The sequence below is a fragment of the Trachurus trachurus genome (genome assembly GCF_905171665.1).
Source record: "Trachurus trachurus genome assembly, chromosome: 6".
In the NCBI taxonomy this organism is placed as follows: Eukaryota; Metazoa; Chordata; class Actinopteri; order Carangiformes; family Carangidae; genus Trachurus; species Trachurus trachurus.
Window position 1 is genome coordinate 11,186,889 of NC_139897.1, and position 70,568 is coordinate 11,257,456.

The 70,568-nt window shown below is 40.1% G+C and overlaps 7 protein-coding genes across 9 annotated transcripts in view; 2 read left to right on the forward strand and 5 right to left on the reverse strand.

Moving 5' to 3' along the window:
• The window catches only part of LOC310987377 (neuroplastin-like), a gene marked incomplete at both ends in the record, with an annotated part of 13,740 nt that extends 5,907 nt beyond the window's left edge, over window positions 1-7,833 (reverse strand). The window contains 3 exons of the mRNA XM_083973589.1: window positions 1-90; window positions 1,767-2,114; window positions 7,743-7,833. The exon at window positions 1-90 is cut by the window's left edge and continues 79 nt beyond it. Of these exons, the coding sequence (XP_083829715.1) occupies window positions 1-90; window positions 1,767-2,114; window positions 7,743-7,833 (529 nt within the window). The remainder of the gene's footprint in view (window positions 91-1,766; window positions 2,115-7,742) is intronic.
• An 11,581-nt stretch (window positions 7,834-19,414) lies between these two features.
• LOC310987367 (UDP-glucuronosyltransferase 2A1-like) lies at window positions 19,415-22,365 on the reverse strand. The gene is made up of 2 exons (XM_083973575.1): window positions 22,206-22,365; window positions 19,415-21,226 (listed from the first exon to the last, which is right to left on the reverse strand). Exon 2 carries the CDS (start codon window positions 21,207-21,209, stop codon window positions 19,608-19,610), a length of 1,602 nt encoding a protein of 533 aa, XP_083829701.1. The 5' UTR covers window positions 21,210-21,226; window positions 22,206-22,365; the 3' UTR covers window positions 19,415-19,607.
• A 2,156-nt stretch (window positions 22,366-24,521) lies between these two features.
• LOC310987376 (ubiquitin-conjugating enzyme E2 Q2-like) lies at window positions 24,522-33,618 on the forward strand. 2 transcript variants are annotated; one of them, XM_083973587.1, is made up of 13 exons: window positions 24,522-24,756; window positions 26,721-26,825; window positions 27,683-27,805; window positions 27,899-27,955; window positions 28,066-28,218; window positions 29,290-29,374; window positions 29,479-29,539; window positions 29,631-29,721; window positions 29,811-29,869; window positions 30,584-30,632; window positions 30,733-30,828; window positions 31,029-31,095; window positions 31,185-33,618. In XM_083973587.1, exons 1-13 carry the CDS (start codon window positions 24,598-24,600, stop codon window positions 31,214-31,216), a joined length of 1,137 nt encoding a protein of 378 aa, XP_083829713.1. In that variant the 5' UTR covers window positions 24,522-24,597; the 3' UTR covers window positions 31,217-33,618. The 2 variants fall into 2 exon arrangements, with proteins under 2 accessions (XP_083829713.1, XP_083829714.1); XM_083973588.1 differs by having other exon boundaries at window positions 28,069-28,218.
• Window positions 33,619-37,712: 4,094 nt separating this feature from the next.
• Window positions 37,713-41,194, reverse strand: scamp5a (secretory carrier membrane protein 5a; the record flags this gene model as incomplete). The annotated part of the gene is made up of 6 exons (XM_083973592.1): window positions 41,128-41,194; window positions 40,825-40,944; window positions 39,731-39,887; window positions 39,524-39,625; window positions 38,526-38,643; window positions 37,713-37,907 (listed from the first exon to the last, which is right to left on the reverse strand). The coding sequence occupies exons 1-6, from the start codon at window positions 41,132-41,134 to the stop codon at window positions 37,713-37,715; spliced, it is 699 nt and encodes a 232-aa protein (XP_083829718.1). The 5' UTR covers window positions 41,135-41,194.
• A 2,654-nt stretch (window positions 41,195-43,848) lies between these two features.
• On the forward strand, window positions 43,849-50,491 carry parp16 (poly (ADP-ribose) polymerase family, member 16). The gene is made up of 7 exons (XM_083973591.1): window positions 43,849-43,913; window positions 44,784-44,980; window positions 46,389-46,526; window positions 46,619-46,825; window positions 46,911-47,082; window positions 47,188-47,332; window positions 49,152-50,491. The coding sequence occupies exons 2-7, from the start codon at window positions 44,792-44,794 to the stop codon at window positions 49,285-49,287; spliced, it is 987 nt and encodes a 328-aa protein (XP_083829717.1). The 5' UTR covers window positions 43,849-43,913; window positions 44,784-44,791; the 3' UTR covers window positions 49,288-50,491.
• A 5,026-nt stretch (window positions 50,492-55,517) lies between these two features.
• On the reverse strand, window positions 55,518-65,504 carry ctdspl2a (CTD (carboxy-terminal domain, RNA polymerase II, polypeptide A) small phosphatase like 2a). The gene is made up of 13 exons (XM_083973578.1): window positions 65,189-65,504; window positions 63,486-63,697; window positions 62,674-62,809; window positions 62,102-62,248; window positions 61,753-61,980; window positions 60,917-61,010; window positions 60,265-60,376; window positions 60,069-60,155; window positions 59,916-59,978; window positions 59,728-59,807; window positions 58,411-58,537; window positions 58,216-58,311; window positions 55,518-56,749 (listed from the first exon to the last, which is right to left on the reverse strand). The coding sequence occupies exons 2-13, from the start codon at window positions 63,672-63,674 to the stop codon at window positions 56,684-56,686; spliced, it is 1,425 nt and encodes a 474-aa protein (XP_083829704.1). The 5' UTR covers window positions 63,675-63,697; window positions 65,189-65,504; the 3' UTR covers window positions 55,518-56,683.
• A 474-nt stretch (window positions 65,505-65,978) lies between these two features.
• sqor (sulfide quinone oxidoreductase) overlaps window positions 65,979-70,568 on the reverse strand; it is a 5,225-nt gene continuing 635 nt past the window's right edge. The window contains exons 1-9 of one of the 2 annotated variants that reach the window (XM_083973586.1): window positions 70,156-70,363; window positions 69,904-70,074; window positions 69,706-69,759; window positions 69,414-69,608; window positions 69,117-69,326; window positions 68,843-69,026; window positions 67,663-67,730; window positions 67,367-67,545; window positions 65,979-67,280 (exon numbers count right to left, since the gene is read on the reverse strand). In XM_083973586.1, the coding sequence (XP_083829712.1) occupies window positions 67,223-67,280; window positions 67,367-67,545; window positions 67,663-67,730; window positions 68,843-69,026; window positions 69,117-69,326; window positions 69,414-69,608; window positions 69,706-69,759; window positions 69,904-70,074; window positions 70,156-70,356 (1,320 nt within the window). In that variant the 5' untranslated portion in view covers window positions 70,357-70,363 and the 3' untranslated portion in view covers window positions 65,979-67,222. Of the gene's footprint in view, window positions 67,281-67,366; window positions 67,546-67,662; window positions 67,731-68,842; window positions 69,027-69,116; window positions 69,327-69,413; window positions 69,609-69,705; window positions 69,760-69,903; window positions 70,075-70,155; window positions 70,364-70,568 lie in introns of those variants that run through there. The other variant, XM_083973585.1, reaches the window with a different exon arrangement.

Below are 70,568 nucleotides of genomic sequence, written 5' to 3' on the forward strand. Positions count from 1 at the left end.
GGCTGTGGGCGCTGGTCAGGTTGCACTGCAGGGTGAGAGCGTCGCCTTCCACGGGAAGAGTGGTGTGTTCAGAGGCAGTGATCCACGGCTCTGCAAAAGAGACTCACATCAGCTACAACAGAGGCGACTGCTTGCTGCGACCCGCGGCTGAGGGCCAGTTGGAAGATGTAAAACTACAGCGCACAAAAAGGGTTTAGACAAGACGACACAGCCAACCAACGCCTCGTACAATATCGGAACAGGAATAGAGATTCAAAGTGGGAAGAATCCAGGGTGCCTGAAATAGAAATCCATTCATTTTCTGCATCGGCTAAAACGGAAACTCTCTCAGCTGAATAATCCGTACAACAGATGACCAACTGTTTGCAAATATTTTGTTCTTTGATCAAATCCAACGCAATACAAGTACAAATCTGTGTATAAGTTGTGAAGTCAACTACAGCTCAGCTTTTCAATGAGAATGCCTTTTCCGTGCAGAGAAAACACTGACACTTTTCACTAAAGTGCTTCAACTAATATCACAAACCAGCTCTGGGTGAGTTTTGAAACAGTGTGGTCCCAGCTAGAAGGATTAAGAAAGAGAAAGTTATTAAAGCTGATGGCCATGATGTAAACCTACAGTGCTTTAACCTTATCAGGTAGACCAGTGGTTTTTTTTCTCCATTTTTTCCTATTCCTGCTGAGGCCAATATCACAGAGAATTAAATTGTGGCGCTAAGCCTGATTCAGCTTTTACAAAAAGGGGAAATCGTGTTAAAAAGACAGTAAAGCTGTCTCTATGTCAAGGTCCATCCACTGGTTTTCTATTATTTTATGGAGCTAACTGTGAGCAGCCCTGAAGCAATCGCTTTAAAAAAAAATACTTCAATAATTACATGTATTTCTATCTGATTGAAATGCCACCTGAGAAAAACCATTGCTTGGATTAGCTTTTAAGCAATGATGACCTTCATTGGACCGTTTGCTTTCGGCTTAATCCTGATTATCTATGTTCCACATTCCCATCAATTTCCCAACCTGACGTTTCACAACATGAAACACCAGTTTTGTCCATCATATCACATATAAAAGTACAGCCCAATCACATTTTCATCAGGTCATCAAGTCTCTTTTCAGATATCAAACCTTGGGGCCGGTAAATGTTGTCTAGACCTAAGGTACAACACTGACATAAAAATATCTGAATAGGCTAAGTTCTGAGAACTGAACTGATCAAAGAAAACCTAAATAAAGACTTCCAAGCTCAGGTTTGTGATACATCCACATTTTGCTCTGTAAATATAAAGATTCTGGTGCAGGATAATTTGTAGGGAAAGATGCACCTAGATCACAAGAATTGTAGCTTTGTGTGTGTAAATGTAGTGACATCTGCACAGAGCAACATTTTAAAACATAAAACACACATACAGATGCAACAAAACTGAAATTGAAAGCGAAAATGAACTTGATGAAACGATGAGAGCTGAAGGGAGGGAAATATGGAGTAGAGAGGAAATTGGAGGAAAACTGGTCTCTACAGGCTGAAGGGTGCACTGAACTAAATTATGAGCACAATGTGAAACACTACTCAACTCTGCTTCTAAAAGAGAACATGAGGACCAGTTGATGTTTTTCTTCATTTTCCAGGTCTGTAGGGGAGGATGATGGCAGCTAGGGAGGAAGCTACAGTCCCTCTGGGGAGGATGAGGGAGGCAGAACCACACAGGAGCTGTTACATCTGGCTGCTATTATAGGGAGGGGGTGTTTCCTCTACGCTGACCACTCACTCTGCAGCACCGTTATAGTGGCCTGAGCTCGGATCCAGGTGGTGGCTGGATTTTGGTGGAGGTCGTTTCGTCGCGGGTCGTTGCTGGCTCTGCACTCGTAGGTCCCGGCATCATCCAGCGTGAGACGAGACACGCCCAACACGCTCACGGCATTGGTGCCGTAGGCCGTGCCGATGGCCACGCGCCGCTTACGGGCGCCGTCCCACAGCTGCCTGAAGGAATCGGCTCGGTTGATCTCAGAGTACCACCACTGGATCTCTGGGGTGGGGTTCCCCACCACATCACAGTACAGCTCAAAGGTGTCGCCTGTGAGCTTAGTCTCAGAGAGGGGCGACTTCACAAAGCCCGCTGGTGGGGGTGGTGGAGGAGTTTACCAGAAAAACAGGAGAGCAGGTGTAGGATGGAAAGACAAGAAAACAACAACAGGGTAAATCAAAAGGGAACCAGAAAAGGAAAGAAAAAAAAGATCATGTGAAATAATAAGAAAGAGACACACAAATGACATTAAATCCAAAAACAGAAAAAAAAATGAAAAATTGAGATTATCTAATTTGCAATAGATAATCATTTGGTCTTTAAAATGCCTGAAAATGCAAAAATGCCCATCACAATTTTTCAGAGTCCAATTTGAAATTGAAATTTCGACTGCAACTCACAATAATTTTCCATCAGTCTGTGACTCATTTTCTCAATCGATTGTTTACACAGCCGTGACTGTCGTCTGTTTGTAGTATTGTCCTTAACATTTTTTAATTATGTGTCACATTTGGCAAAAAGCAGTAAATCATAAGAAGCTGGAACCAGATAATGTTGTCCTATTACAGAAAATAAAAGGATTCATTTTCTGTCCATACTACTACTACTACTAATCAATTCATTGACAATTATTGCTCTGATTTGAAACTGCTCAGGAAACTTATGATAGAGAGGGAATTTTAAAAAAAGGCAAACATTCAAAAAGAAGAAGGCGAAAAACACTCAATTGATTAGCGGGAACGCACGATGTCTCATAATCAAACGTCAGCATGGGTCACATCAATATTTTGGGTGGTGAAGAGATGGAGGCAGAGACGGCCTCAGATCTGCCAGAGCCATTATCACTGCTATTCCGAGGAAGCTATAATTGAATTCTGCTGGGACGTCCCTGCGAGGCTGCTCTCACTTGGTTTTGTCCAATTAATGACATCATATCGTTTTGTGCCTGGTTCACATTCAAAAGCCCTCCAAGTGACCTTGTCATTCATTTCCAGTGTACATCTTGTCTGTGTAATGATCATCAGTGCTAAGAAGCCTCTTGATGACGGTTAATCAGCAACAAGCACCCGGACACCAGGCAAAGTGCACTGTTAATTTCACGGGATTGATACGTCTCCCCCTCAGAGGCGAAGACAACAACAGTGAAAACAACTGATCACGGCTGGTCAAAGAGAGGAGGGGGAGGTGTAGGTGGAGGACGGGGGCTGTAGTCATAATCATCTTCTATAGGCACCGTGGAAAAAAAACACACGAGATTGAGAGGAGATTTATAGAAGCTGCAGCTGTGGGTCTCCGGGGAGCGCGTGGGCGCATTGTGATAGACCTCCTCCGTTTCCATAGAAGCACTCTACGGCAACAAAGTAGGAAGAGGAAGAGAGACAGCCAACCAGACCAAGCAGATCATTACAGGACAGACGATCATGTTTTTTTTCTAGCCGACATCATAACCTCTCTGTGCAGCCCATCAAGCCCTGTATAGATTGCTGCCTACATGAGTACCAGAGAATAACAAACACACACAGCACCTCAGCTCTGGACATGTAAAGTGCTGAGACACACATCCTGCCACCTCACACAGTCCAGATGTGTCACGAGTGCTGAGCCAGTAACAGTGTGACAGTGCACACACACCACAGCTGTACTGTAGCTACATGTCTGTGTGACACCAGCCACATAAAGCTGATGTTTCTCTAGTTCTGGCTGGTTGTAACATGTGTCTTATCTGTGTGTGACTTCAGAACCAGCTCCAACTAATGCTTATTAACAATAGCCTACGTATTAATCTGTTGATTCTTATCTTAATTCAATTGGTGAAGTGTTATTCCAAAAGCCTACTTAGAACAATGTGGCTGCGTTTCACTTTTTCATCTTTCTCTCATAACTAAATTGACAATGTTTTACTTATTCTATATATTTGAAAGTGGCCCAAGCTGCAACTAACAATCATTTTCACCTGTTATTTTCATTATCCATCAATCCCATGATCATGACGGGCGCTACTTTCTACTGCCTTTGACTGCACTTCATCATTTTTAGGGATTTTGTCTGTTCTTGTCATGTTAACTGTCATGTTACATGTTCTCATTGCCATTTAGTATCTCGTCTTGTTTCTCAAAGTCTAAAAAACTGTGACGCTATTCCTTTGATTGATTCTCTGTGTGTTTATTTGTTTGTGCAACAGTGCGTTACATGTTGTTTTGTAACAGAATAAAACCAAACCAACCAAATACCCATCACTTTTTCTCAGTTCCCCAAGAACACATTCTGTGAAAAATGATGATGAGAATAGGCAAGAACAGCAAATCCTCACAGTGTAGAAGCTGAAATCAGAAAGAAGGCTGGAGTATTTGACACTTTGGTGATTAACAATTATCTAAATAGATGCTGAATGGTTTAAGTAGTTAATCAAGTCTGGGTTTCATCTCTAAATGTGACTCCATGGTGCAGTATTATTGTTAAATTGTGAGCCTTTGAGAGTCACATAGTAAAACAAGAAGCTCAAGTAGTGCAGTGTTTCTCTCCAATCAGGCTCTTGGATGTTTCAGAGAGAGCCAATCAAAATCTTCCTTTTTCCTGCAACCTGCCTAGTGACTTTCAGTGTCTGAAAAAGAGGTTAATGTGGTGCTTCAATCAGAAAATAAAAGTCTACATTATTAACCTTATCACTCCACTTTTTAATAAAATAACTTGGGATTTAAAAGGATGTTCCATTTCTGGTTCATTAGTCAAACTGCACAACCTGACAAAAGATGGCCTCCAACAGTCAGGACCAGACTTTCCACTGTCTGCATCTTGTGAAGAATCCATTTAAACCATAAGATTAAGTAATTCTCCTCACAGTCCCAGTTAATGTACCGGGACTGTTGCAACATAATGAGTCGCCAATGTTAAATGAATATTTAGAAAAAAGTGAGTTTGCATGGATAACTGGAGACCAGAGGAGAACAGGGACAGAAAACATACACCTACGCAGTAGTATACAGTATATAAAACACACAGATTTACTGCACTGTAGCCTACTGTTTTTAATTAGGCATAAAGAAAGTCACTATTGGGAACAATGAGAATGTAACTGATGTTTAATGTGGCCGAACTGTAAATAAGAGCTAAAACAATAAGTCAATTAATCAACTGATCTGTACTGTAGTCTTTTTGAACAATCAATTCAATATTTCATCTGTGAAGCCACAGTCGCTCTAGCCTCAAGCTTGTAAGGATTTCATGCTTTTCTTTGTCTTGTGTGTTGTTAGACTTAACAGTTTTGGGGTTTGCAGCTTTTTCACCAGATTAACAATTTGTAATGGACAAACACTTTATTGACAAAACAATAAACCAATCCTCAGATGAATCAGTAATGAATAGAATTGATTTTTGACTTTTAATTTCAGTTAGAAAAAGCCGATTAGTGATTTTTAAATTTTGCAGCAAAGTGTGTTTTTCATTTACTCCACTAGTAGCAGTCTACATCTTTAAATTTGAATTTCTACTTTCCCATCCATCCATCCATCCATCCATCCATCCATCCACGTACTTTTCTAATTTACTGATTTCATGGTATAGTCACATTCTCCAGGATTGAACTCAATCTCTAAATTAACAATTGAACTATCCTCAGCTCCTGTCTACAGATGTGACACCGAATCATTCATCATCTGGTTATTTTTCAGGATAACTGCACTATGGCTCTTGTACATTATCATGAACCGCCAATTCCCAAACATTCACTTAACTTTCTTCAATGCAACAAAATCCATTTGAGTTGATAATCATTTGCTGTTTCTGTGGCTTGTGTATGAGAAACTATAGCTTAAAGGGTTCAAACAACGTTAAACAGCTCCCCTACAGCCACTCTACTTTAAATGGAATAGAACGGCTGAACAATCAAATGAAAATATTATCAACGCTGCAATACGGCTAAATGCAACATCCAAATCGCAGCTGCAGTTTTTTGATGAAGGTACGATGTGTCATAACCGAGATTCCTCGCCTTACAGATCACATTCTCCAGACTTTAGGGATCATGGCTTTTTTGGTACAGACCCAAGCAAAGAAAGAACAAACTGTGAATTCAATTATGTGATCGTTCTACTGTTTTTTTTGTGTGTGTGTGTGTGTGTGTCTGTGTCTGTGTTTTTTTTTTTTTTTTTTTTTTTGGGGGGGGGGGTTCAGTGAAAATCAAATGTAAAATGTATGACCATGAGTCATCACAATATCTGATCTATCATTCAGTGCTATATGAAAGTCACATGAAGCACTGTTAGCACACATGGCTGCAATGATGTGAGTATATATCAGACATTATGACACTCAGCTATTCATTCAGCTACACTGAAGAAATATGTATACAAAATGGTCCAACATATTCGTATAACAAATAAGACAGTCTCTGAACCATCAATCTTCTCTAGACTCTCTTGAAATCAATTACAAAGACCAGAGAAGATCACACCTTCTGGGTTTCTGGCTGATACAAGGCCAGTACATTTAACTGGCTTTCTGAGCTTTTTCTGCTGTAGCACTGATTGATGAGGAGATGTTAGGAGTGGGTGTTCAGTATAGGAGATGTGTGATGCATTCCTACACATGGTCAACTCCGAGGGAGGCCAGAGCTGAATAAATTCACACTCATTCTCAACACAGCGCTTGCAAAACGGACACAAGCTACACTGCACACACACAAACACACATACACACACATACAATTACTCAGCTGGGATGGGGTTGCACTGCCCTGATCAGTTTGGTGGGGATGAGATTTATGAGCACTGGGTCATTTAGACAAGTAGAAGTGCGCTGAGAAATCAATGCCACTCTGCAGTGCAGTACATCTCTGCGAAGAGTTAACAGATTCACTGTTGCAAGAGGACATTAAAGCCATGGTTCCCAGTGCAGCATCTCAGCTCTAAAAATAGAAGCATGCAGCAAAATGGACTGATGCTATTTACAGAGCTGCACTTCCACAGTCCTACATCTAATTACATACATGTTTCTCTATATTAGCAGGACCTGGGCCGATGCAGGGAAATCATCTCACCCTGCAGGAGAGGAGTTACTGAGCCGTATCCCTGCATATCTGAGCAGACCCAAGCGAGACAGCATGTTGATTGTATGTCTTAAGTGTGTGCATTGGCATCCCACAACAGATTTTGAACTTCAGTGTGACACAATTTCTCCCCAAATCCAACCTTTTTCTTATTCCAACCCCCACCCCCTCACAATCCAGTGAGCAGAACTTGTCCTTGCTGACTGAACGGCTCCTCTTTCGACTCTGTATGCAGCTCCACACTTAAAAGGACATTTTAGGGACATCGATTCGCACAGGCCTCCTCCGTGTGGCCCACTTCAGGCTTACCAACACAGATTGTATCCCATTAATTATTGACTCCTCATCTGAAAGGCTCGGTTTGCAAAAGAGAAAATAGAGCCCTTCATTGGCCTGGTAGCTACAGTATCTGTTTCTTTGGACTGTGGCGTTCAGGGATTATCTAATGAGACCGGGCTGCAGGAGAGATCTTGGCGTTGGACAGACTCCTTAATGACAAAGACGTCTTGTAATGATTAATTAAAAAAAAAAAAGAAAGAAAGAAAAGAAAAAGAAAAAGGGCGCTCCACTGTCAGAAATGCACGCGGCATCCTAAAAACCCGCATATCGTCATGGTGTAGGATTTTTCCCCCCCGTCAAGTCGGCTATGTCTAATGTATGGATAGCTGGTTTCCTACCGTTCTGGGAAGAGACGGACTGCAGCATCAGTGCTCCAAATATCACCACCGAGAAGGACATGACTGCAGCTCTTCGTTTGCCAGGTATCATCTTCGGGGACGGACCGTGGGGGAAATGATGGTGGGGCAGGCTGAGCGCTATAAGGTGACCGGGAGCGGGATATGGTCGCTGGTGGTGATGACGGTGCGGGGTGGATTCGTCCGAGACACACGCACCTCCACACACTCAAGCCGTGTCACGCAGAGAGAGAGAGCGAGAGAGAGAGAGAGAGAGAGAGAGAGAGAGAGAGAGAGAGAGAGAGAGAGAGAGAGAGAGAGAGAAAGAGAGAAAGAGAGGAGGGAGGTGGGATTGTCGCTAGGTAGACTAGCGGGAGCGTACAGTTACTGCTGCTGCTACCTGAGCAGCGCCGCTGTCAGCCCGGTGCGGCGAGGGGAACCACCTTCGTTTGATCCCAAATCCCGCGAGAGGCAGGCAAGCAGGCGTCTCACGCGACGTCCAAACACAAATAAAAAGAAAAGAGGAGAAATCTGTACATTATTGCTGGACTGCATTTATTTTTTTTTTTGCTATTTTTGTTGCTGTTTGTAAGAGAGAGAAAAAAAAAAAAAAAAAGACTGGGCAGATAGATACTGATAAATGCATACAAGATGTGTATCTTATCCATGTAACTGCAATAAGGTAACAAGTATTTGTTTGTATTTGTCTGTCATAAACATCAATAAAAAAGAAAAAAAGAAAAGAAAAGAGGAGAAATCAAATACGTATCTTCACAATGGGAAAAGTGGACGCGAATAACTTTGTGAAAACTGCTTGAATCCTAAACCACAATAGTTTATCTTAAGTTACTGAGACAAAGTAGCTTCATTTAGGCGACCGGTGGGCGAGTTACACCTGTCAACCAATCAGAGGCATGCAGCTATATTCCTCAGGCGTTGCTCAAAGTATGGAGTGTATTAAGTGCCTAACAACCCCCCACCAGGCCTTAAGTTGTGTCCTGTGGGTCAGAGCAGTTGGTCAGGTTGACTAAGCCCTGACCTCAGCAGCTCCTGCATGGGCTTTAAACGGACTTTTAATCCTATTTCTCTTTGAACAAATTTACAGCAGGCTGAGGCTGCTCACACCCCACAACACACAGTGGCCCACTCTACTCGCTTATCTGCCACATATCCCATCTCTGTTTAACATGGCATTCTTTGACCATTTCAATTATCACAGCAGTTATTTCAAAGCAGGCCAATTGTAAACTTCTGGGTGCTCTCGTATAATGAAGTGAAAATGCATTCATAGATTGCCTATTCTATTTGTGCACCTCAATTCAATAATGTCAAAGACTGTTGAGGATGTGGAGAAGTCACTCATGCATGGATTATCAGAAAAAAAAATAGATAGATGATAGTGTATACTGGATTCACTGTCAAATATGAGGGACTGGATGTTGAACATGAACAATCAGGGACCATAGATATTGTAAAACAAATGTGAACATTTTGGATATGTGATAGACTTATGTGAAATAACAACATTTTTTCAGTTTTTCTTCTGTATATTTGTTCTTTAGCATGTATCTTTCCATGAATATATCAGGTATAGCCTAGGCCTAGTTGTTGATAATTTCTGATAAGATCTCAAACTGTTTGCTATTGCTAGATAGCCAATTTTAGCATAGGTACATATCAGATTTTTTTTTAAATGGAGCAAGAATTTTGAAGACAGGTGGATGTCAGGTGAGCTGCAGTAAGGAACAGGGACATCTTATGGACATGAACAGAATGGCAGGATTGAGGGAAGAGCCATGACAGAACTGAATTATGTCAAAACACTTAAACTGATGCAAAAAGCAAAATGAATAAATTAGTTAAATACATTAAAAAGGACTTGAAGTGTTATTGCATTATTTGTATCTTAACTCTCAAAACAGTATCCTGAGCATGTATTTCATAACCTTTGTGGCCTGGCCTGTACATGAAATTTGTCTCACTTGCACCTTGACTGCTTTGAAGTTTTAACTTTTGCTGTGAAGTTTGTTAATATTGTACATTTTGGGTGTAAGAAAGTAGGCCTATTGATACACTGAAATATTGTGATATTTTATGATGTGATACTGTACAGATTTTTATAAAGTGCTGTAATATTTTTTTTATCTGTTTTTGTATTCATCTTTATGAAATACAAACACTAATGTATTTTTGTGCATACATCATGTATTTTTCTATAGCCTACTACGTGAGTTTTTATTTCGGTAGGCTTCGGAAAGATTTAAAGGGGGGGGGGGGGAATTGTGATATCATGTTGCCAGATTGTTGCCAATACACACTGTGTCAGTAAAAATTGTGCTGCATCGTTTGATCAGTCAGTTGCACACACACAGGTCAACACATAAACTACAGGAAACATCTCACCACAGATCCTACCAGACACCAACATGTTGCTGTTGCATTGCCTGGAGACTGTGTTAATCCTGGGCAGCTATACCGCTCCATAAAATTTCTATCCAAGGTGCCTGAAAATCCAACTCCTCAGAGCTCTCGTGCCAACAGGTTACTACAGCAATCACATCCTTCACTTAAACCATCACCAAGGATATAATTAAATCTGTAAAATGTTTTTAAATTGCACCAAAGACACAAAGGACACACTTATATCAACTTATTTTACTGCATATCACTTCTTCTTCTTCTCTGCTGATGATATACTGTAGGTGCACATCTTCAAACGAGTTTCTACTGGACAGCTTTCTGTCTTCTTGCGTGAATCTTGTTGTCCTTGGAGGCCTTTGTAATAACAAGACTGATATAGCCTACTCTTGTTGCTGTTGAGAAAACTCATCTGAAATCGTAATCACCAAACAACAACCATATACTCAGAACTCATGCTCATTCACACACACACAAGCTTAGCTTTACCTTTGTAGAAGCTAATTGTTATCACTTTCATTTTGGAGAGGTTATCGGGCTTATCAAATATATTGCAGATTGTAGCCCACATCCTGAGTGACAGAATATTACAGTAAAAGGTAAAATTGTTGTGATGATCAAAAGAGAAGAATTTAAGAGGTGAGAGACAGATAAATATTCTGCAAGGTAATCAATATGGGATAAAAAATGCTCACACCACAGTAAACAGTAACAATAAACATCAGAAGTGATCAGCAGATCTATTTTTCACACATAACTCAAACAATGTTCTCCAAACAACCACAAGAAACTTCCATTTATAACAGACTTCTTTCAGCAGGCACATGTTTCTTATGTAAAGTTACTACTTCTAGCTACTACTTCTACTTCTTAAGTAAAATATTTAAGTGTTTTGTTACACCACAAAGTCAATAAGAGATCATCCTTTTTTGACACCTGGTGACAAAACAAGTGTCAAAAAGATAAAAGTTTGCGAAAAAAAAAACCCACAAGAAGTGGGAGGGGAAAGAAGCATCAAATATTGCAGAGCAGTTGAAAGAGTTTCACTTGTAGAAACCATTCCTCAAGAGGATTTTTCTTTTAACGTCAAAATTGGTAAATAATTTTTTTTTTTTTTGAATGCACATACAAACTAGAATCCTTATAGTTGATATTAGGATGTATGATATATTATGTCAGCCATAATGTGAGTAGCACATTTGGTCTTCAAATCAAATTGTATTTCTACTTATGTAAATTATGGTATGGATATGTACTTTTTTATATTTTGGGGGATTCTGATGTCACAACTGCTACTATAAAAAAAAATAGTTGAACAAGCCAATATCAAAAGTGTAAAAGAAACTATACTGTTTCTTTGCTAGATTTAGTCCAGTTAAAACTCTCAGTGCTGTCAAATGTATCTTGAAAAGCAGAGTGACACTGAAGTTAAATAGTTCGAACTGATTAGTTGTTTCAAAGGCACAAGGTAAACTTGCTATCAAAAAATATGCAAATCCATTCCTGAATCATTTGCACTTTTTCATTTTATATAGGTCTAGTTTATCATCATCGTTATGGGAACAGGGCTGTTTGAAAGCCTCAAGGAGGGGCTTGGACAGTATCCTGTTGCCTTGAATGTGGTTTTTGGCTTCCTTCTGGCCGCTGTGGAGAAGATGTTGGAGGTGGAATTTGCCTGCCCCTGTAATCCTACGTGGAACGCTGTGTTTGTGGCTCCATTTTACCTGATCCCTGCTGTTACAGCCACTTTCTTGATGCTGATGATTCATGGAGACAGGCTGAAAGAAAACACATTGTCTTCTGTCTTGTGTTGTCTTCTACCTCTCGTAGTGTGGTCAGCCCTGATGTTTGTTAATGGCCAGTACATGGTCTGTGCAAAAACTAACTGGCACGGAACATTTATATCTTCTGACAACACCTACCTGAAGTGGTGTAAACCAATCAACGTGACAGATCACACTGCAGAAGAACTTCTGAATCGTTCGCACAGATTTTATATTTTGTCTCAGGTAAGAAAACAGATTTTGTTTTGTTACAGTAAATGTCAGAAATTGATTTGATTGATAATGAGAGCACCAGCTTTCTAATTTGGATGTCCATGCTGATTACTGTAATATTTCAAAGGAGGTTAAATCGAAAGCAACTGGACTTAGTTATTTGTCTAGGAAGACGTTTCACCTCTCATCCAAGAGGCTTCATCAGTTCATGTACGCAGCTGACCAGGCTGGGACTGGTCCAACTATCTGGTGTGGAGACTCACTATTTAACCTCTTGTGTGGGCGTTTCACAAGGGTGATGATGTCACTGGTTCCCTTTTGTGCTCCAAGTGCCAACGACAGTCGTTGGAGTGACAGTCGTTGGTGGGAAGTTGGTTTCGACTTCGTTAGTGCCCTATTGTTTTCTAACAACAGTCGTTGGAGTCACTTGCCACTTGTGAACAGCAGTTGTTCTTTGAGGCTAGATTGTTGAGTCTCCTGGGAAGGGATGAAAGGGCAGCATTGTAAATTGGGGATAGGTGGTGTCTCAGACCTCCTCCCCTGTTGAGGGTTGGTTTTTCTACTTTTACAAAAATGGCTTCTTTAACTCCTCTTTCAAACCATCTGTCTTCTCTGTCTAGGATTTGGACATTGCTGTCCTCAAAGGAGTGGGCTTTCTCCTTGAGATGTAAATGGACAGCAGAGTCCAGTCCTGAGGAGTTTGCTCTCCTGTGTTGGGCCATGCGTTTATGCAGTGGTTGTTTTGTTTCTCCAATGTAGAGGTCTTTGCATTCCTCGTTGCATTGGACTGCATACACCAGATTGCTTTTGTGGGTGTGTGGTGTTCTGTCCTTGGGATGTACCAGTCTCTGTCTGAGTGTGTTGCTGGGTTTGAAATACACAGGGATACGGTGTTTGTTAAAGATCCTCCTGAGTTTTTCTGATACTCCAGACACATATGGAATGACTATGTTTTTCCTCTTGTTTTGTCTTTCTTTCTCAACCACTTTGCTGGTTTTCTTTCTGGAAGCAGCTGCAGTTTTCACAAAGGTCCAGTTAGGGTAACCACAAGTTGTGAGGGCGCCTCTCAGGTGCTTGTGTTCTGCCCCTTGGGCCTGTGAGCTGGTGGGCACGTTATCAGCTCTGTGTTGCAAAGTTCTGATAACACCAAGCTTATGTTCCAGAGGGTGGTGAGAGTCGAAAAGTAGATATTGGTCTGTATGTGTGGGTTTTCTGTATACCCCAATGTGGAGGCTCCTGTCCTTTTTCATATGGACGTCACAATCTAAGAAAGGCAGACTATTGTCCTTGACATCCTCTCTGGTGAACTTGATGTTTTTGTCCACTGAGTTAATGTGTTCGGTAAAAGCTTGCACTTCTTTGGTTTTGATTTTAACCCATGTGTCATCCACATACCTGAACCAGTGGCTCGGTGTTGTTCCTTCAAAGGAGTTTAAAGCCTTGTTCTCTACCTCCTCCATGTACAGATTGGCCACAATGGGGGATACTGGTGAACCCATGGCACAGCCGTGTTTTTGTCTGTAAAATTTGCCGTTGAACTGGAAGTATGTGGTGTTCAGGCATAAATCCAGAAGCTGGCAAATATGTTCGGGTTTGAGTTTTGTTCGGTTTTGCAGGGAGTTGTCTTGTGTGAGTCTTTCCCTTACTGTGGCCGAAGCCTCCATAGTTGGAATACAGGTAAAAAGAGAAGTCACATCGTATGATACCATAGTGTCATCTGTTTCCATTTGTATGTCCCGGACTTTACCCACAAAGTCTATAGAGTTTTGGATGTGGTGTGGGGTGTTTCCCACCAAAGGAGCCAAGATATTGGCTACGTGTTTGGCTATGTTGTAAGTGACCGAGTTTATGCTGCTGACAATGGGCCTGAGCGGGGACCCTTCTTTATGGATTTTGGGGAGTCCATATAGGCATGGGATTGAATCCTGGGGATAAAGCCGGTAGTATTGTGTTTTGTCAATGACCCCTTCTTTTTGTAATTGTTGTAGACATTCTATCACCTTCTTTTTATAGCCACTGGTCGGGTCACGTTTCAGAGTTTCATAAGTGTTAGAGTCGCTGAGTAGTGTAGATATCTTAGCCTGGTAGTCCGTTGTATTGAGCACAACTGTGCATCTACCTTTGTCTGCTGGGAGGATTGTGATGTTTTGGTCTTTGCTCAAAGCCGTCACTGCTGGTACATCCCAAGGACAGAACACCACACACCCACAAAAGCAATCTGGTGTATGCAGTCCAATGCAACGAGGAATGCAAAGACCTCTACATTGGAGAAACAAAACAACCACTGCATAAACGCATGGCCCAACACAGGAGAGCAAACTCCTCAGGACTGGACTCTGCTGTCCATTTACATCTCAAGGAGAAAGCCCACTCCTTTGAGGACAGCAATGTCCAAATCCTAGACAGAGAAGACAGATGGTTTGAAAGAGGAGTTAAAGAAGCCATTTTTGTAAAAGTAGAAAAACCAACCCTCAACAGGGGAGGAGGTCTGAGACACCACCTATCCCCAATTTACAATGCTGCCCTTTCATCCCTTCCCAGGAGACTCAACAATCTAGCCTCAAAGAACAACTACTGTTCACAAGTGGCAAGTGACTCCAACGACTGTTGTTAGAAAACAATAGGGCACTAACGAAGTCGAAACCAACTTCCCACCAACGACTGTCACTCCAACGACTGTCGTTGGCACTTGGAGCACAAAAGGGAACCAGTGACATCATCACCCTTGTGAAACGCCCACACAAGAGGTTAAATAGTGAGTCTCCACACCAGATAGTTGGACCAGTCCCAGCCTGGTCAGCTGCGTACATGAACTGATGAAGCCTCTTGGATGAGAGGTGAAACGTCTTCCTAGACAAATAACTAAGTCCAGTTGCTTTCGATTTAACCTCCTTTGAAATACTATGACCTGGACAAATGAGAATATGCACCGGCTTATTGCAGAACAATTTGGGGTGGCTACCCTTAGAATGGTGCGGGAACATGAAAGGTTGGCTCGGAAAATTGCAGATTACAGGAACCACCTACGGTTCAGTCTGAGATGCAGACAACAAAGGCTTACACCAACTAGCCTACGCTTGAATTCCACTATGAGAGGGCATAGAGTGGAGAAAATCATGGAAAAGGCTCAAAACCAACTCCTTAACGAACGAATAAGACAGGTCAACTTCACTATCGAGGGGCTAAAAGAGAAAAATGACCACTCACTGCTTAAACTGAAAACACTCTTACCTGGCTCCATCATGGAGAAAGTTGGGGATTTCACCCAAAAGGCACAATTATCACAACATAACAAAAGCAAAGAGAGACAAACCAAGAAATTCCGCAATTTACAATCTCGACATGTTGACAATAACACAGAAATACTTACATGGGGGCAAAAAACTGACCATTCAGCACAGAAAGAAACACAAAACAGATGGGTTAAGAATGTGTCTGACAGAGAACTCACCCAACCTGAGAAAGAGGTCCTAGCCAAAGGCTTGAATTTCGCCATGACACCGAAAGAGCTACCTATAGTGGATTTGATTACAGCTACAGAATCTGCTATAAGGAAAAACAACTTAACCGGAACTGAGGCAGATCAGCTAAGGTTAAAAGTGTCAGCGGCGGTGGCCGAGGCTAAGGTCCCCCCCTCTAACCTCACCTTTGAGGAGAGGAAAGCAGTGACGGCTTTGAGCAAAGACCAAAACATCACAATCCTCCCAGCAGACAAAGGTAGATGCACAGTTGTGCTCAATACAACGGACTACCAGGCTAAGATATCTACACTACTCAGCGACTCTAACACTTATGAAACTCTGAAACGTGACCCGACCAGTGGCTATAAAAAGAAGGTGATAGAATGTCTACAACAATTACAAAAAGAAGGGGTCATTGACAAAACACAATACTACCGGCTTTATCCCCAGGATTCAATCCCATGCCTATATGGACTCCCCAAAATCCATAAAGAAGGGTCCCCGCTCAGGCCCATTGTCAGCAGCATAAACTCGGTCACTTACAACATAGCCAAACACGTAGCCAATATCTTGGCTCCTTTGGTGGGAAACACCCCACACCACATCCAAAACTCTATAGACTTTGTGGGTAAAGTCCGGGACATACAAATGGAAACAGATGACACTATGGTATCATACGATGTGACTTCTCTTTTTACCTGTATTCCAACTATGGAGGCTTCGGCCACAGTAAGGGAAAGACTCACACAAGACAACTCCCTGCAAAACCGAACAAAACTCAAACCCGAACATATTTGCCAGCTTCTGGATTTATGCCTGAACACCACATACTTCCAGTTCAACGGCAAATTTTACAGACAAAAACACGGCTGTGCCATGGGTTCACCAGTATCCCCCATTGTGGCCAATCTGTACATGGAGGAGGTAGAGAACAAGGCTTTAAACTCCTTTGAAGGAACAACACCGAGCCACTGGTTCAGGTATGTGGATGACACATGGGTTAAAATCAAAACCAAAGAAGTGCAAGCTTTTACCGAACACATTAACTCAGTGGACAAAAACATCAAGTTCACCAGAGAGGATGTCAAGGACAATAGTCTGCCTTTCTTAGATTGTGACGTCCATATGAAAAAGGACAGGAGCCTCCACATTGGGGTATACAGAAAACCCACACATACAGACCAATATCTACTTTTCGACTCTCACCACCCTCTGGAACATAAGCTTGGTGTTATCAGAACTTTGCAACACAGAGCTGATAACGTGCCCACCAGCTCACAGGCCCAAGGGGCAGAACACAAGCACCTGAGAGGCGCCCTCACAACTTGTGGTTACCCTAACTGGACCTTTGTGAAAACTGCAGCTGCTTCCAGAAAGAAAACCAGCAAAGTGGTTGAGAAAGAAAGACAAAACAAGAGGAAAAACATAGTCATTCCATATGTGTCTGGAGTATCAGAAAAACTCAGGAGGATCTTTAACAAACACCGTATCCCTGTGTATTTCAAACCCAGCAACACACTCAGACAGAGACTGGTACATCCCAAGGACAGAACACCACACACCCACAAAAGCAATCTGGTGTATGCAGTCCAATGCAACGAGGAATGCAAAGACCTCTACATTGGAGAAACAAAACAACCACTGCATAAACGCATGGCCCAACACAGGAGAGCAAACTCCTCAGGACTGGACTCTGCTGTCCATTTACATCTCAAGGAGAAAGCCCACTCCTTTGAGGACAGCAATGTCCAAATCCTAGACAGAGAAGACAGATGGTTTGAAAGAGGAGTTAAAGAAGCCATTTTTGTAAAAGTAGAAAAACCAACCCTCAACAGGGGAGGAGGTCTGAGACACCACCTATCCCCAATTTACAATGCTGCCCTTTCATCCCTTCCCAGGAGACTCAACAATCTAGCCTCAAAGAACAACTACTGTTCACAAGTGGCAAGTGACTCCAACGACTGTTGTTAGAAAACAATAGGGCACTAACGAAGTCGAAACCAACTTCCCACCAACGACTGTCACTCCAACGACTGTCGTTGGCACTTGGAGCACAAAAGGGAACCAGTGACATCATCACCCTTGTGAAACGCCCACACAAGAGGTTAAATAGTGAGTCTCCACACCAGATAGTTGGACCAGTCCCAGCCTGGTCAGCTGCGTACATGAACTGATGAAGCCTCTTGGATGAGAGGTGAAACGTCTTCCTAGACAAATAACTAAGTCCAGTTGCTTTCGATTTAACCTCCTTTGAAATACTATGACCTGGACAAATGAGAATATGCACCGGCTGATTACTGTAATAGTTTGATCCTATGTTTTACTGAAATCTGTGCTATTTATCCACCTTTCAGGGAATTGGAACCGGACTGCTCACATTGTTACTTGTGCTACTCATTTTATACACAATATGGACACGATGCAATCACACAGAAGAAGAAGAAGAAGAAGAAGAAGAAGAAGAAGAAGAAGAAGAAGAAGAAGAAGAAGAAGAAGAAGAAGAAGAAGAAGAAGAAGATCCTCATCATGTATCCATTCCACTTCAGGCTATATAAGCCCAGGAGACATAAAAAGTAGGGAGATGATTTGAGTTGCCTGATAGTAGATGGTAGTAGGTCGAATTTATTGCTGTGCTTCATATTATTGACTAAACTCTCATCGGTTTCCTATATAATGCATATGTTTAAGAATGATTACTTTTACTCAAAAGAGTATTTGAAAGTACCTTTACAACAGAGCAGTCAGGAATTAATATTGGTGACTGTACTAACTGTTTATTTTGATATTCTCCTACATTGAACTAAAAGCTGTAAAGATAAGGGCTTGTGTCTGTATAGACTGAATCTATATTTGTTTTGCTGCACTTCTTATAATTGAAGTGTTTTTATGTGTTTGTGGTTTTTGTTGTTGTTGTTGTTGTTTGTATGTTTCGTTCTTTGTTGTTTGTTTTGCTTGCCTGTTTATTTGTTTTTTTTTTCTCTATCTGTTTTATGCCCTGTCAGGTGAACCTTTATTACATTTCTCTTTTGTTATTGTTTGTCTTGTTTTTGTTCGGCTAAAAAAAAATGAAATGGAAATTTCAATAAAAAAATGTATCACAAAAAAAGATAAGGGCTTGTGTAACCAGTCTCATCTCATTCTTACATTGTTTTATCATCCACATATTGTCATTTTCTGAATACATAAAAAGTGTGTGCATATTTGTTGTTGTTCATTTTAATATTAAACAAGTTTCATCAAGGTGCCTCTCTGAAATATGTTATTGATTTGCATCTGATGTATGACTGTTCACACAATCTGGTGATGAGTTACATGGGAACGGACTTAACAAAGTTAATTGTGTCTTTACCACACTTCCTGTCTTATACCACATCTGACATGACAAAATGTGACAACTGACAAGATGTCATGTAACTGTCAATCAGGTACGTGATGACCCAGACGTCGTGGTGACATTACACTACACTGCACTATCAAAGCACACGCATGCACACACACACATTACCCAGCTGTGTTTTAGAGATGCAGCCTTGACAAATTCATCTCCCGGTAATAGTTTTAGTTATCCAAAATTCACTTCAGTACCTACACATGAAAATGTAGACCAACATTCACTTCAGTACCTACACATGGGAATGTAGACCAAACTACTTGTGCAGTTTACTAGAAGACCAGGCCACAAAAGTGCCACTCAGCCAATCTTTTTCCTTTCATCATTGTTACCTTGTTAAAGAAATGGTGTAAACCAACCAACCATAACTCATCCCAGGAGTTAATGATGGATAGTCCAGATAAGGAACATTGTCTCAAAACTTTTATCATTTTTATTGTTTGGAATGAAATGTTCAAAAGTGTCACAGTGCAGAGTACTTTCCTGATGCTGCCAAGTTACAGTAAACAACATAACTCACATGAAACTCACAGATTTGTTGGGTTTATTATGTCTGGTAGTGCTTAGATGTTTCACACAGAACCAGTCTTTTATTTTCTTGTCATTCATGCTTAACCTTTTTCCCGACAAAAATCATTCTCCACAGTAATCTTACAATAGAAATGCATATGAATGTTACGAGCAAAACAACCAACAACAAAGCAGCAATGACATCAACAGAGTTGTAAACAAACCAGGACATTTTGTAGGACTGTGTCTGCAGATGACGGGCTCCTTTATGCCTTATCACATACTCTATCCAAAACACTGCCTTGTCCAGTGGTTTCATGGGCTGATCCCTGTGCAGCCTTGAGAGTCTCTGCATGTTCTCTCTGTAAGAGGAGTTGTAAAGGACTGTCTTCAGTGCTTCCACAAAGATGTCCCTATCAAGCGTGCCAATATCCACAATCACTGCTCCTCCCTTTGCTCTGATTCTAGAGAGATTATCAGGCTGATCAAAAAATAAGGGAAGTCCAACTACGGGAACCCCATGATAAATTGCTTCCTGAACCCCATTGGTGCCTCCATGGGTCACAAAGACTCTCGTTTTGGGATGTCCTAGGAGGTCGTTCTGTGGTAGCCAGTTGACCAGTAATGTGTTATTTCCCAGGTTGGCTGGTCTTTCTCCCATGTACCTCCATACAACCTTCTGAGGCAGCTGAGCAAAGGCTGCAGCAATCTCCTCAGCGAGATCTTGAGGAAGCTTCCCAACTAAGGTTCCTAAAGTCATCATGATGACCCCATGATCTCCAGAGCTCTGGACAAAATCCTCCAGATCTGCAGGGAGCAACTTTGCAGGCTTGCATTGAAATCCTCCCATGTAGACAATATTCGGCATCGTAGGACGCGGGAATTCAAAGACAAAATCACTCCTCATGAGCCATATATCTGCCTCTAGGAAAAATGTTGAGTAATCCACCTCCGGACCAAAGTAGCGCATAACCAAAGGTTTGTAATGTGGTTCTGTTATGGTTGACATTAGGTACATCCCAAGGACATAGCTAAAAACATTATTGATTCTTTGTGGGAACGTCATCCTATCTGTTAGCTCTGTTGCAGTGAAAGGGATGTACGACAGAGGTGATGGAGCGATAAGAAGATGAGCCTCTCCTTGAATGGTCCATCTAACGTTGAAAACTAGAGGAACTTGGAGGCGACGTGCCAGCATGGCCCCTCCACCTATACCAGGGTCAGTCAAAACCACGTCATATTTGGCGTCATGTAGGGAACGCATCATGTTTTCATCTTCAAACATCTGAACGATCATTTCACTCATTTTCTGATGGAACTGATAGAACTGGTTTAAAACTATCCGTTGTAACTGAATATGAGTCCAGATGTGAGACCAAAAAGATGTCGGTTTATTCTTAAGCCGCATCTCCAGCTGTGGTGACAAAAATGTTTCAAAGTTTTCCTCAAAGCCGCCTCTGCCAGGAAGAGTGACAGAGGTGTAGAAAGGAGACTTTTCACTGATGTACCAGCTATCTGACACCCTAATCACAGTGATCTCATGACCTTTGGCATATAGTTCCTTTATGAGTACGTTCATGTTTACCCAGTGGCTTCCATCCAGTGGGAACACCAGGATTTTGCCCCCAGATGCACTGGATAGCTGACTCAATAGTAGAGTAAAGGTGAGGATTGATGAATGAAGCATTTTCATGCTGATGTCCTTCAGACCTTGAAAACAAAAACAAATTTGTAAGTAAGAGTAGGCCTACTGCCTGCCTGGTTTGGCATTTACAGACATTGTACAACAAAATGACTTTGTATCAAATAGGCTACTTGACTTATTACTTGTTATACTGTTATAAATACTATTATTTGAGAGTGTGGTGGAATTTCTGTTTCTGTGTTTGTTTTTGTGGTAATTAAGTGAAGATTATAAAATGGTCTTTTTAAGCAGTATTACAGTAATAGGATTTCAGGAAAGCAGGGAGTGAATGCCAAGTTCTGTACAGTTTGGCAAAAACAACTGCAGTATGCATAAAACATGTTAAAGCATGCCAAAAGGCGTAGTCTGTATCCTGTTTTGATAAAGTAATAAAGGATGGACCTGGAGTCCAGCCTGGGGTTTTGTGTTCTGATTGTTTAGTCTTTCAAATTTTGCTTGCTTCTCTCAATAAACCCTGATTGCTGTTGAATGTTGTCTTCCACCTGAGTATTGACCAAACCCAAAAAGTAATAGGTGGTGCTCTTTTTTTGCCCCTTTTTTTCTTTACTTCAGAAAGAATAAATCAGAATGAATGATTTTTACCTGTAAAGGAGCATTTTCACTGCACTGTTACATAAGGATCTGAATATAAAATGTCACTGAACCATAAACCTCAGGCACAATCAGTAATGCAGTCAAACACCAGCATTCAAAATATTGTCCCAACTGATTTACTTTAGCCATAAAACCACACATAGCTTGAGGTATGAATGTGTACAGTTCAGGACATGCACATGTTAATATTTCAAAGCTTAAATTAATCATTGTGGCTGACTGTTGACAACCATAACCTGCTGTTGAACTATACACCTACACACAGCTCTAATTCTTTACACCATGTGTCACCATAACACACGCTTAATAGCTTTTATTATTTCACATGCTCATACATAAGAGCAATTTGTATCATATATAGCATTGAGTAATATTATATAGGCTACTTACCCAAATCCACATGTACAAAAAAGGCAATCCAACTTCAAAGTGTCACTATGAGTTGTTAAGAAAGAGCTTTGAATGCAACTCTTGTCCGCCCCACAAAGTCAAGGGTATGTAACCTGCAGTTATGTCATGTGATCTGCTTTCCGAGGTCAATGAAACAGAGAAAGATGGCAAAAGAAGGTGTTGACTGCTGCAGATAAGGGTCCTGTTACAACTGGAAAGGGAATGAACTTGTCATGGCACTTCTGCAACAACAGCACATGTTCATTTGTAAGCAGAACAGATTTATCTGTTGTGCCATCTAGTGTCAAGTCAGTGCACACAACTTAAAATGGGTCATGACTGTTTATCAGAACAGAGCACTGATATTAACCAGAGCATTCGGATTTTCAAGGCCAGAAATAATAGTGCTGTGAAGATTACAGTGCTATGGAAAAACATTTAACATAAATTAACACTGAAAATAAATATTAGATCTTGAAATGTTGCAAATACTGTCTGACACACATGCATACACACACACACACACACACACACACACACACACACACACACACACACACACACACACACACACACACACACACACACACACACACAGGCTTGTATACAACATATCAGCCAGAAGCCCCCTTTTGCCAAATATAGAAAGTAACCATGATCTTACATCAATATGGAGCTAGACAAGACTTTTTGGGAATTAATTTAACTGCATTCTGCATCTACAAATAGCCTGAAAAAATCTAACCTTGTTAGGCTGAACAAAGTTTTTTTACTTTGCATGTACTGCTGCTACTTGCTGTTATTACTAAACTGGAAGCTTTTTTGTTGACACTAGCCTAATTATAATCTGCAAAAATGTCACATAGGTAGGCCTATTTGTTGATGATCCGTGTAGTAACCTACAAGGATCCATCAAGTAGAGATAGTATGGTAGATTTAGCTCCGTTTTGTTTCATGTCTGTCTAATAGTCAACTTCTTAAATTCACCTGACCATGTTATAAGGTAGGCAAAATGTTTTTGAATTATAAGGGGCTCAGCAGTGCAGCAGGCCAGAGTTACCATGGAAACATGATATCACAGGCGATTGAAAGCACTCAAAGCAAGTTTGATTTCAGTTGTATAAAATTGGCTGAGAAATGACTTGATTTCTTGTTTGGCACCTTAGCAGCCAATTTTATGCTTTCTCAAACCATGAATCCAAAATCCAGGTGGTAACATTTGGTAGGCCTACTGGAAGTGTTGGTATGAAAATAATTTCTACCAACTACCTTAATGAACTGCCTAAGACAACCTGAAGCATGCTGCCATGTCTCAACTTTGGGTACTTTTGACTGTATGAACAAAAAAAACAAAAAAAAAACTGACTGTAGCCACGTCCAAAGTCAACAACGTTTCACTCAAAAATCATAGACAGAAAAAGTGTCACCGGAGTGTCTACAATAAATGTGCCTTTCAATACAGTTCAATGGGTTGCCATTTAGATGGAAGAAGAAAAACATAAAGATAAACTTGGTGAATAAACTTGATAAATAAGTTTCATGCTCGGACAAAAACAGCAGTTATCATGGAAATCATTTCTTATTTGCCACTCCAAAACAATAGTCTATAGCCTGTTGGGCTGTGCAGTCACTGATAGTTAGACAGTCAGACTGTTATTAGAGTACCATTGGTTGAAAGGGAAAAACTAGGTGGTCCCGATCCAGACCTATAACCTATAAATCATTCAGAATGATAACATTTATACACGTTTGTAGCCTTTAGGACACTTTAATGCTACTCAGCCAGTCATTGTGACAGATGCACAGGTAAAGTGAGAGAGACGACTGAATCAGCTCTATATTATGTAGCCTAAAGCTGCAGTAGGCTACATCTAAGACCAGTTAGGCCCACACCTAGTCCATACTATATTATTGTGGTGCAAATTATCCACCAAAAATGTGCAAACCTGTTAAACCTTTTTATGAGCTCTCTGAGATATGAGGCCATCCGTAAAACCAGTCCTTTCTTGAAAAAAAAATTTTTTGGAACTCCTATATTATATATAGTACATTTATTACAGTATTCATGCATGTAGCCTATAATGTTTTCATATAGGTTCCATTAAGCAAAGTAGATCATGAGGTTAAACTGCCAAATAAAAACCTACTAATGTGATAATAAGACACCAAAATAAAATAAAAAAGGGGAACAAAATAACATTTAATCAAAGTGCGTGTAGTGTCATCACGACTGTAAAATCCTACTGAGTGTTCACCATTAACCAAACCCTCAAGCCCTTTGTTGTTGTTCTCACGCTAACATGCGAGATCCCTGGACCGACTCAACTGCGCGGTCGCATTCCGCCCCGACTTCCCCTCTGCCAGCGGCCTGGTGGTTTGAGATGAGTAGAAGATGTCGGTGTCGGGGCTGAAGGCCGAACTGAAGTTTCTGGAGTCAATTTTTGACCCAAACCACGAACGATTCAGAATAATAGACTGGAAACCCGATGAACTGAGCTGCCAATTCAACGTAACAGGAGAGAAGCTGCTGATCATTCACTGCAACATCACGGTGAGTCCAGGCCAGCTAAGCGCAGCCACCGACTATCGACTGAAACACAATCATTCCGCGGAAGGTTCCGTGTTTACAAATCAACTACGAATGAAGAGTTCGTTTTTATATAAATTAAATGGGCAGTCATCGGGATTTAAGGTTCCCTCAACATTAAACAAAATACAATAGCGCCAGTGTTAAATCCACTTTGGAAATATTACGATTAAGCGCTGATAAATAGGACGACGCTGCGGTAGCTGTTGCTAGCCTCTTAACTGAAAGTAACGCTAGCTTCGCCTAGTTAGCCAAAATAACTGCGTTACAGTTTGCGGTAGTACGGGCTCCAACTTTCTAACTACTGAACCGTGTCTGGTTAAATCTTCACGTTATTTTAACTTGAGCACAGCTTAACTTTTTACAACATTACATGTTTAACCTGCTGTATTTCTAAACACACGCAGCCACACCGCTGAGTGTCCCGTTCCCATCCTGAACCTTAGACAGACGCGGTTTAGTGGAATGTTGTGCCACTGTGTTTTCTGCCTTTTTCAGTAAATAGACGGATCCCTCCGGCGAACTTACTGGCATATTTTACAGCGGCGACATTGGTGTCTCGTTTATGTCGCCCTTAAAAAAAAACGCAGACAACGACATAATGTAGATCTGAACGACATAACATTGTATTTGAGTTAGTGTCATTTTTTTTAACCAGCTAATAATCTAATAGGCCTATGTGTATACATTGTGTTAGCGTAGATAATGTCAGGCGGGCCCGGTATTTTTATGCACTTATAAATTTGCACTTTAAACGATTTCTGTGCATGAATGGCGACTTGAATGGCATTAAAACATACGCGCAACATATGTGCAGGTAATGTCACTAACAAGCGGAGTCCGCTCTCTCATCATGACACTCGTATTTATGTAGTTCAGGTAGCGTATCTCAGCACCCAGACCACATCCCGTCACTGTTTCTATGAACAAACACCCACATACGCACTTCCACCAATGCTCTCTCTCCCTCTCTCTCCCTCTCTTTTAGGGGTGGGGGTGGGGGGCACATACGGGTTTGTTAAAATGTTTGATAGCTTTGACATATCAGGTCTCAAACTGAGTCAGTTTGCATCCCCTTTGAGTCAGCCCCAGAATACATAACTTACAGCATCACAACCCTCCCAGCTGAGATAACAAACTGAGTAGGTAAAAGGAGGTTTTGATATCTTCCTTGCTCATCTCATGTTGGATCTCCTGAATAAATTGTTGGCTAAACACAACTCAGCAAATCCAGGTGTACACACGATCCATGTGAGTTTCTTCAAAAGTGGCTTTGTGATGTCCTAGATGTGGAAGAAATGAGGATTAGAGCTGAATCTAACAAATCTTACCATTGTTGTTAAATCTGCTGATTATTTTCCGAATCATTAGTTTGATTTATACAGTGTCAGTAAATCTTTTATTTGTTTTAAGTTCATCAAAATTCCCACAGCTCAAGGTATCGTCAATTGCCAATTATACAGTTATTTTAAATAATAGGCTATACATACCGGTATATGGGAAGAACAGTGTGACTTAACCCTCAGATCACTAACACCACAAGTATAGAGCCATCTTGAATTGGTGCACTTTAGTTACAAGTCTTTAACATGCAAATATTTTCCATTTAATGTAAGGTACTCATCCCATTTATCCTGATCATTCAGCCACTTATCTGGCGGTGCTGGAGATGCACTTTGAGCTCTGTGGTTGGTAGCAGACAAATCATTTTTGTTCAGTAGGTGGCTGTGTGGGCTAAGACGTTTGGATTGAAGTCATTTATAGCTTTGGAATAAACTTCAACATTTAATGTAGAGGAGGTTTCCCTGGGCAACGTTTTGGTTTCCTAAAAACAGTGGTACACTCTGTCAAGCGTTGATATATAATCTGCAGACAGTAAAGCCATCACCAGCAAACATTTCCATGTCCTGTTGTTCCCTCTGTTGCAGGAATCCTATCCCTCAACACCCCCAATATGGTTTGTTGACTCTGATGATCCTAGTCTGGCTGAAGTGTTGGAGCGCTTAGAGGATGTGAGAAAAGGCAGCACATTGGTAAGTTGGCTGATGTGGCTCCAGTTTCACAGAGGCTTGCACAAAATAGTATTGTCACGTACACTCATTGGTGTCTTTATCGGGTACAATTGTGTGAATGCAGGCAAATACAACAGCCCTGCTGCATTGTCTACAGTTGTGTGCAAAGGTTTGGGCACCCCTGGAAAAAAAAAATTACAAAGAGGACATGGCACAACCACAAAGTCAAAACATAGTAACAACCTCCTTTTGGCAGTTATCACAGCTTTTGAAACACTTTGTTGCAGCGAGTCTCTCGATTGACCGTTCATTAATTTTTTCACCCACTCTTGCTGCAGAGACCATTTCGAGGTCTTAGATATTTTTAGGTTGTCTTGCACACACAAAATGTTTTAATCCACATTTTCAGTGATGGGACACACAATGCATGGTAGGTTTTGAGTTCTGCTTTGAATTATTTTTGTGTTTTTTTGTTGAGGTCAGTCCCATTTCACTCAGTTCTTGGATAGTCTGCAGGCCATTTGCATCTGCAATTTACTGATATTTAATGGAATTCATTCTTCCGTTTTATCTGTGCGTAGCTTCCTGTGCCACTGGCAATATAACAAACTCTGAATGTAATTCAGACAAGGTCAACACCATCAACATTTATGACCTCACTGCTCAAACATTTAGTAATTGAACCGCCTCCATGATGTGCAATCAAAACGTATATTTTATGGTGCAACAGATGAACTTAGTTGCATTATGCCTGAACAGGTGTACTTAATAAAAATGGACATGTGAGTGGAGGTAAAGTGCTAAAGCAGAGCAAAGTTGGAGGGACTGCTTAATGAGAGATTGAATTTCATTAATGACGTTGCTCTTCTCACCCGCAGCTTCTTCAGCAGCTTAAGAGGCTCATCTGTGATCTCTGTCGCCTTTACAACCTGCCACAACATCCAGATGTAGAAATGCTCGACCAGCCTCTGCCCGCTGGTCCAATTACCCAGGAGCGAAAGGTTAGCACAAAAAAAAAAAAAAAACGAAATGCCTCCTTGTTATATTTGAAACCAAAACAGCTCGCCAACTTGCATCATTTCTCCCCACTGCAGCACGGGCCATCAGATGAGGTGACATCGGAGGAGGAGGAGGAGGAAGAAATGGGAGAGGTGGCTATATATATATATTCTTGACAGCTCAGTGCATTTAACATTTTTAAAGCCTAGAGATTGTATTCTTCTACATCCTGTCTCTAAACATCATTCATACACCGTGTCAGCAGGACATTGACCTGGACCAAGACCTGGACCATTACGACATGAAAGAAGAGGAACCGGTAGATGGAAAAAAGTCTGAAGATGACGGGATAGAAAAAGAAAACCTGGCCATCTTGGAGAAGATTCGTAAGAACCAGAGACAGGATCATTTGAATGTAAGTGCTCATTCATTCGTGTTTTTTTTCCATATTGAGGTTTGTCAGGACTGTAGAAGTGGAGTGGAGAAGTGAGGGAGCTCCTTTTTCCTGTTAATTGTCATTTCGGTGTTAACTTTTGGCAGCAGCCTCCCTATTACTCAGCACAAAAACATGAGAGCCTTTACTAAGACTGTGTGAATAGCATCTTATTATTGAACGGGAATTCATGTATTGAAACCAAATCATTTAAAGTATGTTTTTACTAATAACTTTCGCAGTTATAAGTCACTCAAAAAGCTTATTGATTATATTTTGTTCCTGATGCTGAGTTTTTACTGGCAGCCCAATTGGTGTTTACAAATTTCTGTATGTGAGTCAAGCCTTTTCTTCATTGTTCTTTACTGATAAAAAGAGAGATAAGAGGTTCAGTCTGAGATTTCTTAGTGGTGCTGTTTTTCCAGACAGGGATTTTTGACTACTTTGACCCTGGACATAAATTTACTTCCAATTTTCTGACAAACATTTTTTTCAGTTTCAGATTTTGCCATGTTCAGACCAACAGTAGCACCCTGTCAAATCGCAGACTCATTGTTCATGTAACACAATGTGGCGGCTGCTGCTGCTGCTGCTGCAGAGGGCACTGGCAGGAAAAAAGCTGGGCTTCACAGTATAACATCTAGTCAGCTGTCAGCTTTCACAACGGCAGCACAGTCCAACATCATCTGGCTGCATAGGGCCGGTTTTAGTCTGATGTCAGCTGCAAGTCTGATTAGTAAGATCTTCTGCTCTTAGAATCTGTCTCCATCAGACTGAAACTTCTGAAAATCACTGGTGTCACCACTGCATTGTCAACGACCATTCATCATTTAAGAAGTTTCTCCTATGTGCTAATGTTGGATTTGTCTTCTAGAAGTTCCTTCACTCAGTGAGAGCTGGTGGCCCTCTCGAGGGTTGTAAATGTTCATATAAAACTGTTTGTAAAACTTTAAAAAATGTTTATGCACATATAAGATATTCACCTCAGGATATTTTGTTGCCCTGTTGCAGTATACAGTGTCTCATTCATCTGTGTAATGATGTACGTTGCAGGGTGCAGTCTCTGGCTCAGTGCAAGCCTCAGACCGCCTAATGAAGGAACTCAGGGAGATCTACAGATCACAGAGTTACAAGACAGGTAACTACTGGGACACATTTCTCTCAAGTTGTGGCCTTTCATTGTTTTAATTTCTGAAATATACATTGAAGTATAATTCTGTGTTTGTGTTTCCAACTTCACAGGTATTTATTCAGTCGAACTAGTCAATGACAGCCTTTATGAATGGCATGTCAAGTTAAGGACGTAAGTTTTCTCATATCGCTGCTTATAATAATTTTCAGCTTGCCAAGTATTGTGTGTTGTGTTAGATTTGACTTGGCGCTCTTCGTTGCAGGGTAGACCCAGATAGTCCATTACATAGTGACTTGCAGGTCTTAAAAGAAAAGGAAGGAGTGGACTACATTCTTCTAAATTTCTCTTATAAAGTAAGTCCTGTTGAAACATTTGTGATTTGTTATTTGGAAGGGGAAAAAGGGTTTCTGGAGACTCAATTTTTTTTATCTTCATTTGACAGGATAATTTTCCTTTTGACCCACCTTTTGTACGGGTTGTCTCACCTGTGCTCTCTGGAGGGTGAGTGTGTACTGATCTCCCTGTGCCCAATTTGCACTTCTTCCACTGAAGAACATTTTCACTCACTGGGACTTGGTTCGAATTTGTCGTGTACACAGTTTTTTTTAAATGGATTGTGGACTTTGTTGGGAGAGACAGCCTCATAATATTTATTTGGCCTATTGCCGCTGTAAATTAAAACATAAACATGAAATACAAACACATTTTTCCTAAATAATGTTTACATTTTGTGCCTGCAGCTGTTGCAGATATGTTAATACTATACTGAACTTGTTTACAAAGCTAGTGTCAGACACTTTCACACATGGATTGCTGTATTTAGTACAGGCCTGTGGTTTGCTTATGACCGGCCTCAAATCATCAACACTTAAAATCGCCACCCATGCATCTGGGAAATTAGGCTGTAGAATGCATGTTTAAGATGTGGTAATTCACTTTGCTTTAATAAAGGCATAATAGAAGTCAGGAATAGTAGTAATAAATAAATATATTAAATCATGAAGATTGTGTAATGGATTCTGATTATTAGAAATGGGCATAAATAAACACATCTGATTCGGAATTACATGTATTTCCTGTTGCATCACAACACTTTCAAAATTACTCCCACAAGCCAAATCAAAAGTCAGGTGAAAACTTTCTTGGTCAAATTTAAATATGTACTCAGACGTGTTTGACTGCTGACTCTAATACTGCTCTGCTGTTTAATTTCAGTTACGTTCTAGGAGGAGGGGCCTTGTGCATGGAACTTCTCACGAAACAGGTAGGCTGTGTGACTGAGGTTGGAAACACAATATTCCTTATCTTAGACAACAGAGGAAGTGGATTCATGGGATTTCCTTGTGTGGTTTTGTGTTTTTCAGGGCTGGAGCAGTGCCTATTCCATAGAATCTGTCATTATGCAGATAAATGCAACTCTGGTGAAAGGAAAAGCCAGGGTGCAGTTTGGAGCCAATAAGGTAACTGAAGTCAAGTGGGCTTAAATCAAAGCATGTCGTTTGACCATGTTTAAGGACACAAGTGGTTTTAGACAAAAAGAAGATGTTTGCATCTTGAAGAGAACAGGAAAAGAGAGTAGAGAGATATACAGTAGAATCACATGCAAAGTCCCCATCCTTTTGTACAACAAGCAATTCATAGAGCAATGTTTGTTTTTCAGAACCAGTACAATCTTGCCAGAGCACAACAGTCATACAAATCCCTCGTGCAGATTCATGAAAAGAACGGTAAGTCAATAATTCTCCAGGTTTGTGGCCCATTAGACGCATCATGGTGTGGACCCTGTGGCAAACGGTTTCTCTGTGTGTTCTTCTAGGCTGGTACACACCACCTAAAGAGGACGGATAAGGAGCTCCTACCACTATGCACAGGGAACATGTCTATGGGTCAAAGTATCTTGTTTTCTTTGGAATATTTCCCCCCCTCTGACTTACTGGGAATATTATCATCTTCTCGTGGAAACCATCTCGTTGGCTCATCTGACAAGTATTCCTTCATCCCGCTCTGGGAAAAAAAGACTTTATTCTGGTGTCACTTTGCTTCTCCCCTCAGTGTTTTAGTGAGGAGGATGATATGAGAGTATCACTAGTCCTGTTTTCTAAATATGCTCATTTGTCTTTAAAAAAAAAAAACTTTTCTCCCTTTTAAATGTGGGGAAATGCTTTTTCTTTCGCTGCTTTGACAAACTGGGCTTCACAAACAGTCAGTTACACCTCCTTTAAGTGGGAATTTTAAAAGAAGATTGATACTGAAGCTCTTGAAGTGGCACCTGACCGCACCTGTTTTTATTGAATAACTTTTTTTTTTTTTTTTTTTTTGGAAGTTAAGTGGTACATACATGCAAATATTGTTTTAGAAATATTATTTGGCAATTGTTTTTATCATTAATAATACAATTAAAAATAATAAGTGAACCAATTTTCATATTTTAGGAGCGTATCTTTAAATTGAGATGACCTACCACTTGGTATCTTTTAGCTCTTACTTTATAAAATGTATGAAGAATACTGGGCCAAGCAGAACCAAAATGCTGCAGTCTTGTCAACCATCATCGTTGAACAAATCCACCCCTGACTAATATGAAGACGTGGCCAGTGGGTTAAAAATATCTCAGAATCTGCATATTATATATCTTGGAAAGAGGATACATGGATACATTATCAGCAGATGGCGATAATATGAATTTGGAACTTCAAACAGACCTAATTGAAGCTGAGGAGCACTCTTTGCCTTATTTCTGTTAATACAGGGGCCCCGCAAGTGCTCAGTGTGGCTTGTTGGCCTTTCTCTCGATATCGCCGTAAAGGATGATGTCTCGTTTGATGCTGAAAGTGAAGCCTGTATTTTTTAATATAACGGCATGTTGCACAGGGGCGTTGTCTCAACCGCTGTCGTTAAAGATATGTGGGTTTGATTATAGTCACTTTGTTAAGCAGAACCGTGCTAGAATGGGCTTTACAGGAAGAATAGATAAAGGGTGCCGGGATGTGGAGTTTTTTAGCGTTCTGCCCCAAAACAGCGTTTCTTGTCATATTTTCCTGACGTAGATTGATTGTAATGGTTTTCTCCTGCCCCGTTTAGGTTTTGAAACTGCCACCATGTTGCGTGAACGTTGCCTCAGTTTTCTTAGTCAGCAGCTGAACTTCCACCAGGGCTTCCTTTGCCACCACAATATACCCATGGTTGTGTTTGGGTGTTTCCTCTTTGTGTGAGAAGGATCATTTGTAGTGCGACAAAAAAAAACTGACCCGAAACTCTTTATGAAACTTTGACCTTGCAATATACTGTAGTACACCATCAGTACTGCTGTTCCCCACACTACAGGACACACACTGTATCTATCAATCTGTTTGCGCTTTTGCAGTTTATTTGTTAACACTGTCTGCAAAAGTACGTTTGAATGGCAACTCAGGTAACAAACAATCCTTAGGAGGGGAATCTGCACATGTTGAGTTCTGGGTTATTTTCTTGGATTAAGTAACGCCATGTTACGTGATGTTACGGCTCGCTCACAAACTGATCTAATGTCAAAAACAGAAAACGTTATCAGCTTTACGATAATATGGGTCACGTGTTCTTTTAATTCAGGCGATGTTAGATAGGAAGGACTGCAGGGGCATGGTGACCAGCCCATGCTTTGGCTCATCAATACCCACCAAAGTCTCCTTTTGCTTTCTTTTCCTCCCAAGCACTGAAATAGGTTTGATTTTAGCCTGGATATGTAAGTTACAAAAACAAGGCCACTCTGAGCTAAATATTTTGATATCAGGAAAAATTTTATTCTCAGCACACCTACTCCACTTCCATGCGTGGTATATCGGAGGGGTAAAGAGTTATCAAATATCATTAACAAGAAGTGTCCTCAACACTAGAGGGTCCTTGTTCCGTTTTAAAAGTCCAACTTCCCCTGTTACAAAGCCTCTGTCCAGCTGTGTGATTTTTACCTTGCTCCAAAATGCCAAACCTCTGGTCAGGGAGAATATTGAGATAATCGAGTTAGACAGTCATGCCGTGGTGAACAGACCTGCACGCTTCTCTAACTGGACTGTGTTGCAAAGATTCATTTATTTCATTTTTCAATTCTCTTTTCTTTTTTTTTTTCTGGCAACAACAAACAGATGACCGAGTCTGGCACCGTTGGCTCGCTTTGGTTTTACTTTTATTTTTCATTTTCCATTTGAAGAAATTTTGACCATGTACAGTAATTTGTAAACTTGCATCAAGTTTATGAATAAAGAATTTTAAGATTATCGCCGTTTTTTTGTGCTTCCCTGTTTTGTTACGTGACTTTTCTTTTCTGTTGTGTAGTGGATCTCGGATATATTGGGGCTGATATTGCTATTTCATGAAATGACAAATATTGGCCAGTTTTGTTTACTGCTGATATAGTTTTGGGTAATGTTTTGTTTTCAGCCTTTCCTTATAGTTTCCTAAAGTTCCCAGCAGAAAAAAAGAGGAATTTCATTGAAAGAAAAGCCCCATATTAACCCCAGCAAATATCCACTTATTGTTGTAAACCTTATTATTCTCCACATAGGCTGAACAATAAGTACACATTTTTTGCATGTTAAGTTGTCTGTATAATTGGTACCCAATTAAATAGCTTTCTCCAAGAAACAGTTTCAGCAATATCAGCAAAATGTGCTTAATGTGAACAGAGGTTAAAGTACTTGTCATGATGAAAAGGCCTCTTTCCTGGTGTTACATTTTATAGGATTATCATTAAGGATTATGTGTGAGTAATATCTTTGTTGTAAATGTTGTAACTGTCAAGAAGCTATTTCATATAAAGACATCTGAACTTAACCCTATAAATCTTTTTTTCAACCTGCTTTTAATTTAAATAGAGGAAAAGTGTGTATATGTATATTGACAGAATATGGTAGATTGGATTATGTTTACATGCCAGATGTCTCCCACAAAACTTCACATCTGCTTCAACTCTTGGTTCTTTTGTACTGGCTTGAGAATCTGTTTACCGCTGCTTTTTATTACATTAGATTCAGGATCTCTGTTTATTCATATCTTGCACTGTACTTCAAAAGTAACATGATGTTGAGGAGACCTGCCTTTTTACATTCATCCAGAGCAGGAGCCTCTCGGTTCAGAGTAGCTGACAGTCAGTCAGTTTTAACCAAGTGCACCTCATACATATTTGGTTGGAGGGTGGATTAGGATCATTTTTTATTTTTAGCTCTGTTACTGTGAAAAGTGTGCACCTCTAAAGATTTATATGTAATGTACTTTAAAAGTCTCAAGCTTGGTGACAGTTGTGTGTTAGTCGGTTTTATCTTCCGCTGAGGAGAATGACCTTATGTTTATTCAATTTGTCATCTACAGTTCATTTAGGACAAATTCTGTATAACAAGACTCATGTGGGAAGCTTTTAAATAACAAAACAAGATGCAACAAGAACTGTTTAATATCTATTAGGGTAAGACCAAATAATACAAAAGTAATACACAAAAATGTATTCCTCATTTACTTCACTCATGGAGACACAGCCTCCTCAAACGCTTCATTCACCTAAATCGAGCATGTTCCTATAGAGTGTGTTCATCCATGGCAAATATTTACCTCACCTCAAGTAATTATATATTTATATCTACTTATCATATAGTACATGATGATACATATCAAACAACAGACAGCACATGTGGGAACATGGGGAAAGTTGATGGGAAATGGCTTTGAGAAGCTTAAATACAGCGGTATGAAATGCAGAGTGTAAGCTGTCCAATGCACTGAGGTCCCTGCTACACCATAACTATACAGCTGAAGGTTTAATAGACACATATACGGTGCTGTATGTACATATGGCAGAGAGTTTGGACTGAGCCCAAACTCGGCATCATAATTGACTACTGCCACAGAGCAAAGTAGCCTCTCTTTTCATCTTGTGCACAAACTTTTGTTCAAATTAGAGATCAGATCAGCTAAACTTTGTGCATTTACAACAACAGATGAGCTTGTGAATGGTACAGTTTACAGGGTTACAGTATCCTTCATAACTACCGTATGTGCATCTGCTGGTGAAAATGTTATGCAGTTGTAAAATTACACCAGTGATGTCCAAATTGAAAACAGGCCCCATTTTTCAATTCATGGTTGTTAATATTTGTGTGTTTACTTGAAACCTGCACAACAGGACCCCACTTGATCCTAATAATTCTATACTGTTTAATACATTAGTATTGCTCCACTGTGATTCACTGTGAATTAAGTTTTTTTTTAAGAATTATTATTTGTTTTAAAAAAATTAAAAGAAAGAAAAAAAAAAATCAAAATCTGTTGCCCACAGCCATGGAGAGACACATCGAACTGCTGCTTCACACTCACCCACACATCATCCAAAATACACCTGAAAAAATTAGGTTGGTACAAAAAGAAAACAACTGAAAAGGAAAGCAACAAACAGCCTATTGATACCACATCATCACAATCAGACAAGACGACTCACAGGTTTTGAAATAACGAGCATTCAGGTACGTATCTTCACATCTGTTTCAATTCTAATACTGTATTACTGTAAGAACCATCTATTGAATCTTGAAGAGTCAAAGTGACATGAGGCAAACATCTTTTCACTGAAATCAACGTCAGGCATCAGGCCTTACGAGGGCCACACACAGATATTCCCCTCTCTTTCAATTTCACCTCATAAAGAAATAGTTGTCTTGAATTTTATATTCTATTTTCTTTTATATAAATATCATATTACACCTATTCATGGAGTAACACCAACAGCCACAAAATGACACACTAAGGCCTGAAATCCAGAGCTTCAGAAACAAGTAGCCATTTAAGCATTTACATGTAGGGGTTAGTGGAAGAATTAGCCAAAGGGAGAAAACATCCATCACTTCATACAATGCTGTGACCACCTACAACAATGATTATTAATATTTACTGTACGTCCTACCTTCAAGTGTTTTGGTTTTATGTCACTTTAAACCTGTACAATGTTGATTTGGAATGTTTTATCCAAAGAACAGCAATCCTAAATACTGCATGTGCTTCACTTTAACATGTAATAATAATTCACTGAACTCAAACCAACCAGCTCAAGACATGACCGGGATGTAACGACGAAACCAAACACTGCTAATGGCTAAATAGGGTTGAGAAAAGGAGACAAAAGCCCAATATGTTGTTGACACTTAAAGGGCTTTACAGGTACAATTTAACACGAGCTATCACAACTTTCCTGAGAATGTAAAAAATGTTGATTTAAACAGAATCTCCATCATAAACAAAAAGGAAAAAAACAGGTCAATCAGGTCACCAAAATGTGGAAGTTAAAGCCTGCCTCGTAGATTTTGTGCTAAATGCTTGCAAATGGCGTATATATTTCAATTTATCTTCCAGCAAAGTTTTCCTTTTGAGGGTTTTCAAATTCTGATTATATTGTTGAGACTTTGGCCAAGTTAAACTGCTCCTGCTAATTTGGCATTGTTTGCTTTCCTGCTGAGGATTAGATGAAAGGCTCAGTGCCACTCTCGTGTCCTGTGCAGTAAATAAGGAGCTACACCAGCAGCTGCTAGCTTAGTTTAGCACAAAGACTAGAAGCAGTGGGAAACAGCTAGCTTAGCTTTCTCCAAATATCAGCACCTCTAAACGGCACTGCTTAACGTGTTATCAGTCTGAGCTGCACATTTTGTTACCTTTGGAGCGGTTATGCTAACGCAAACTAACCAGCCTCACATTTATCTTATGATGATATTGATATTGATTTTCTCATCTAAAACTCAACAAGAAAGCAAATTTCCCAAAATGTCAACGCATTCCTTTAATGGGAAATAGTTCTTTAAAGTTTTCTTTACATACATCAACTGTGAGGGGCTAATTGCATTAACATTTGGTGACCTTACAACTTCAAGGGGAAAAAAAGTAAACATTAAACAATACGGCTGTTACAGTACCTTAAAAACACATAAAAGGTCAGTAAAACATAGAGTGACACAGGCAGAGTTGTCACCCTGCGCTGACCACATATTAACCAACCTGAATAAACTGATGAAGCTCAGGGGATTGGTTTTAGCTATAATTATGTGTCTCCGCTGAAAAGCACCACACGCACTGACCAGCTAAAATCGAGCAGCAATAAGAGATTTTAAAAAACTGGCTGTTGATTTAAATGTGATTTCACTAAAATGATTAACTCCCATGTGTGTCAGAATTCAATAAAAGTACATTTCCAACAAAAACATGACTTTTCTCTACATTGTTCTGTTCAAATTCAGCTTGTACAGTATTATAATGAAGGGCACCTAATTCTGAATTGTGTTCTTAATTGATCCCTTTTTTATCTCTCCCACTCGGCAGACTGGCCCCCGCCTCTGTCCTACATCGGGTCGTCGTAGTTGTAGGTAGGAGCTGCTGAGTACTGGTTCTGGTTCTGCTGCATGGCTCCCTGCGCGGCTCCCATGGCCGCCTGCTGGGCTGCCTCCTGGACGTGGGGGTTCTTCCAGGCCCCGGTGGCCCACTCCTCCTGGGCCTTACCCAGACTGCCACCACTGCCACGGTAGAAGTTGTGAACCTATAAAGGGCAACGCAGTTGTAAGTGACAAATAAAATTAACTTTGGCTCAGATAAAGTCAGTATGTATACCTATTGTGCTTGTTTTGACTCGTGTAATTATTCTGTTATGACTCTTTTAGCAAAAAGTTGAAATATTCTTTTATAATTATTTTTCTGTAATAACGGTGCTTACAAGCAATTAACCAGCTGGGTATTGTGCTGTTAGCCAATACTTATACTCATGTCATGTCAGGTGGAATAGCTGTTCGTTGTTATTCCTATGTTATAAACTTGCATGCAGCTGGTCATGTGAGAATCAAAATACTGTGCATTGACAACAGAACACCATATACATTTGATTTGGGGTTAAAATATTTGTGAGTCATCCATATTTGTTTGGTTTGTCAGTGACATCAGCTGAGCAGGAAGAAAACTTTTTTGGGCTCATGTACCTGGTGACCAAATTTCATTAAAGTGAGTGGGTGCCATCTTTGAGTTTCCAATTCCTATAATATATCCAGGCTAGCAGCACACCAGAGCCTTTTTACCAAATGAAAACTACAAAATGCATATTTGTGTTTCTGGGAAAGAAGCTTAATTTTTTTTTTCTGAGAAGAAGTAGGAATGTATAAATCACCTTTGTGAGGGCAATGAAGGAGAGCACAGCCACTGCAGTAAACATGATGGTGGGAATCAGCATGACAACAGCTGAGCCAACATTGGTGCTGAAGAAGGTGATGGTTGCCAGCCAGCCACTGAGGGAACAAAAAATAAGTTAGCATTGTCGCACACTTACTGACAAAGCATAAATGCACAAAGTATTAGTGGTAACAATCTTTTCTTTACATGGGGCAGGGGATGCACTGTGAACACAACATTGACACGTTATCACCTTTAAGCTAGTATGACACATTTTTGGCAAAGTATGTGTGCAGGAAAAGATCATCTTAGCATGTATTTATAGTAATATTCAGAGTGCAATGAGAGATCATGTCCTTTTAGTCGTTTTTTTGGTCTACATATATTTCAAGCTTTTTCACTGAAAACAGCTGCCCGCTGTGACCAAAAGCAACACTGATAAGAACACTGACAGGGAACCAAAACAGTAAAAGTTGCTACAAAAAAGTTAAAAGATGCTTAAATGCCCTGTAGTACGTACTGGTGACTGTAGATGTGTTGCTTTTTTGTGGGTCTGTCACTAAGAGCAATCCCTTTCATATTCCACTGTGATCAAATCTATTGTTAATATAAATATTTAGCAGATTTAACAGCTCTCTCTGAGGGTTTTTGGATAGTCCTGTCTTCATATTTACAACTTATCCACCAAGACTTTGTTCTATGCACTGACTGGTGACACTTTACAGGTAGAATCTGTAAATAGATGGAAAAACATCACAAAGGGAAGTGCTTGAACTTTGGACCAACGTGTTACATAGCGCTTTTCACCATCATAAAAGCATCAAATGGATGAAGTGGATGGACATCATGCTCATCCTGCCAGTGGAGCTACAGAGGCTTGCTATAGAGCACCAAATCTGTTCTGGAGGGTTGTTCTGACCCTACTGTACATCCCACTAAGACACTTTATCTTAAGAATATAATGAGTTTTAATAATTATCCTCTGAAAGATCTTACCACACTCCCCAACCTGGAATACCAACAGTCTGGATGATACTGATCACCACCTGGGCCATGAAGACGAAGAAGAAGGCCATGAAGTTGAAGGAGCTGTCGGTCCTGCACAGGGAGAATTTAGAGAGAATATTATATTTAATTTACATTACACATGATGTGATTCAGCAGAAGCGAATGTTGTGTATAATTGGGATGTAATCAGCTTACTTGAAGGCCTTGTAGATGGGCCTGAACCAGCACACGTAGGAGCAGGGGGTGAAGAGGATGAGCCACAGGATGGCCATGCCAAAGTTGGTCGCTCCACCTCCTCCAATCAGCCACGCCAGACAGCCAATCAGATTAACAGCCAGTGTGGCGGCATTCACTGTCAGCATCGAAGGGGAGGAGCAAAGTTAACAAAAAACATGGAAGACAGAAGACAAAAACCTCTACGGCAAATAGCCCACATGCTGCATTACTCATAATTCAGCAAGACTGAATCACTATGAATCTCAGCTACTCAGCACTAAAACTATCAGTCCTCTATCATTGTACAATAATTCAGCTGGAGCTAGCTACAATTTATTTGGCAAAGACAGCACACAATTCCTAGTCAATAAGTTATTTGTAAACTAATCTACTTTTACAACCAGACTTACATTGCTTGTTTCAAATGGCAGAACCTATGAAAAAGATACCATAATGCTCAAGTGAATATTACAATTAAACACATTACTATCATCTACTGTTAACCACTAGGTTTTTTTTTTGATACAATCATAGATAGAAATAGTTCTGTAAATTGTGGAAATGTATTACCGTATTTTGCCTGACCAATGTAACAAAACCCAAACATATTCAGTTCCATTGATATACACTATGGAAAAGCAGAAAATCCTAACATGTGGGATGTTGGAACCAGAAAGTATTTAAAAAAAAACACCTGAGCCGATTAATCAATTATCAAAATAGTAGCTACTTAAATATATTCAATTTTTTCTTCATTTAGATTTGTGAAGCTTTTGATTCTCAAATCTCAGAGCAAATGGCAAACATGTCACATACTGTACCTAAACACAATTTGTGACTTCACATATGAATGCATACGAACGAACATGGAAAAATTGTTGAATCTGGCTCTGTGCCATGTTGTGGGACCAGTCAGTCTGGTCTCACTGCTTTACTGGAGTGTTTGCTGTTTGACTCTCATAATATTTAGGGTAAAACAATGAGAGACCAGAAGCAGCCGAGAACTCAATTAATATTGTACGTGTCACACAGCCAGAAATCAACCCACAAACTTTTAGTGCAGATACACTCACAGATCCAGAGGTAATAGAGCCTCTTGCACATGGTGCGCCGGGCGTCTGGGATCTCATTGAAGTCTTGGTAAAAGCATGGCTTGAGGGGGATGAATCTGGGCAGGGGAGGGAAGTTGTTTTCTAGGATACAAAGACACAATCAGCACAGCTGCCCACACACCAAATACATAAAGAAATGAAGTCAAGACAGATGCATGGGGGATTAAAATCCAGCCTCAAACATGGGTTGATTTTGACATTTAGTAGCCAAATTTTTAAAAGGACTCTACATCACATGCATGCAGTATGGATAGAGATGCTTACCTGCCATGATCACTGCTCAGTATTTTCCTCCACTTGCAAACAGACACACGGGCTTCAATATCAGCTGCAGCTGCTGAAAACCAATCTGCAAACAACAGAGCTGTTTCATTAGGTGTAAACTGACTCATTCATATAGCCTTCCTTATGGGCAACAGGCCACAATCCTCCATGGGCCTCCTTGTCATCCACACATTTCATTGCATGAAAATACACTCAATCCCCATTTGATTTGATTAAGGGTGGTGCCCAGGCCTCTAAGGGCTCCCACTCATTATGAAGCATGATTGATTATAATAAACATGTTTTCCTTACCACTAACTGGGTAAAGCACGCGGTGAGGAAACAGTGGCCTTGTCGCGATCTAAAATGTATAACCTATGGACGCAAAATAGGCGTGTTACAGGCCTACAGAGTTCAGCCCACAGGGCTGTTAGTTTATCCCTTATCACTTGCAGTAGGTTATAATCAACCACTTTCCATAATGTCTGTAAACCAAATTTCAGTCCTTAGGATAGTGGGTGTTGGGTAGCTCTCTGAAGGGCATCTTTCTGCCACAAAACGAAGCAATCTCTGCCCCAACAAAACCATCTGATCCCGGCGGATTTCGTGCATTATGATCCTAACAGTGTCTGAGACGTGTATTTGTGTCGGCGGATGGCAGTGATGCTGCAGTAGGACACTGTGCATCGTGATCACAGACGATGGAGAAGCGTCCTTCAGGCTGTGCGGTGCGACACGGTGGTGGTGCATCGGTGCTTCTTCTCCATCCGGACGCCAAACAGGTCAAACCAGACTACGAGCTAGATGATTGCATTTTGTCACACCGATTTCCCTCTCCCGCTTCCCCAGATGAAGGGTAATGAATGGAAATGCAGTGATTAAAAACGTCTTACCTCCCGCTTCGTCCGAGAATGTCGCTAAAATCCCTCGGTTCGTTTAAAGAGCATCCTATGGATTAATCTGCGTTAAAGACACTGGAGGAAACACACGGGCCTGGCGCTCTGGGAGACAAATATCTATCGTTATTCCTCAAATGATGGCTTTGGGAGTAAGAGGCGGTCACGTGACGTAAGGTCTTTTCTTTACGCACATACCCCTGCGTTGATTGTACCCGCCCGGGTAGGACCAGGGCCGCGAGACAGGAAAAAAACGGGATTTGTTGCTGGTCTGAACCGACCAACCAGAAGGCAGAGATATCGGTTCCATAAGCCCCGCCCCTCGCTGATGCTGTCCACAGTCACAGTGCTGAAAACCAGGTCTGAACTGATTGGCCGCCTGATACTATCAAATATAGCCCACTGTTATACACAGCAGGAGCAGGGTAGGCTATAAAAAGATGTATGAAAGTCCTACACTGGGGAAAATAAATATTATCTCAGTCATACAGGTGCTGCAAAGTGTCAACGAACATGGTGTCAAGTGTCAACATCAATGAGACATACATAGCCTATAAAAGACTTTGTAAAAATGTTTTATCCCACAAAATGAAATTCATTACCCAATTCCTCCTATAATACTGGGGATGACAACACCTCATTTGTCAAATGAACAATTATAGATACATTTGTATCACATTAAATAGATGAATACGGTAAACTGAAGATGATGAATCATTTTTAAAGTGTTAAGATACACCATGTAGATTAAACACCTTTTCAGGCATTTTTCATATCTATTAATGCTTTTCAAGTTGAAAACCAAAGCAAATTTATTTAGCCTACAACAGGGCACTTCTACTGCATTTAATAATAATTCATTTAAAACATAAAAAAAAACCACAAGAAAAAAGACAGAATATGCCAGATGTATAAACATGTAAGTGCAAGGTGATTCGTATTCAAAGTTCAGTCAAAAGCAATTAACAAGATAGATGAAAGTCTTTCAGACCACATGCACTAGTGTGTAGTATGGTATGAAAAACCAGCGAGACACTAGTGGAAGGCAGAGAGCCACCATTTCTCCCCATAACAAATCATTTAACAATCACAATCCAAAGCTGTTTAATTAAAGTGAAAATAAAATCTTACATAGTTCATCTTTATATTGGGATATTTGTTGTGACTTCATTAACAAGCCATGAACTATTCCCAATTCTTTATCAATTAATCAAAAGAGAACAACATTCTCCAACACACCATTTGCCAAACAAAAGAATGAAGGAATTTAGTACACTGACCAGCTTGCAAGATGCTTTTGAGCTTCTCTACCTAACCATGTATTGTTATTCGCGTGAATGCTGAAAGATTTCTTCAGGAAATGCTCTATTTTTATTTTTTACTTTTCAATCAATATATTTCAATCAAGAACAGCTGAAATCTGAATTTCAGTTCAACAGTATTACAAACTATGTCCTAATTATAACTTTTTGTTATTATTATTATTATTATTATTATTATTATTATTATTATTATTATTATTATTATTAAAGGAGGATTATAAAGTCTATGGGTGTACCTGACAGCTCAGTGTAAATAGGTGTGTGGACGTCATGCTGCTTTCAGGTGTACTCGTTCCAATGGTAGTTACACGACAGCGTGAGGATGGGGGAATCAAACAAGGTCTTTTTTGTTGTTGTTGTTGTTGTTGTTGCTGTTTTTGACACGCTGTCTTGGTTTTAGTCTCTATAGTTGTATTAATCTACTTCCTCTCTTTTCTATTCGCTAATGGATCTCGAAATTGGCCAGAAAACGGAACATCCCCGACATTTTTCGGGTACTTTGAACGCAGCAGTGGTTCAAGCTAACGTTAGCTCTTCCTGCTGTGTTATGAGTTGAGCGAGACTGAAGGTAGGGGCAAGTAATTACACTAAACTACCGTCTAACAGGTGAAACAGGGCTAAGGTGTGTTCCTAATACCCTTTATAGGTACTCACGGTAGCCAAACAATGATGTGTTTGTCATGAGCAACGTTACTCGGCGACAGAAAGGTCAGCTCTGCACTTGTTGTTGCTCTGCTAATGTTAGCTAACGTCGACCCTCCTGTGCTAACCAGTCCAAAGCGCTACTACAAGCTAACACTGCACCTGTGCTGACTCCACATTCAGCTACTCAATATCTTACTTAACCCTGAGTCTCAGTGTGTTCACGTGTCTTTAGAAAGCACCTACATTTCAGAGAAGATTGCTGAACTTTAACTGACCTGTATTGCTGAGCATAAAGCAAATTAGTGAAGAGGTTATTAAGTATCAGGCTTTATGGTCAATCAAAATACCAACCATCAGACAAGATTACAGCTGTTCATTACAGTAGGTTAAATAACAAAATTGATGATTGAACTAGATTAAAACATGTCATTGTTCCAGCTTATAAAACGTGACATTTTGCTGCTTTTTAATTGTAGTTATTTCATGTTTCTAACTAATATTTAGGCAAAACTGGCACAGTTTTTCTTTGCAAATCAGACCATCAGCAGATTAATTCCTCGTAAAATAGTCATTAATTGTGGTTTTATAGAAATGGTTAAAATTAACTTCACCTCAACTAGATTGATTTTTGTTTGAATTAAGTGCAGAAATGTACTGAGGATAAGTGGTGCGTTGTTTTGAAAACAAAATGTTTGCACACTGTGTTGGCAGGAGTTACTTATTGTGCTGTTAACACGTAACTTAATTTTTTTGGCTGTTCTCACTCGTGTTATCTTATCACCTCTGTCTGCAGTGCTGGGAATGCAGCCACCGCTCCCACCTGAGGCGGTCAGAGAGCTGGTGTGCTCCTGTCTGCACAGAGACCCAGTAGCAGCAGACCTCCGCTGCAGCCTGTTCGTTGCTGCCGCTCAGAACTACAAGAGGGACTCTTTGCTCAGACCCTTTCCTCCCCGATACCTGAGTGGTGACAATAAGGATTTTGAGGAGCTGGTATGAGATACAGAAACCTTTAAACGCTTATGAACAATCTACATCCCTGCTTAAGCAAACAGAAAATTACTATAAGCAAACAGAAAAATTCAGTGACATTTTACCTTTTTTTTAGTGTGGATGCAGATGCACCATGAGTATGTTGGTGGCATGATACACATACACTTGGTGGCAGTAATGTGCTGTTAAAGGTGGCATTGTGTCAGTCAATACAGGTGAAGGGAGAGACTCCAAGACAGTGTAGAAAGACAGATTGAAATGTTAAATCGCCTTTCAAATGGTTTAAAAGTTGTGGTAGGCAGGTAAATGTTTCGATCATATAAAAAATGTACATATTATTGGTGAGAAATATTGAAAGCAACAGTACTGGGTTGCTGTTGTTTATTTACCCAATCACACACAGATTAGAGTTGTTTTACAGATTTGAGATCTTTACAGTTATCAGATACTTAAAACAAAGATGTATGTCTTAAGGAGGAACCATCAGTTGTCATGAGATACCAGTGTCAGACTCTTAAAAAATAAAGTTCTTATTATTCTGAGGAAGGAAAGGCTGAATGTGATTGCACCAACTTCTTGGATTTACTCACTTTTTCAAGTAAATCTGACTCAGACTAACACAACTGCTCTGCCATAATGTGTACTTTTATAATTTCAGCATATAGCTGGTGTCTATTGTTGATGTTTCCACCTTTACTTGAAATTGACATCAGTACAAAGAAGCTGTTATCTTTGTAAATGGAAGCCAGGCGTTGGACTTTTTCCTCCATCATGACTCGCGTGTTTCCAGCAGTGAAGATGCATCAGTTTGATGTCAGTGTTTTACAATGGACAGCTGTCAGAAAAACCTTCCAGCAGTGATTAAATGAATTGATAAGCTCAAAGGCATGATATTCTGATAGTACAGATAATTTCAAACCAAACACTGCCTTTAACTGTGACCCATAGCTGTGACCACAATGATAAACATATAATTGAATTTTACACATTTGTGAGGATGTATCCCCCCTGAACAATATGAGCTTTGGATGGATGGATGCTACAGCTGGCCTGTTAAAGCACAGTAGATCACAGAGGTGTACCTGATTGAGTGGACACAGATTGTATATTGGGTTTGTAAATGATAGTATTTGCAATGAGGATGATTCTTATATTTTATAAAGAAATACTGAAAGTAAATGTATTTACATTGTATTTGTTAGTGTGTATATACTTGATATTAATAGCATCGTCTGTGGGAAGACTCAAGATAATACAGGAATCTGTACTGTGAGTGCAAAGATGATAATGCTGATGATAATGTTTCAGACAGAGACAACACAGCAGTACACTGAGATGAAAAACATACTACAGGCTGCCCTGCCTGTTGCCATGGCACTGTAATCAAACAGTTCATTTTGTCCTCTAGTTGGCAGATGTGAAGTCTTTGCCTGGTGTCAGAGAGCTGGTGAGACTGCGACCTGGAGATGGAGATCATCATCTGGCTCTCACACACTGGATTCTCTCTTCAAACAGCTTTGCTGTGAAGACATTACAAAAAGAAGAGGTACGTTAATGCATTTATAAAAACACAAATCACAGTTTCTTTAAGTGTGTGCTGCTTTTTAGTTCATAGTTTGTTTCTTTGATCTCCACCAGTATGGAAAACTCTGTAACCTGACAGAAAATGAAGGGAATTCTGCGCCTGTGCCAGATTTCCTCTTTGAACTGGAGTACTGTGACCACATGAATGCCAGGTTTGAAAAGATGAGAGCGGGACGAGATGTCTTCTATGCATTCCACGGGAGCCGCCTGGAGAACTTTCACTCTATCATTCACAACGGGCTACACTGTCACCTCAACAAGGTCAGTGCCGCCATCTTAACAATATGTGGATATTTCTGATTTACATGGAAACTTAGATCTGCTGCTTGTGTTTTTGTATGTGCAGAACTCGGTGTTTGGAGAGGGGACCTACCTCACCAGTGACCTCAGCTTGGCTGTCCTCTACAGTCCACACAGCAGCGGCTGGAGAGAAAGCCTGCTGGGTCCACTGCTCAGCTGCGTTGCCTTGTGTGAAGTCATCGATCACCCAGATGTTAAGTGCCAGGTCAAGAAAAAAGGTGTGTACCTCACCATGTGACCATACTAACTGGGTACACAGAATGTGAATCCTTTATGATTTAATTTGCTGTAAATTGAAACCACCCACTTATTTTCTATTCCAGATTCTGAAATCATTGACCGTCAGCGCTCAAGGGCAAAGAACAGCGAAGGAGGGGACGTACCACAGAAGTACTTTGTGGTCACCAACAATCAGCTTTTGCGAGTCAAGTACCTGCTTGTTTACTCTCAGAGGAGGCACCTGTCCAGGTAAGACAGGTCTCATTTAAACACAAGGGGTCTCATTCATGAAACGTGAGTAAATCTGTGTGTAGATTTGCACATAAAAGCTCACTCTACTAAAACTCTACTCCGGATTCATGAACGGTGCGGGAAACTCAGATTTGATCGTAAACACGTGTGTAACTTCATGAATGCCAACCCATCGTAAACTAACAACACGCCCCTGGTGATCAGCAATTAGCATAGATCTCCATACATGAATAGCCATATAAGGAGATCCTGACCACCATATTAGGAGGTAGGTGCAACCTGTTCACCTGCGGCCATGACGCAAACGAGGAAAGAGGGAGAGAGAAAAAAAAAGAGAGAGATTGCGGATCGAAGTCATTTTGGGTGGAGGGGAGTCCAGAAAAATATTTAATTCTCTTCTGTTAGTAGTGGTGTGACTGGGACAGGTCAAAGGCTGGAGGGAAGAAACAGATGTAGTGAATTAAGTATACTTGGTTTATTAAAGAACCGTTTAAGAAGTAAAGCCAGAATAGTTCGATATGAAACATTAAAAAAAAAAAAAACTCAACTACAGAACTACAGCAGCCAGCAGCAGGTTCTTCACAGCCTCAGCTGTAGAGGAGCATGGTTGTATCAACACATGAAGTTATATAGGCAGGTTATATTGTTACAGAAGCACCAGCCGTCTGTCACAGCTCCATCCAAACCGGTGCTGACTGCGCTGCTGCGCAGGGTGAAGTGTGCGCCCACCGAGCGTATACTGTAGCAACACAAAAAAGTTTTTTCCGGTTTTATATCAGATTATTATCATCATAAGATGGAGCCTTGACGTGTTTGTGCGTGTCCGATCCCTAAAACGACTCTCTCTCCAAATATTTCTAATTGTTTGTCATGTTTAAATTACGTGTTTCAAAGGCGTCGGCGTATTTTGAACACGAGAGAGAGTAATATGGATTAAAATTTTAATTTTCAACAGTGACAAGCAGTATTTCTGTGCATTCCTACATTTACACAAGCACTACACACAGTCCGGAGCAGGTGTAGATTTTGTGAGTAGCTACGAAAAAATCAGCACTACTAAAAGATTGATGAATGTGGAAATCCACGTAAATTTGCGCTGCTCAGGGTTTACACACAAATCCGTGCTGCTCACGTTTCATGAATGAGACCCAAGAAGAGTTCATGTTTGCTACAATGACTTCCTGTCTATGTTAGCCATATATACAGTATGTAGCTGTATAGCAACATCTACATCAGTCACACCTCTTAAGATAACTCATCATGAGATTTGATCATTTCATTAGATTTAGTCAACTTAAACAGCTCTGTTAACATCCTAATGTCCAGGCCTGGCAGGTGCTCAGAGAGCTGGTGGCTCAATTAAAGTTATTATCTGTTAATCTGCTGATTATTTTCTTGATTTTCCAATTATTAGGAAATCATGTTAAAATTTCCCACATCCTCAGGTGTTTTATCTGACCGATAAATACAATTGATTCAGTTTTGCATCAAATAAGACAAAGAAAAATGTTAAATACTCATATTTCTGAAGCTGGAAACTAAAAAGCATTTGCCATTTCTTGCTTAAATGATCATTTGATCGTTTTCATAGTTTCCAAAAAATCAGATTCATCATATGACTACTCATTATAGTCCCGAATTTTGCTGTATGCTCTGTACAATGAATCTCATGTAATCTAATCTATAGTTCTACAGAAACACAGACCTGTTGTTTTTCTGTAATTTGTTCCACAAAAAGTAAATGGGTGTGTTGGTCCGGTCAGCACTTTGTTCTGCAGGACTAAAACCTGGCTTTCCTTGTGTTTTTCCTCTTCAGACATTCACGCAGCAGCTCCTGGTTCCTCCGACACCATTTTGCTGTGATGATGAGCCTCTACCTTCTGCTGCTCATATTCATTGGTGCCTTTAACTCCACCACCTTCGTATCCTTCTGGAACAGACTATTCAGGTGATGAGACAACGGGACAGACGGCCTGGATGTTCGTTGTACCCTGTGCCTTCCTGATCGCAGACTGACTGGAGGCCTGAGCAAAGATGCACCTTTATACTTTTTTCTCTTTGCAATCATTCTTTTATTTTTATAAGTAGGTGGTATTACTGTTAGTTCAAGATAACATATCCTTTCTAATAGCAGCTATCCTCATAGCCTGCTCTCATGTATTAATTCTGTTGAAATCTTTCTGCATTTTAAGAATATTATGCAATGTTTCATCTGTAATTTGTATTTGTTTAGTAAAGAATCAGTTTTATAGAAAAACTCTGTTGCTGTTTGGTCTCAGTCATGTGGGGACAGTTTGAGTAACCAAAGATGGGAAAAGAAAAAACAAGGAGGATTTTTAGCACAACTACCGACATACTGACTCATTAATATCTCTGATGCCTGATTGACAGTCCCTTGATTAGGCAGCAATTATTTGTAATGTTATGAATTTGTACATATCAAGTATATAGAATTTATAAGTAAAGTGTAACTTTAAGATTTTATACTTATTCGTCATGATGGAGGAAAACATAAGGTGATAATATTGGCTCACTGAAAGGCCACTGATAGCCTGTTGTAATAATCTTGTTTTTTTTTTTGTTTTTTTTAATCTTTCAAGCTGTGATTTTTTTTTTTTAATATAAAATACACTAATTTGTACTGAAATTGTGTCAAATGTCTAAGTAAGGTTAATCTATTCTAAAATCAAACAATCTTAAAAGTGAGGTTTAAATGACTGTAAGCATTAGAGATATTGAGAATAATCATGTAGAAACCTTTGTAGCTGATTCCTGTGCATCAAAATCAAGGTCACAATAATCTCTTGTACTTTTCTATTGTTCCAGGGTTTTGTGTTGTATTAAGACTTACACGGGCTGGCTGCCTCTTACAGAGACATATTTATTACAGCTGGCACGAAGACAGTCGTTTTGTTATCCATTGTTTTTATCAGTAAAAAAAAAAGTGAGACGGTATATGGGATTGATAACGGAGGCGGCCTGCTTTGGTGACAGATCCTGACGTTCTAATAAATAGCCGATATGCTGATGTGTGTCCACAGTTAGAAGCACAAGAAATGCACAAAAGGAAAAGAAATAGCAAGGGTGTTTTTGTAGGGAAATAGTAAAATGACTTGTTTTCAAATGAAATGAAAATTTTGCATTTAAATTTTAGCAAAGCACCAATGTCTTTCAACCAAAGTGCATATTTGAGATGGATTTATTCCTGCATGACCTGGATGTACGTAACAGCATAGTCGCTCTTTTTATTTACTTGCCCTTGCTTACTTCATCTTATATCCATGTAGTCACACTAGGAGCTGCACAGATTAAATACCAGGTATTATTTAGTAGGTCAGTAATGCTGCTCGCAGCTAAAATAAAAAGAAGATGAAAGAAAACACAGGCCTTTGTTTTGGTATAAAAACTAATTCCACCTTGCGAAATCCCTCAGATAAAGGGCCTCTCTTGTTCAGAAATGTCTCACATTTGAAGGACACAGAACAAACTGCCCATTGTTGGTCCACACTTTATTCCCTTTCTGTACACACTTCATTATTGCTGCCTCATAAACTGTCTGTTATTCAATAACCATCCACTGTCAGAGGGGCATTGATGGCAGAGGGGACTCGAGATGCTTTACTTCTCCTGTGAACCAGAAAACCTCTGGAAAGCGGAGTTCAGCAAGAAGAGACTCAAGAGATGGACAAAGACAGATTCATTTACTATGTTATTGTTACCCACATTAACATATTACACCTCACAGTTTTTAAATACTTCACTGTCTCTGCTTATTGTTATTAGGTCACACATGATCACTACAAAGGGAGTTCTTGTAGAAGACTTAATTAAAACCAAACAAGTGGCTCTGACACTGTGCTGCGGCATTGGCTCTGCTTTGAGCTAAATAATCAACATGTTGCTGTTTAGCAGTGCAGTCGAGACTAATGCCTAATAATAATTAGTTTTGCTGGTGCTGTGTTTGGCCTTTAATGGATTTACCCTAAAGGCATCAATATCTGGATGTCATCCAAGGTGCTGAGATATTTCAATCTATGATGGACAGACGGCGTGCAACTTACATGGCTACAAACACTTTACACATCACGTGCAGAGTGTTGGTGCTTCACTGTTTACAGTCACCTGTTAGCTGCCTGTATGAGTTGAGTCCCAATACAGAGTATCAAATACAGTAATTAGCAGTAAAGAATTCATGAATTTCAGATGGTTTTCATCATTTATCTTCAAGTTGACTAATAATAGAGAAATTTGTATAAAAAAGGTTATTCTTGACACTAAAATAATCACTTGGATCTTAGTGAACCTAGAATCCATCCATCCATCCATCCATCCATCCATCCATCCATCCATCCATCCATCCATCCATCTATCCATCCATCCATCCATGTCCTATCTAGCCAGTAATCATTCTAGCAACATCATCTTCCCACCAAACGAGTAGAGTGTGACATAGACCTTTATTTCTCATGATTTAAAATACACTTGATTTCACAGGATTATGCTTAACGTTACATGACATGTAAAATGTGATACACAAAGTTTAGAGATAGCTGCCTTTTTCCATTGTGCTACATAACTCGGGAAGGTTTTCTCTGGATCTCCTCTTCTTACTTCTGTGCGTTTTGACAGGCTGGGACCAAACATAGAAAATGCCCCTCAGCAATACCCTAGAGAGAAAAACAACACAACACACACACACACACACAGACGGATTTAAAAGGGAAGTTGCGAAGGCACAACATTTTAATGAAGCAATATAATCGCTTAATTTGTTGTTGATGTGGCGTTCTGACGTCCTCATTTACCTGCAGGTTGTTGTGGCATGCAGGACTATGAGCTGCTGTCAGGTGGTTGTGCACGCACTTCCCAAAGCGGCGCAGACAGGAGGAATCTGAGGGGGCGCAGGTCTGAGGACATGACGGGGGTTTGAGCAGCAGACAGCTTGAACAGGAGGTGTGTTGGCAGGAGCCCTGGCATGGCTTCTTCTCCACAGACACAGACCTGCAAAGCACAGGAGTCAGATTTCAGTTCGAAATGCAACGTGAAACATTAGGAAAAAGATGAGAGGAGTTTGTTTGTTGGGTGAAGTTTCATCCAGGCACCTGGCAGAGCAGATTTCAGAGGGGTTGGCCTGGCAGTATTCCTTGGTACACTCTGGGTGACAGGTCTCTGGATCCAGTGGTTCAATCACTACACAAAGCAAGTGTGAGAAACAGGAGATATGCATCTCATGAAACCTTTGCTTTTAAAATGTAAATGTTTACATATTTGCAACAAAGTGTGCAAACCTCTAATCTCTTACTACGTCTGATACTGTATCAATAACAGTGACAACTCTTTTCACCACGGAGAGATAAGAGGTGTAATTATGGCTTAACTGTTAGCAGAAACCTTTGATTCAAAGGAAGCCTTGACCGCACTATCAGTCTTCACAGCTCATAAATAAGACTTACCACACTGGCACTGTTCCCACATCTGCTCAAGTATTGTACGTTTAAATATCTCAATTTTCTGCCACTTTATACTATAACTCCACTGCAGTTGGGATTACTTACCACTCCACCATGTCACAGCTGTAGTCATGAGTTACATTGTAAATAAAAATCTTAAAATCTTAAAAACCAATGATCAGTTTTCCAAAACTGCTGCACATTAAGTTATGTACATTTATTGAAAAAAGCTTCCCCTCAATCAGCTACAACAAGTGAAATCCTTAAATGAATAAGTAACAATGATACAATATTATTTTGAAAATGAATATAACACTGACAGAATCAGGTCTGCTGCATGATGTAGTATTTCTTCTTTTCATATATCTCAGATGCTTCAGGGCTTTTACTTCAACTGAAATTTCCTCAGGTTGTGGTTGTGCTGCTTTTGCAGTGGTTGTATGAATGAGTTTTCGTGCTGTTGTCACATCCTCTTTTTCTTAACTGGTTATTAATGTAAGAAAATATTTACCTCCATGATTTTAATGATGTTAAGTCGTTTGCAGCACTTTTCATGTTGGATCCTGAGGTTATTGATGATAATCTCACCTGCTTTACAGATCCCTTTGCGCTCTTCTTTTGGTACGTCAGCCGCTGCGTCCTGGTAAACACACACCAGTCCCTCGTCACACTTGCCCAGGTAGTCCCATGTCCCCCCACAGGTCTCCCCCTCTGTCCTGGCACAGACAGGGCAGCAGCCGCAGACGCCCGTCGTGACGCCACCTTTACACTGGAGCTTCAGCGCCCGTCGGGAGGAGCAGTGGACCCTGTCGCAGGGCGGGCAGTGGAGGGCCTGAAGCTGCTGAGAGGCTCCAGAGGGCTGTTCCTCTGACCCTAATGCCCCCAACAAGGCGCTGAGAAAGAAGAGCATCCACATCCTTGATAGAAATAATGTTACTCTGAGGTGAACACACCTGTCTGCACCTTTATATGTCAGCACCTGGGAAAGCTTTATAGTTCATGAGCCACAACCTCCACCCCCCACCACCAGCAGCCAATAGATGAGGGCAGGGGGGGTTTCACTGGGTGCATTTAGTCTAAATACTCAGTTAATTATCCCCACGTCTTATCTTCGCACTATCATTAACTGTGTGATTTTGTTTTGAAATAATTCCTTCTTCAGACACCATTAGATAAGTGTGATGAAGACTGGCCCCCTTTGTATTTGGAGACACATGACCTCTGGAAGGGGCAATTCAGTGCACCCTTACAATCAGATAATGACCTATTTCTTGAAAGAACAAAAGGATTAGGACATCAACAGGTTATCTGATCAGGATATCTCGTAAGTTTCATATCTGTGAATAAAAACTGGCAAGTTGTGCACATAACAATAAACTATGGCCACTGTTACTGGATGTCTGTCAAGTCACAGTGGAGGTTGGTTTTTTCTCTCTCTCTCTCTCTGTTTATCTGGTTTATTTTTGATAGAAATAATGAACAAAGCATGTTTCAGAAGTTTGTCATTTCAGTTTATTAATGAAAGTAGGCCCATAACTATACCACCAAGTAAAAGCAATTACTTTGTCATATTGTCATATGTTTTGTTTTTGCAATGGGAGAGTTTTGAAAACAGTTCAATTGGTTTGAGCTTTAGATTTATTTGTGCTGGTAAGATAGAGGACCATCGCTTAAAAAAAAAATCATTTCTATCCAGCCACTAACATTCAGGAAAAGAATTATGATGTGACACTATATAAAAGAAAAATCCATGATGTCTGAAATTGTAGAAAACAGAAAATAACTGTTGTGTAGCTGTAAAAATAGAGATAAACAATTTAACAAAGTCATGATTCGATCGATTAATTGATTGATTGATCAACTGAATGATTGATTGATTTGATATGATTTTCTGAAAAATGTGTGTATTTTTTGAAACAACTATTCAGTACAATACTTTATGTTTTAAACTGAACTAATTCATTTATGTCCTTTTTTTTGTAATGACTCCCACAGATACACAAAAATACTAATTTGATCACCAACTCTGATTCAGTAATATTGAAAAATTAAAAAAACATTAACATACATTGTCTCCTGTGTTCCAGTTACTCTTGCTGGGTCATTGACAACATTTCAACTTTTCCGACTTTTAGAGGTGAGTAAAGTAAAGAAACATCAGCAATTAATTATTTACTACATGACATTTTTTCAACACTTCCCAGCAACATCAACAATACCTCCTGATGGTAAAATAAATGTACCGGTAGTGAATATGCCCAGGACACAGATAAGCAGCACAAAACAGATGGGTGGATGAACCAATTAATCAATTCTGCTATTTCCATAACTGACTCAAAGTCCTGCTGCACAATCCTCTGCTGCTGCAATCCCACTTTTGAAGGTGTATGATGTTTCCTACCAGTCAGGGGAGTTTTAATTCCTCCTTGTGCCTTTTATTGGGAAAAAATAATTTGTTGTTAAACCCTCAGAGGTTTTTCTTGCATGTTGACAAAGCAATTTGAACTCCACTTGTTTTGAAGGTGTCAATTAAATCATGTGGTGCTAGGAGCAAGGAAACATCTAGTTTGATGTCAACAAATTCAGGGTGCTGATGAAGACCATGCGATGTGATCAAAAGCTTAAAAAAAACTGAAAACATCTGATATTGATTCCAAGGTCCAGCTCATTTCACCATACCACTTTGTTTTACTGAACTACTACTAGAATAATTATAAGCATGAAGCTCAAAGTCATATAAAAATGTATTTATTTTCAAGGAAACCATTGAGTAACACTGAATACAACAGGAGTGATCATTCAATAGTCAATAAAACTTGTGACTCCTACATCATAAAGATCCCACATACAAGACGTCTTGGAAAACAAGATTTGAAAGCAAACATGTTGGCAATTTGCTGGTGCTACAATTTCAGTTTTTTTTCTCCCCACATAACAAATTGAGGTGATATCCACCTGTGTAGAAAAGTGACAAGATTTTACATCAACTTACAAAGGGCTGGATGTCAAAGTGCAAGATGCCTGAACCCCCCTCCCACACACCCACCTCCCCGACCACCCGTCACCAAAGAGGACGATCAAGGTATCGAAATCAGAAATGGACTTTCAAATACAAATCTCCAAAATTATTGTTCTGCCTTTATGGCTTTGTATTCAGTTGAGACCCTATTCTAGCTTACATGACATAGCTTTAAAATATTATTTCAGAAACATTTTCCTCCCAAAGATACATTTGTTTTAAAAACTGCACCTTATTACAGACAACTGCATGTAATGGAGTAAAGCATCACAGGAATAATGCAGGCATACAACAGAAAAGCAGCAGTTTATCAACTTCAAACAAAACACACTAACATTTTGTTGGTTTATAAAAGAAACCGAATCAAAGAATACATACTAAAATCTGAAGTGAAAATAAAATGACTTAAAAACCTTGAAGAAAAAAAATATGTACATATATTTACAAGTAAATAGAGTGAATATTATACAGGGTTTGACTGGCCGTTCAAGGTCAGACTGAAGCCAACAAGGTCCATGAAATCCAACACTGCATGACATTCAGTTTTGTCAATCCAAAATGGTTCCTAAGAGACAAAATACCTTCCAGGAGGCTGTTTTCAAGGTTGCACTAAAAAGAAGCGAGCGAAGTAAAGAACCTGCAGGTCCATTTATTCGGAGGCGGGCTCGAGTGCGCATGTATAAAAACATCCAGGGCTTTTTATCTCAAACCTAGCTTTCACTTTTTTTTGCATGATTTCAAAAATAATAATGATGATAGTAATGGCAATGTTGTTTGCAAACAGAAATCCACCAAATAGATCCTCAAAGGGGTCAGTTTTTTTTGTGTTTTTTTTTCCAGCCGTTGATACCATCTTGAACTGAGGTGGACGCCAGGTTATCAGTCTGGAGGGAGGAGGTCGTGCAAACGAAACCGTTCCCGGATGTGCGGTCTGACATCTTCATTCTGTCACAGAGAGGTAGGTCATTTTATTTCCAGGCGAATAAGACACAAGCAACATTATAAACAAGACCAATAACATGAAGAGAGTGAAAGAGTGATGAACTGATTTTTGACAACAGATTTGAAGCTCTGCAGTGTGGAGTTCTTACTTTTACTTTGTGAATGAAACTTTCCTGAACCGGACAGACCAGGCAGCTTTACATTTAAAGGGGCAATTTTAGGGGCCATGATAATGCTAATGATTAGTTCTCACAAAACACACGTACGTCTGTAATCATTAAAGCAGAAGTAAGCGTTATTTTTGTGTTAATATAAGTCTTAAATAGTTATATCTTCCAACAGCAATCACTTACATGGAGTGTTTGGACCGAAACACGGGTCTGTCAGTCACTCTGCTCTGCTCTGAGCCGAGGAGAAAACTTTTCTCATATCCTACAATTTTTATCCAATGAGGAGAGAGAACGGCATGCAGGGCTGTGTGTGCAGCCAAGGGATGCGCGTGAATGTGGCGACGTAGGGACGAGGACTGTTATGGTGCGTTCAAGGTAACTCGTAACTCGTGTTTTTCCGACCTGTGAAGTCGTACCAGTTCGATCTGGTACGACTTCACGGGTCGGAAGTTACGAGTGGCCGTTATAGTGACTTTCACCGGTAAAACAGGTCGGAAAAACATGAGTGGGTTGCCTGGAACGCTACAAAGTCGTAAGTTGTGACTTGAAGCTGTAATTTACGGTTTCAAAAGCCTGCCTGGAACGCGGCATTAGCCAAAACGACCGGATCGCTTACTTCTGCTTTAATTCACAACAGGTTTGTGTAGTAAAGAAACTCTGGTGAAATCGCAAAGTGTTTAGTTTAGGAATATAAAAAAGATTGTATGTGAGATCCAGTGTGTTACGTTCATCAGTTGGACTACATAGATACAGAATCCTCAAAAATGAATAATCAGTCTTCAGCATTTATCATTCAGGCCCTGCACTGTTAGTCCTCTTAGATCTGTGAGCTGAACATACTGGGATTCTTGTGGGGAACAGATATATTTGGGGGCTTTTAATGTCTTTGTTATGAAAGGAAAAAGTATAAGAGACAGGAAATCAGGGGAGAGCCACGAGTCAGATTCGAACCCAGGCCGCTGCAGGAAGGACTGGGGGCTATGCCGACACTGCCTGTGCTCTAGGCCAGGGGATGAGCCTCCGGAGCGTCTTGAAACATTTTCCAATGATATCCGTCATCAACGCTACATTTATACTTAATTCATTCTATGATCAATATTCATCTTTTAATTCATCACTGGTACAACCGCTCAACACTGATGATGTTTTTCCTCTGGTGTCAGTGGGACTGTTTGTATAATATTATAGGCACTAGACGTCCATGCATTGACCACAGAGGGAAGAGAAGTTGTAATATTCACGCCATCATATCTGATGTTAGGCTAACATGACAAAAGCCATAATTTTAAAAATACATACCAGCTCCACAAGATTCTCGAGGAAAGGAACAAGCTTTAGAAGCTCATTGTCATTTCTATCCACAAACCAGCTCTCTATAGGGATCCCATTGGAAAGCTGGAAAAGACAAAATCTCTGAGACTCAGAAACCCTGGGACTGTTACTGGTTAAAAATAAAAAGCTGTTTTGAATTGTTTTATTTGTTGGTTTACTAACCTGATAAGCAAAGGCTTGGGGTGAGTTGTCGATTATTATCGTCTTGGAAAGATCCCGTCCAAGAATGTTTAGGTCTTTAATGTAATTTCCTTGAACACACACACAGTGCTCACGAAATAGCCTATGTCTGTAAAACACAGAGATTATTTCTCAGTTAGAACATATAACAATACAATTTCAAGTTACCATGACAGACTCCTAACTAACAACAAGGAAACAAGAAAATTAGGTTCTAGTGTGGAGTGTGGGATTTCACAATGACACCTTTAATAAAAAAAAAACTGTGTGCCAATAGTCAGGCACAATAAAGCATTAATCCCATAGCAGATGTCTGCTCTTTATGTGCAAAACAGGTTTGTGCCTCCATCCGTCGATTTTATCATATAAATTCATATATCAAAGATCTCAACAACATATATGTAAGCAGTGTGGGAGACCAGATCAGAAAACATAAATGTGCAGGAAGGAGGAACAGAAACGTCACTGGGTGTCAGGTAGTTTGGGTGCAAACACATTCTCCTTTCTTTATCTGTCATACTTTCTAAGGAAGAGAAAAGGCGCAGCCTTCTCTGTTGATCTGACGAGGCCGAGTGTAGCACCTCACTAGTCAGCTTTAATGGTTGACTGACAGGTCAATCACCTTGGCTTTCAGGTCGTTGTACATCTGTTAAATCTATAGTGACCTTTAGATTTCATCTTCTCATCACCACAGCTAACTCAGCAGAGTGTTTTAAATACCACAAAGAAAGCTATTTAAAATACGCGGTCATGCTAGTATGAAAGGCATTAATGGGAACCAGTGTGAACCAGATGGCCTCGCCTTATTTAACAAGTACATAGATTTATTGATATTAATATCCCATTTTAATTCATACCTCCCAGCTTTATAGCAGTGTAATTTCTATTATCGTTATTAATGAATCATTTAACACAGTCTATGCCTGGAATAGCAGCGGTAATGAATGAATAGATGAATGTAAGGAAGGAATAGCCAATCAAAATATAATAATAAATCGTGAAGTTAAATTAATTTTACGTGACTAAAAAGAAACACTATTACTACAGGTTCGATTTTCAAGCCATGTTTTGCTGGAAATACCATTGAAATGCTGCACGAATAACATGCCAGAGTACAGAGAAACCATTTCATATCTTTTCAAATATATTTTTTATTATATATTTATGGTCCTTTTTTTAAAGGGGAATTGAAATCAATGCTTTTGAAGAGTTTTGTTCCTGTGACCTCGATGTTACAAAGCATGCAGAGTGAACATCAAAATAATCTGTTAGACAAACTGCTTCAGAGTTTTCACTGACCTGACCAACTGTTTTTTCGGATCCAGGATGTTGAGCAACTTGTCAGCATAGACTTTCTTTGAAGCCGTGAAGAGAATAATCTGAAATTTTAATGGATAGCAAAAAGACATGAGTAGTAAATCATTAATCAAATTCAGTCAGACTAAATAAACACTGTCTGCAGTGTCCTGGTCATAAAGACAACTCACCTCATACATTTGAGACATGCGTTCAAGAAATTCGCGGAAAAAGGGCCTCAACCGCACATACACCTTCAGATTGAAAAAAAAAAAATCTAATTTAATCAGAGCACGAGAAAATGGAAACTGTTCAATTACAGAGTGACCTTCAACAGTTGGTACCTGGTATATTACATCTTGAAAGAGCACAGGGAATGTCAGGGCTGCGTCTTCTAGCTCGTTCAGACTACAGTGAACCAGAGTTTCATCCTGAGAAACAGAAGAAGAGGAAAACATCAGCATGAACACACAGCACAAACACAATGAGGTCAAATTACTTTAAATATCGAACATGACCAGGTAACCACCCACTGCTTACCAGATCTAAGACGAGAGAAAACTCTGGTGTGCTGCGCGTTTTCAAAGGTAACGCTGGTTTGCGCGTTAACTGCTCTTCTGTCAGCGGAGGCACATGCTTGATGAAGAAGTACCTTAAAACATGAGAAGATCCTCATTTAACTGAACTAACAGGGACTGTCACAACACAGGGGAACACTTTTAGAGCAACCAACTTCATGAGACATTAAGGTAAGAAATTAAATGTCAGTACCACAGGGCTGAATAGATCCAAAGAACTAACATCATCTTCTCACATGTGTTAATTAACCGAACTGTGAAACAATAGGTGGGGTCCTACGTAGTACAGCAGTGGTGTAAACATGGTGTCAGAAAGTGATGACAGTTTTATGCTGCCATCTAGTGGCTGAGAGTTTCTCATGACACCGGATGCTGTTTGCTCACTGATACACAATGTCACCTTGGATGTGACTCCGAGTGGAACCAGACCACACATCTGATCACAGTTCAGGCTGCTAAAAGCACAGTTTTAGTTTTAACTCTAAGATCAAGGCCAACACTTATTCACAGATGCCTCCGAGTGGAGCAAATGTTACTGAACTGCTGATTTTTATCATTATTTCACTGACAAATGGCGACAATCATCACTGTCGAGATAATGTCGTTCTACTTACGGATCAAAAACTTCCCAGTCCTCATCGTAAGAGGTTTCTGGAGGAGCTGAGGGTAGTGCGTGTGGGTAACTGCCGTCTGGCACACAACCAGGAGCTGATGAGGACAAAATGGTGAGAAATTAGTTCAAATGGTCCATGTCTGAGTAACAATGAACCAAAGCCACAAGGACATATCCAGACTAGCCACAAGTACACAAGCCCCTGTCATTTCTCTCAATAATATCTGAAAACATTAACCATGTTCCTAGGGTACTTATGTCATCCATATCACAATGCAATACTATTACATTCACTCATTTCTGTAGTCGTTTTTCTATCTTTTTTATCTGTGATGTTTAAAAACGTTCACTGTTCAGTCCAGTTCTGTTGCTGCTACTGTCAAGCTGTTGTATTATCTGCAATGCTCTTTGTTGAAGGTCACTGAACGAGTACCACCCTCAGCCGAACCGATTAAGTGAAGGTTCCCTTTTGAGGCTGTTATTCTCTTCATTACAAATTTTAGTGAGATTTTGAATAAAGTTTTCCTCCTTGAAAAAAAGAAGAATTTCTCTTTCAATTAGGCTCTCTATTGATGATTATGAAGCAGATCTTGATTGTTATGTACGTTGGATCTAAAAACTGGTAGCTGGGTCCATGTAATGATAACTCTCTTCACTCAGTCTTTGAACCTGCTGCTGATACGGAAAATAAAAGTGAGTGCAATTTGTGACAGGGCCCAAATGATGCCAGAGTACTGACACATAGATTATCAGTCACATAAACTGTCCTGGCCTACGCTTACGTCGACAAAAAATCCCAAATTACAAATCGGAGGCTCAATGTGAGAGTGGCCGTACCTGTTAATGGTGGCATGTCGGTTTCAGTCACAATCTCCCCTTCTTCTATGGATGTATCGGAGGTAATCTGAAGCCTCTGTGGCAACACTGGGTCGGTGTGACATGGAGTGATGCCCTCTGTGGACGTGAGAGTGCTGCTCGGTATTTCTTCTGCCTGCTCAATGTCCAGCTGTTTCATGATTTCCTCTGCCTCCATCGCTTGGCCAGGAGAGTCTGAACCAGGAGTGGCTGGAAAGAGGGAAGACAACAGAGAGAGGTAGGTACAGTTTGGTCTCTGTTGGACTTTTTAAAAGGTAATGTTAAATGATAAGACATTTTCAGACAAACATTTGAGCCCCCTTTGATTTACCAGTTTTAGTTGCTGGTGAGAAAAAGTTGAAGACTGGAGAGAAGATGGTTCCAAGCAGGGTGGTGCGGGGTGGGCTGCTTGCTGCCTCAACGGGAGGGTCTAGTTTACCGTTTGGTTTCATGGGTTTACTGTTGCAGGTCATTGTGTCTAAAGAAAGATAACATCTATTTAATAACAGCCCTAAAAACAAAATAACTGTCTAGTTAATGATAATAATCAATTGTGATACATTTTATCCATAGGCACTGTCCAAGGCATTCAATAGCACCTTACAACCCACAGTAAACAATAAAATAACAAGTACAATGGATTAATAGAAAATACATTTGAATAAATATTGTTGCATGAAACAATGAAACAGGTAGCCACAGGTAGGCAGGAAATACAGTGAGATTAATAGAAGGAGATCTGAGAGTGCAGGTAGGTTTATGGATTAAATCTGAAAAATATGGAAGTGCCATATTGTGAAGTGATAAAGTGAGAAGCAGGAGTTGTCTGCATATGGTGTCTGTACTAGTAACTGTGCATCATCAACATGAACCATTAACCACTCCCTACTAGGACTGAGGTACCTTTATTTGGAGTTTTCCGGCAAACTCTGGAGACTGATTTGTTGGAAAGGCCTCTAGTCTGTGGTGTTGAAGTAATTAGATCGCTATCCGAATTACAATCAATGCGACTCCTTTTGGCGGGGATGTCCTGCTCCACCTATGGGGGGTAGAAGAACAAATCAAGGCTACAACAGCGCTTCACACAGTTTCAAGTTTCCAGCTAATCTTTCCTTCTTTCAGTCTAAAAAAAGAGTAATTTTAGAGTCGAAACGAAATCATTTCATTAGTTTATCACCAGAATGTTAATCAGCAATAATTGTCAAGCAGCTGTGGCATGGTTTTTCATATTTCATTTTACACTAAACATAGCTTAGACATGTTGACAGACAGGAAGGAAATCATTATTTTGTGTTTTAGTTGGAAAGTGTCAAGAAAATATGACTGCGTTTGCCAGTAGTAAGACTTAACGAGACCTTTAAGTGAAGTGATGAGGTCTGATCTAGTTTTGAACTATGAAATACTTCCTGCTGTTAATAAAATAAGAATACAGTACACGGTTTTACCACTTCATCATTACCACGTGAAACCGCTGCCAGAATAAATATGAGGAAGTTCACAGAAAAAGGCTAGAGCGGGACACAATGTTGCTTGTGTTGAGACTTTCTCTTAGGAAAAAAAAAAACACTACTCACTATTATGTGACTCACCGTTTCAGATTATTGGCTCAAATGTAGCGGAGGCTACAAAAACCTTGTTCTTACAGTGTATTACCACGTTACAGCAACAAAAACAAGATTGTAAAAGAGCAGCTGTGTATCGTGACGTACACCCACCTTGACAGCATTTCCACGGATGAATTTCTTTATCGTGGAGAACAGGCCTGTTTCATTCTTCTGCATTTTGCCACGACCTCTCACAGGGGAGGGCTCCACTTCACAGTATTTCCGTTTGGCCTGGGATTGGTGGGTTCGACGGCCTAAGTTTGGCTGCTGAGGAGCTTTACGCACTCTCAGCCTCATCATGCGCCACTGTCACATAGAAACATCTGACAAAGGGAGAAAAAATAAGTTTTTGATACTTTACTTAACAAAAACACTGAGGTTCAATTCCCCGTCCTAATACCACAGATTGCTATATCAAGAATGAAGAGGCTGATTTATCCACCCACATGCAAGCAATAAAATTTGACAGACATTTCATTTTCAGTGTACAATCTAATGCAATTCAAACTTCTGTGTGGAAGTCAACTTTATGATGCCTTCAATGTCCTGTTTTTGTTGAACCTGTCATTGAGGTGTCAATTAGATGTTTCTGCACTGAGGTGGTGGCACTACACTGTGTCTACGTATTTCTAATATTGTGCCCCTGAGGTAGATAAGATAAGATTTTCTGTGAGTTTAAGTGAAATTCACCAGTAAACTAAGGGGAATCTAAACTAATCAATAAATATGACTTCTTTCTACATTTAATTATTTACAGACAAAATAACCTTGGTAACCGTGGACAGATGAGCTGGTATGTAATGTATGTATGTGTATGTATGTAATAACAACGAAAGCAACGCCGTTGCCCTAGTACATTCACTTAGATTAATGAAGAGAGACAGTCTGGACATGGGGGTCAACCCATCAGCTATGTTCAAATTGTGTTATCCTGTTCAGCTATGTTCAAATTGTGTTATCCTGTTTTTTGAGAATGAGACATTCAAAGTTTCGGGGGAAGTTTCCATCAAAATGAAATGCACGTCAGACAGACCGGCCAGCAGAGTGGGCGGTGTAAGTTACGTGATAAACATTGATGGTAACCGGGGATGTGAAGCCTTTAATGTGCTACAATTTACCTGCTGTTCATCACAAATGGTTTCTGAGTTAATATGTGTTCAATAATGCTGCTAGTTAACAAGCTAATCGTTTTGAAGTTGGACCCGATAACCTCACAGCACCGCCGACTATCGTTATATAACATCGGACCGGCTGCATTAACACCAACGACGTCAGCTAGCGCTAGTAATAATAGCCAGCTGCTGTTATTTAGCACACTGGCCCAGCGTACAGCTGCCACAGCTCTGATGCTGGTGTCCCGGGCATCTAAGGACACGACTGTTGTGTTTGTGTGGCCATTACTGACGCTTGTATCTACTGTCACTTTGAATTATTCGTACCGTAAACCTGATATTGTCAGTGGGCTCCGTGGCTAAAGTTAGCACCCGCGGCTACAGTTTGCTTTAAAGCTAACAAAAAAACGCCAATGGCAGCAAAAGCAAAGCCGTGACACTATTCGCTTTAATTGCCACAGCACGGCTCACGTGTATCCCCGTTTAAATTTTCATGTTTAACCCTCAAACTATCCAAAAATGCCACGGTAAAATGAAGCTAAATAAGAGCTAGCGGCGCTCCGGCTGTATTTTGTTCGCCTCCGTAGCTGTCTTCAGCCATTTAGACTACGCCCCCTTCGCTGGCTAGCATTAGCCCGCTAGCTACCAGCGAGGGGGACAAACCTTTTTTTTGTTTACATGTTGACGTTGTTTGCTTCTTACCGATGATCGGGGGAGCTCTTCAAAACCTGCCGCAGCGTTGTCAGCTCTCGGCCACGACCGTGGCGGCCACCGACAGAGGTGGGGCCGTGGTTGTCGCTGCCAGCCGTGTCTTGTTGCTCGGTGGCTAGTCACAGAACAACCATGTCTGCGGACGCCATTTCCCGCCTCAGCACAAACAGAACGTTGGCGGAGCGCAGGAGAATGCGACACACACGTAGAGGGGAACCAACGTGGCGGAGCGCGGAGTCAACAGGAAAATGGCTATGGTGTGTATGTGCGTGTGTGTACGTGTGTGTGTTTATGTGAATGTGTGCAGTTAGACTGAGGCTCACAAATGTATTTTTAACACATCACTACAGCAGCCATGCTTTTAAATTTAAACAATAGTTTCCGGTCAGAGGGAACAGAGTTTTAAGCCCTTAGGGAAACTTTTACTTGAGAGACTGGATCAGCTGATGTGATCATGAACTACTACATTGTTGTGAAACAGGTGGTGGACACAAAACACAAAGCTACACAGAAACAAACTGAATATTCATTCAGTAAAAAGCCCAGTTTAAACTCATGCCTCACTGAAAGAGTCTCAGAAACAAATGCAACTGCATTGTTTTACAACAAACATAACTGACATTACCATGCTCAATTAGACAAATCAAATTGATTTTCACCTGTGACACTGTGAATGTGACCCAATTAACTGACCACTGGATAATTAATTATCTCTTCATTGGTGCTGCTAATTCCTCAAGTCAAAGTCAAAGTCATCAACAGGAAAACATCCAGTAAAAATTATGTATTTGTTCATACACAACATGTAAATATGTTCCCAGTTTGCATGAATAAATTGGTAATATCAACCCGACTTCTGCCTCAAAGACAGGACAGAGACATAATTAGCAGCCTACAACCTTCTATACATTGCTTTTGAAGCAGCCTTTTCCACTTCTGCTGTAGAAAAGGAGCTGAACACAAATTTCTAACACAAAATTTAATTGAGTATATTTTTATGATTTTTTAGCGACAACTCCAGCTTTTACTTCAATATCATCATTCTGATAGTAGTGTACACAATCATTTAATGATTAAAGCGTAACGAACTATGAGGTAAGCATTGATTGTATAAAATGGTTATGATTCTTTTTAGCACTGATAGAAAAATAATCAGTATTTACAAAACACTATATCTGACATTCATGTTTACAAATATAAAAAAAGAAATGCATTAATTTGCATGTTAAACATCAACCTTTTCCAATTACAACATCACATTACCAAATGTTTGGTAGCAGATATGATTAACTAAAAAAAACAGATGGGATGTTTTAGATTTTAAACAGATGAAACACACCTGAAGACAATTAAAACTATGAAATGGTTATCTGTATAGCCTACATAGTGACTTCTGACTGATAATAAGCCTCACAGCCGTAGAGTTTTACTTGTCTCCCATATTTTACAAACGTTACGGTCAACAATGCGCTTCGCTCCTGTTCACAAGAAGGGCAATATGGTTAGTTCAGCGGATGAGCCTGGCCTGTGGGGAATGTATACTAGAGAGCTGTTAATAAAAGCAAGAGAGCAACAAATCAAACCTTGCGGTGAGGTTTTTAGTGAAATCTAATGGCTTCGAAAAGTCCACTGCAACACCTGGAGTTGTGAATCAATAAGAATATGCTATAACAACATCTCTGGCTATAATCTCTTGTTCGGCTCCTATAAAAATAAAATATCTGGTTGAATAACGGGGTTGATGAAAGCAGCAAGATCTTACATTCAATTTGACAAAAGAAACAAAACTGTACTTACAATTAGCTGAAGAACTGATTCTGTTCACTGCACTACAAGCAACTCTCAGTGACTCATTTAATTCCACAGTAATATCAAAAGCTACACTGAATGTAGCTTTATGGATCTCGTCATTTTAAGTTTTACCTATAAGTTGATCCAACTTGTAATTTAGTTTTAATGTTCATGAATTTTAAGTGCTATTTTCACCCATAAAGTTTAGAAAATGGAGCTTAATTCAGTGAGCTTTCATTTCATGCCAAGATGAAAGAGTTTCCTGTATGGTCCCGGTCCACCCCACAGGCCCCTGGGAAAGAAAAACATGTGGGAAATGTTGAGGCATGACTTATTACTACAAACAACTGACATGTCATTAAGTAACCATATGCGTACCTGAGAAGCCCATGCCAATAGAGATGAGGCATTACATCAGCTTTCATGTGGTACATTATTCTTCTCTCTTTGGCTTGGTTGATGGGGAACGTCTCCAGTGGTTGTCCATTATAGTCAAACTCTGCCAGAATTACTGTGTTGTAGCTTGTAACCAGTGGACAGGAAGTGTAGCCATCATACTGTAAAGCAAGGAAATTACTGATAAGGTATTTGTACATATTGCAACAGAGGTAATTCCAACAGAGAAGTTGTAACGTCAGATAGATGAATCATCATTGATTTGTGTGACAACTAACCTTTTTATCTGGCTTCTCATTTTTCAGTACTTTGCTGATGGTTCTGTTCAAAATGGCAGTCTGCGCAGCTAAAAACAAGAAAACAGATTTGTTTCCCCCCCATAAATGTATGCATTCTTTTTTAAGGAAGTGATAGAAGTTAAATTCTGGGGACAGATGCTCTATGGGCTGCATTTATAATTACACACCCAAAAGAAAAACTATGATTCTTAACATCATGCCATTTGTGGGTTAAATAATGTGAAATGTGATGTTCTCTGGTGGAGCCATACAAAGCCATACTTCGCTTTAAATGAGAAGAAGTCTCAAGGAGGGTCATTAAGGAAGTAGAACAAGGGCAGAGAGAAATTCACTGCTAGACAAACATTTTTCTGCCTCAGCTACTTTAAGCTCAATGTTAACAAGACAAACTTTGTTAGCACTTAATGAGCATGTTAACTAGATGACATCAATTCATAAATATTCACACTTTTAGTATGTGAACACACTAACATGTTAAACAACTATGCTAGCTTTGAATTTAAAGTAATTAATACTGAATTAGGAATTATTACTGTACACTGACTAACGTGGCTAAAAGTAAAAAAATCAGCAATTACTATCAGTGCCCATCGTGTTAAGTATGACATACCTCATGTTCACAGTCACACACTGAATGTAAACATGGCTTAATTATTGACAGCACTTGCAAGTGCAGTGCAGCAAGTGCAGTTGGACTGCAAGTGCAAGTGGCACTTGCAAGTGCTGCTTTACAACTACTCATCATCATCATCACTGATGCCAAGTTGGCAGGAACCTCCCCATCATATAGTCAACAGTTAACAAAGAGGGAACGGCAATACCACAGGAAATTAACTGGACAGCTTGTGCCTGAAATCACTCATTCATTCCCTAGCTACTCAGGCACTATCCAGGGAAGTATATGTGTGGAACGATATGGTAAACTCATAAGTAAAATTATTATTTTGGACACAACTCGGGTGAATTAAGTAATGGTTAAATAATGGTAGAACCTGTCAGATACTACTCAGCCTTTATAGGGTGTGTTAGGATTTTATTGTCTTGTGTAAATAGGTTCTTGTGCAATACACCTACTTTCAAATTACAGAAGGAACAAGCATAAAACTGTATGAATGCCAGTCTGCAATATTGAGATGATGCAATGACAATGGCCACTTACCGACTGCAGCACCAGTTTTTGCTGTGGGCAGATTGGTACAGTCTCCAATCCCAAACACATTTGGATACCTCTTGTGCTGGAGATTGTCTTTGTCGACATCCAACCAGCCAGCCTCATCAGCCAGTGGACTGCCTTTGATCACCAAATTAGGTCCCATTGGTGGTGTGACATGAAGCATTTCATACTGATGGAGAAAAACAGTGGTGTTTAAGAGTTGTTCAATTATAGTGCAGTTAGTATAGTAAATATTATGTAGGATAGACTATTGAGTTACCTCAATCACATTGGTTTCGCCTGGTTTGTCAAGATTTTCAAAAACAGCTTCTTGCTTGTCCGCCCGCACTTCAATCAGATTTTGCCTCAGATTCACGTTTAGATCACGTTGTTTCACAATATCCCATAGTGACTCAGCATATTTCTTGATCCCAAAGAGCACAGGTAGGGATGTGTTGTATATTATATTGGCCCTCTCCCTCTTTCCTGTCTTGGTTGTAAACATAAAAATTGATTACTTTAATCCTAAAAGTTTCAGATTGTACAACATTATCGCCACACCCCAAAGCTGAAGTACCTTTCTCAAAAAGGCATCTGATAGGTACATGATCTTCTGTGGAGCTCCAGCACATTTCACAGGAGTATTAGGGAAAGTGAACACAGCGTTGCCCTCTTTGAAGTTCTGCAGTGCTTTCCATGTTTTCTCCACAGTTTGGACTGAGTAGTTGGACCCAATATTTGGATGTTCAAACCCCTCTGGCAGTCCTTTGATCTATGTTTAAGAAGAGTGTTAGTTTCTTTAGATATAATTACAGCTGTGCTTGCCTTGTATACAGCAGCAGAGCCAACAGAGCAAAGCATTACTTTACCTTCTCGTAATGGAGTTGTAATCCGAGAGCCACAATCAAATACTCATAGGTGATCTGTAATGTGAAATAAAGGGCTAGATGAACAGTTTCAACTTCATCAGTGAACTATCTAAGATTATCGTTAAATGATTGTCATTAAGTGATTTTATAACCTCAATAAACACACAGTCCGATAATAGTTTCCTAGAGCAAACATACTTCAGTCCCATCGTCTGTGCGAACAGTGTTTTTGTCTGGGTTTATTTCCTGAACTTTAGATTTCACCCACTTGACTCCTGAGGGCATTACACTTGCAGTGGGGCGACCTGATGAGGCTACAGTTTTTGCACCAGCACCAACCAGAGTCCATATTGGCTGATAGTAGTGCATCTGAAAAAATGAAAGGAAAATGTGAAAAGGCAGTTTCTATAAGAGCAGTCAAATAATGTTCAAAAACTAGTGGATCCTTGCCTCACTGGGCTCCACAACAGCGACGTTCTCAGCTCCCATCATCCTTTTCATTCTGGCGCTCATTGAAATGCCCCCACTTCCTCCTCCAAGCACCAGCATTTTGTAATGCTGTTTGGCAGAGGCACAGCTGCTTGTGTGAAGATCAGAGATAGCCATGCCCCTGGGTTGGTAGCACTGTCTCAGACGACGCAGTGCAGCCATTCTGTGTCTGAATAAGGACAAATGAACATTTTGATTAACAATAAATCACATATGTTGTCTGGGATTAATGCAACAAACTTTACTTCCCCTTTTTATTGCTCTTCATACACTTAAGCCATCAGAGGTAGAGAATAATTAGCTGTAGCCTACTTTAAATATGGATTAGACATACAATTTTACATTCACCTCGATATCTAGGCTAGTTGTCATGT

Excerpts from the sequence above, each read along its gene's own strand:
- LOC310987367 (XM_083973575.1), bottom strand. The coding sequence starts at position 21,209 with ATGAAAATGCTTCATTCATCAATCCTCACCTTTACTCTACTATTGAGT.
- LOC310987376 (XM_083973587.1), top strand. The coding sequence starts at position 24,598 with ATGTCGGTGTCGGGGCTGAAGGCCGAACTGAAGTTTCTGGAGTCAATT. Across the intron at positions 27,806-27,898 it reads CAATTACCCAGGAGCGAAAG|CACGGGCCATCAGATGAGGT; the intron begins GTTAGCACAAAA and ends TCCCCACTGCAG. Across the intron at positions 31,096-31,184 it reads GCAGATTCATGAAAAGAACG|GCTGGTACACACCACCTAAA; the intron begins GTAAGTCAATAA and ends GTGTTCTTCTAG.
- parp16 (XM_083973591.1), top strand. The coding sequence starts at position 44,792 with ATGCAGCCACCGCTCCCACCTGAGGCGGTCAGAGAGCTGGTGTGCTCC. Across the intron at positions 46,826-46,910 it reads TACACTGTCACCTCAACAAG|AACTCGGTGTTTGGAGAGGG; the intron begins GTCAGTGCCGCC and ends TTGTATGTGCAG. Across the intron at positions 47,083-47,187 it reads GTGCCAGGTCAAGAAAAAAG|ATTCTGAAATCATTGACCGT; the intron begins GTGTGTACCTCA and ends TTTCTATTCCAG.
- ctdspl2a (XM_083973578.1), bottom strand. The coding sequence starts at position 63,674 with ATGATGAGGCTGAGAGTGCGTAAAGCTCCTCAGCAGCCAAACTTAGGC. Across the intron at positions 60,377-60,916 it reads GACTGGGAAGTTTTTGATCC|GTACTTCTTCATCAAGCATG; the intron begins GTAAGTAGAACG and ends TCATGTTTTAAG. Across the intron at positions 58,312-58,410 it reads CCCAAGCCTTTGCTTATCAG|CTTTCCAATGGGATCCCTAT; the intron begins GTTAGTAAACCA and ends TGTCTTTTCCAG.